This window comes from Xyrauchen texanus, chromosome 40, assembly GCF_025860055.1.
Source record: "Xyrauchen texanus isolate HMW12.3.18 chromosome 40, RBS_HiC_50CHRs, whole genome shotgun sequence".
In the NCBI taxonomy this organism is placed as follows: domain Eukaryota; kingdom Metazoa; phylum Chordata; class Actinopteri; order Cypriniformes; family Catostomidae; genus Xyrauchen; species Xyrauchen texanus.
Window position 1 is genome coordinate 9,355,470 of NC_068315.1, and position 72,089 is coordinate 9,427,558.

At 36.6% G+C, this 72,089-nt stretch overlaps 4 protein-coding genes across 4 annotated transcripts in view; 2 read left to right on the plus strand and 2 right to left on the minus strand.

Moving 5' to 3' along the window:
* LOC127633396 (cytohesin-1-like) overlaps positions 1-3,097 on the minus strand; it is an 87,043-nt gene extending 83,946 nt beyond the window's left edge. The window contains exon 1 of the mRNA XM_052112459.1: positions 2,836-3,097. Within this exon, the coding sequence (XP_051968419.1) occupies positions 2,836-2,854 (19 nt within the window). The 5' untranslated portion in view covers positions 2,855-3,097. The remainder of the gene's footprint in view (positions 1-2,835) is intronic.
* A 7,002-nt stretch (positions 3,098-10,099) lies between these two features.
* On the plus strand, positions 10,100-36,998 carry LOC127633592 (metalloproteinase inhibitor 2-like). Its single transcript, XM_052112805.1, has 5 exons — positions 10,100-10,526; positions 30,616-30,716; positions 31,065-31,176; positions 32,377-32,501; positions 34,188-36,998. Exons 1-5 carry the CDS (start codon positions 10,400-10,402, stop codon positions 34,383-34,385), a joined length of 663 nt encoding a protein of 220 aa, XP_051968765.1. The 5' UTR covers positions 10,100-10,399; the 3' UTR covers positions 34,386-36,998.
* Positions 36,999-40,564: 3,566 nt separating this feature from the next.
* On the plus strand, positions 40,565-45,311 carry LOC127633483 (ADP-ribosylation factor-like protein 3). Its single transcript, XM_052112627.1, has 6 exons — positions 40,565-40,645; positions 41,093-41,236; positions 41,380-41,496; positions 41,581-41,631; positions 41,713-41,898; positions 44,307-45,311. The coding sequence occupies exons 1-6, from the start codon at positions 40,574-40,576 to the stop codon at positions 44,352-44,354; spliced, it is 618 nt and encodes a 205-aa protein (XP_051968587.1). The 5' UTR covers positions 40,565-40,573; the 3' UTR covers positions 44,355-45,311.
* Positions 45,312-59,082: 13,771 nt separating this feature from the next.
* Positions 59,083-72,089, minus strand: part of LOC127633684 (E3 ubiquitin-protein ligase TRIM8-like) — a 16,646-nt gene continuing 3,639 nt past the window's right edge. The window contains exons 2-6 of the mRNA XM_052112941.1: positions 64,466-64,561; positions 63,433-63,666; positions 61,976-62,007; positions 61,723-61,838; positions 59,083-61,411 (exon numbers count right to left, since the gene is read on the minus strand). Of these exons, the coding sequence (XP_051968901.1) occupies positions 60,771-61,411; positions 61,723-61,838; positions 61,976-62,007; positions 63,433-63,666; positions 64,466-64,561 (1,119 nt within the window). The 3' untranslated portion in view covers positions 59,083-60,770. The remainder of the gene's footprint in view (positions 61,412-61,722; positions 61,839-61,975; positions 62,008-63,432; positions 63,667-64,465; positions 64,562-72,089) is intronic.

Genomic DNA, 72,089 nt, shown 5'->3' on the forward strand with positions numbered 1-72,089 from the left:
CTAGCAGTGAATGTGAGTGAATAGGATATCACGGCAAATATAATTTTTGCCAACCCATTTGCTCCAACATCAAAAGAAAACCCCACTATAACATTTCTACAACTTTCCAAATGAAAAATCTTTTGTCCTGTTCCATGTGACATCACTGTATGACCGTGCCGCCATGTTTGTGACCAATATTCCATACCTTCATTGTGCTGCGCTGAGATGTGACAAATGCCTTCTTCAGGAGTTTAAAGAAGCCCTTACATTCATACAGACAGGATCATCACAGAAATTTGTTTTATATTGTGACTAAATCAGACCAGAAGACAACACAAACACATTTGTAACTTCTGAATGACAGATGTTTACGGTGATGTGCCGACGAACATTTGTACTCACTGGTCGCACATCAGACTCACCTGCAACCGTGGATGAATCATGGATAAAATATCTTTATATAGTACTGTGCAAAGGTTTTAGGCACTTATAAAAACAATTTGCATAGTGAGGATGTCTTCAAAAATAATGACATAAATAGTTTTCATTTATCACTAAATGTCATATAAAGTCCAGTAAACATAAAGCTAAATCTGGTGTGGCCACCTTTGTCTTTAAAACAGCCCCAATACTCCAAGGTACACCTGGACACCGTTTTTTTGGCAGATAGGATGTCCCAAGCATCTTGGAGAATTCATCACAGTTCTTCTATCTATTTAGGCTGTCTCAATTGCTTCGGTCTCTTTATGTAATCTCAGACTGACATGATGTTCAGTGGGGGGCTTTGTGGGGGCCATGACATCTGTTGCAGGGCTCCCTGTTCTTCTGTTCTAATCTTTTCTATTTGCAAAAGTAATGCTTGGGAGTCTAACATTTATATTTCCTATTTACACACTAAAGCTATAAATAAATAACCATCTTAAGATAAATGCTTTTGTGAAACGTATGTGCCTATGACTTTGCACAGTACTGTATATCCGTGAAAGTTCAATTAGCTAATATTTGTGTTGTCTTCAGACCTGTATGAATGCTTCCTGAGACTTAGCTTGAATCAAAAGCAATTTTTAATGTTTTTCTTGATATCATTTTCGGGTGTTTTTCCATTCACAGCCATTGTTTACTCCCACTCATGGTCACAAATATGGCGGCTGCGGGGAAAAGTGACATCACTGAAACAGGTCAATACAGAGCCCCTAACCCTGTTTGGAAGTTTCGCCCTCTTTTGGAGATTCCATTCCCATTTACTACACCTGGCTACTCCTACTTGGGATTTGCGTTAGATGGCGCTATTGACCAATCAGAATCAAGTATACTAGGAACCCGTGTTTTGCTATTGTTCTGGTCAATCGTGGCATTCTGTAGTCAAATATGTTTGTATAATGACCACACAACTGTACATTTGACTGCAGTCCCTGGCAACCAATTTCTTAAACTTTGCTAGTTTCATGACATAACACTCTGTGGACTCTGTTTTTCTTAAATAGTTGAAGTGACTCCCCACTTAAATCTAGGTTTTACATGTTCTCTTATGTAAATGTTAACAGCCTTCCAATAAAGCGAGTATTAAATCAAAGATTAATCTCTCATCTAAACATTCTTTTTATGTTTTGTCATAAACTGACAAAATGAAGTTACAATATTTAACTACAAATGTGAAAAGTCTGGAGTAAGCTCATAAGGAACATGTGTACCATTTAAGCCCACATGTGTTCTTAATAAGCCCACTATGCTTATAAATATGTAATAGCTTCACATATTTACAAAATAAACACCTGTTCACATCCCCTAATTAAATAATATCAACAATAATATTTCAAGTCCATTTATGTACTTATTTGATAACTAGTCGTGTAATAAGCAGGATAATGTACAGTAAGCAGGTCATTATTTGCTGACTGTACACAATCTCAAACATCTAAATCGATTTAAATTGACCGGCACAGTGGATAGTGGGACAAAAGAGGCTCACATTACATTCACTGAAATAAATACCATTGACTGAACTGCAAAGTGAAATCTGATTGATTCTTGTAATTATTCACACAGCGACCACCATCAAGACCACAAAACATGTCAACTTATAGTGGTGATAGTGACTAAATGTAATGAGAAGTCATTTCTGATGTGATACAAGTCGCCTTTGAAAAGACATTGTAGAACTCTGTGAATTTAAAGTGGGTGGGGTGCAGTTCCTGCTGCTCATGAATTTCATTTTCTGGTTACCATGAGTTTAGACAAGAAATCTGTTTGGTATAAACTTCAAGAGCACAGTACATTTCATTGCTTTTATACAGTTGTCACTTTTCCCAGTTTACATTAAGTATTCACCCTTATACAAAAACAGACACCCACATTTAACCGCCCTCTACAAGCTCTATTTGTGGTGTCTGTTGTTTTCACACAGGAAATCCTGTAACATCATTTCTGCTACTCTGACGTTAAACAAAAAAAATTAAAAAGCAAAATATGTCACTATATACCCCACATACTGTAGAAACAAAATCTACATGTATACATGATGATAAATTAACTAAATCTCCTTGACATATCCACATCCCATCACTACAATTAGAAGCTCTCACAAGGAGAGGGCAAATCACACTTTGACACACACAATAACTTTGAAATAATCACATTAACAAAGAAAAACAAGCAAATAGAGACAAACAGGGACCGATATAAATGCCAGTTAAAACGTTTTTAGGAGTCCTAACTTACTGTACACTGTCAGGACATGGTGTTATGTCATATCACTGTCACCATTCACCATGTGTTTACATTAACTTGTAATTTTTTTCACTCGTACTTTCTTTGAAACTCAAATGGCATACCTAGAAAGAAACTGAATCTTACCATAATCGTCCGCCTCCATCCTGCAACACGCTCTTGTCTTTCACTACTACAGTATATCACTCCACATCACTTGCCTCTTGCACCACTGCGCTGTTTATTTACCTCCAGGTAATTTATGTTCCACTCACGATAAATTCTGCACACACATTGGCTGTGTATGAAAACTCAGTGTGCTGCCTAACAAGACAGTATCGTCTCGCGCCGATACTGCCCAGAAATGCTGCGCGCGCCTACGTCTATATAGGAAACTTAGTAGATTTTGAAACACAACCATCGTCTTTAAAGCTGTAAAAGAACATCAAATGGACTCAAACCTGCTGAAGGATTCTATAATGGAACTACATAACTAAAGTGAGACGCTTTTGCAATTATACATATTTTATGTAGCTTATCTATCTCATCGGTCATGTTTCCTTTTCTCAATTTTTCCCTCTTTTTATTTTTTTTTAATGTATTTTTATTTATTTATTTATTTATTTGAATTCTGTCCAGCAGGAGTCTCCCCATCCTTTTGAGAGACTGAAACAAGTACGGTAGTAAATATGTAATTCACTTTTCTTGGCAAAGAAATAAAATAAATGCATTTGGACTGGAATGCCATAGGTTTGCTGTTCTCACCCACCTGAAACAAAAAAATACATGATTTGTTTTTGTAATTATTATTTATTTATTTTTTGTTCCTTCCCATGTAATTGTTATTCAGACACTTGCACACTCTGAAATATTGCTTTAAAACATTTATGCACCTCGTTATTTTTATTTTGTTTGCGTATAATTTGACAACCTTTTTTTTTTTTTTTTTTTTTTTTTACCTGGTATACATAATAATTATTACCTATTTTAGTAGGCTACATCTACATTTAGGATTGAGAATGTTTAAAAATTATTTTAAATGTAATATTCCACATTATCATTGAATAAATATATTTTGTTCTTATGATAATAAAGCTGATTCTGATTCTGATACAATACAAAAAACAATAAGGTTCCATTCGTTAACATTATTTAATGCATTATACAGTATCATGTAATATAGCCTTTATATAGCATTTATAAAGCTTTATTAATATTTATTAATAAGAATATAATTGTTCATTGTTAGTTCATGTTAGTTCATGGTGCATTAACTAATGTTAACAAATACAAGATGATTTAATCAAGATGAATATATGCTGTAAAAGTATTGTTCATTGTTAGTTCATGTTAATTCATGCTTTTAACTTGATGTTGACATATACCATTCTCTCTTATGTCTGCACCCTCACCGTCAATTCAATATTGGAAATCATTAAAGAATAACATCAGAATTGATGGTTGGTCTAACTGTCAAACTGAGATAATAACCCTGCTATGTTCCTTCAGGAAATCTCTTTTGGAAACATGTAGTGTTCTGTTAAGGAAAGTCAGATTGTAAACTGCAACTTTTTCCAAATATTCCACATAAGATTTAAAGTTTAGATTAAAGTGGCCACTGTTTACAAATTGGCAATCACAAGAAAGTTTGGTGTTCCATTGTATTGCTCGGATCATTTGCAGATTTTTCAAGGAATGCTGAAATCACTAAAACACTCCTTCTGGGGACCGCATAGCTACACATTTTTTACATAGTTTCCTTGTTAAGTATTGCCACAGACACTAAATTGCTTTTGTCTGTGCCGCACACCGTCATTCACACAAAGGCAGACTAAGTCACAAAGTTTTTATTTTCTTCAAAGGCACACCATCAATAGCAAGCTTTTAGCTACATAATTTCAACTTCTGAAATAAATGGAAATAAAGTATGAACAGGATATTCTCTTGTATTGCTCTTTGAAAAAACCTAGACAGACCCTATACCTTTAATTACATGCAAGGTATACAGTATCTACAATCACTAAGTAAAATGCCATTAGTGGTGGTCTAATCAGAAGGATCAAGGCTCTTAATTCGACCACTAGGCCTATAGCATTTGAGGTGGAGGTGGTGACCTATTTGACCCCTATTTACCCTGATAGTGGACTATTTACTATTCTTTCTCAGACACTGTATGACAACAACTGAAAGGCAGCTTGCGCTTGTTTTTGGTTACAGATGGTGAGATACTGTTGTTGAAATCAAATAGTTCAGCAGAGATAACAAGTATTATACCTATGCAAGATGTGTGTCTTGTATGAAGTGTGTTTTGCATGAAGGTAAAGTGTGTAATTTCTGTGCCACTACCATCACCAAACAAAATTGCATAAATCGCGAACAAATCCCCCATGCTATTTATTTGGCAAAAATATTCCAGCCCCAAACTGAAGCCATCGGCTAAGATAGTGTTCCTATGTCCGGTTGGTTGGAATGCTCAAACAAATGTGTTTACACTTTTTGGGGTATCAACCTATAAATGGCATACTCAAACAGGGTCTATACAATATATATATATATATATATATATATATATATATATAAAGAAATAAAAATAAACTACTGAGACATTTAATTCATGAATCCTCAGGGACTGTGCAGTCGCAGCCAGAGAGGTGATGTCATCAAGATGATGGAATCGTTGCCAACAAACTTACCATAAGATTTTCCAACCGTTGCATTAATTTATTTATTTTCCTTCATTCTCTCTCATAGCAGCACATTGTGGATTTTTGCTTTTCCCTCTAGTCAGAGTGGAAACAAAGAGCGTTTGCCAGCTGCAGACACAGCCTCATGGCAGACGCAGGAGCAAAGAGAGCCTTTTGCTGCTCTTCTGAGTGGGAAGAGAAACAATAAAGAGAATTCAGTAGGTTTATGACTACAAGGGCAAATTCCTTATAGATGTGATAGCAGCTAATGTAGCCCATTCAGTGTCTCCAGTGTACTTTTGCATATTAATATGAGTAGGAAATTCGTTTTTTTATTGTGGGATTATGGTTCACAATAAGTGTAAAATGATGTTTAAATGAAAGAGGTTGGATTTAAAGAATGTGAAAGAGGAGCTTTATTTCACTTTATTTTATACTGACAGAATGGGAGCAGCACTACCACATTTTCTGTACTTTCGTAATGTTTATACAGTACATCAGAATTAATGTGTATTTAAATGTTAAGCTTTGGGATGGGGCCATGTTGCTCAGAATTAGGCATTTGTAAAGCTATGCAGAAAAGTTTCAAGTCAAATCCACCTCAGGAAAATCTGTGGTAAATGTCACTTTCCATGATTAGTATATTTTTGCATATATATTAGTACAATTATATTATACAATTCGATATAAGAATTTAGATCACTGACTAGACCAGTTTTAGATGAACTATTCTTCTTGGTCTTTTGTTGATAGACATCTACTCTGATGTCAATCTTTACACTCAGGGGGTCGTTAGGATTTTGGGACCCCTTACAACTTTGCAATCTGCACCCCTATCTTATTGCAGCCTGTACAAAATCTTTGTTTTTCATAAAATTATAATTATGAATAAATGTGAACATAAGCATGATTGCACATTTAAGTTTGAAAAGTGAATTAAAATAACTTAAAGCTGCACTATGTGACTTTGTGCTCTCTATCGACATCTGTGGTTGAAACTTAAAGTTGCAAGCAATTTGCATAAGAACACTTTACGTCAGTTGTGTTTTGGCATAGCTCTTCTAGTGGATGAATTTCATGGTTTGAGGTTACTTGGATGTTGCTAGTGTGTGATCATGACTGGAAGATATTCAGAGCTGGAGACATAAAGTGCTATTTTCATGTTGATATTATGTTATATGATTAAACATTTAAAACTGAAATATTACATGCTTTCATGAAGATAAACAACACTCTTATTTATATGTTTTGAATGAATGAATTTTACACTTTCAGTGGAAGTCTTTCTTATTTTTATATTATTTTTACAGTCTCCATTGATAATGCAAGTGAACTGTTTTACTATAATAGTACGTCTATGCAATGCACACAATAACAGTGTAAAAAAAAATGAGAATTCAGTGATGATGGGAATAAAATATACTTTATTAAACAAGAAAATAATATGCTTAAATACAGAATATAACAATTACAAGAAGTCAATTTCAGAAGTCATCAATATTAGTAAACATGTCACAGTAATTTCCCCAACAACATAGATTCATCGTGAACAACTTTACCATTGTAAGACATTGTAAAAAACTTTACCAAATGAATAACAGATAAACATCCACCAAGATTGCTGTGATGCTGTCCTGAACTGTATTACTGAACTGCAGCCGGAGCAGTTTCTTTTGCCGGAACACATGACAGTACTCCTTTACTGTTTTTACGGACATGACACAATGACGAATGGATAAGCGACGTAAGCCAGCGATTTTGCGCCAAATCCAACCCGAAAGCTGAAAATAAAAATAATTTGTATAGGCTTACCATTGTGAATCAGGGAAAGGAAAGGACATTAAACACTGATTGTTTATGTTCTCAATCAAAAATGGAAATTGGTTCATTTTTAACCAAATAATCTTACATAGTGCAGCTTTAATGCATTTAAAAGAAATAACTTTACAAGAAATGTACATTAAAATGTTAAATGATCATATCATTTTAGTGAGTTGGGACTGTGTTTCTAATGGAAATATTGGATTTTTAAGTAATCTTTTGAAATACTTTTGTATATTTTAATTTAATAATTCAGTTAGTCCATTTTGATAATTGCATTAACATGTATGCAACATGTAATGTTTACTCAGTTTAATAATCAAAGTGCAAATCAATGGAAAAATGCAGATTAGCTTCTGTAGGGAGAGTTACAATCTCTCTCTGTGTCTCTTTGTAAGGCCCTTTCTATGAATGTTTTTTAATAGAATAGAGTCAGACAATGCATGATTTGTCTGTGTCAAGGAATAATGAGTTAATGCTTTCAATAGAACAGAGATTTGATGCAGACAATTTGTGGAATTGGGAGTTTTGCGGAGTCAAGAGAAATAGGGAGTATTGGGGTGAACCGAGAAGCATGCATCAAGAGAAATAGGGAGTACTGGGGTGAATCGAGAAGCATGAGTCAAGAGAAATGGGGAGAATTGGGGTGAATCGAGAAGCATGCGTCAAGAGAAATAGGGAGTATTGGGGTGAATCGAGAAGCATGAGTCAAGAGAAATGGGGAGAATTGGGGTGAATCGAGAAGCATGCGTCAAGAGAAATAGGGAGTATTGGGGTGAATCGAAAAGCATGAGTCAAGAGAAATAGGGAGTATTGGGGTGAACCGAGAAGCATGCATCAAGAGAAATAGGGAGTATTGGGGTGAATCGAGAAGCATGAGTCAAGAGAAATGGGGAGAATTGGGGTGAATCGAGAAGCATGCGTCAAGAGAAATAGGGAGTATTGGGGTGAATCGAAAAGCATGAGTCAAGAGAAATGGGGAGAATTGGGGTGAATCGAGAAGCATGCGTCAAGAGAAATAGGGAGTATTGGAGTAAATCGAGAAGCATGCGTCAAGAAAAATAGGGAGTATTGGGGTGAATTGAAAAGCATGCGTCAAGAGAAATAGGGAGTATTGGGGTGAATCGAGAAGCATGCATCAAGAGAAATAGAGAGTATTGGGGTGAATCGAGAAGCATGCATCAAGAGAAATAGGGAGTATTGGGGTGAATCGAGAAGCATGCATCAAGAGAAATAGGGAGTATTGGAGTGAATCGAGAAGCATGCATCAAGAGAAATAGAGAGTATTGGGGTGAATCGAGAAGCATGCATCAAGAGAAATAGGGAGTATTGGGGTGAATCGAGATGCATGCGTCAAGAGAAATAGGCAGTATTGGGGTGAACCGAGAAGCATGCATCAAGAGAAATAGGCAGTATTGGGGTGAATCGAGAAGCATGTAAAGAGGAAGTCTCAAGAATAAAAAAAGAAGGAACACCTGTGGCATAACACACACTTCTCACAGGGATGTGTTGTGTGTGACTAATAAACTGAAATAAGGGAAATCATTTAATATACTAATCAAATGAATGCAGAAAGTAATGATTGTTAGTTAATATAAAATATGTAACCATATGAAGTGATTACAGTGTGTTTTATGCATATAAAATAAAATAGTTATGCTTTTGCCACCACTGAAGTAAGTTAAGCCAGGATGTCCTGTTAGGAGTGGTGACATAAATAATCAAGGCATAAGATTTTATTGGATGATATTATTGGATGATATTACTGGATGATATCATGAGTTAATTTTTGGATGAAGAGGCCATCCTCAAAGAGAACTGAAACTGTATAAAAAAGTCATGTTCTAAAATGTAACTTCAGATGCTTCATGAACCATCTCGGCTTTGTTATTTTTATAATAAAGTCTATTTTTGGAATCAGAACCTTGCGCCTCTGAGAAATCTTTGACTCAACTGTGCTTCAATGGCTGTTTTGGAGAATCTGCCATGACAATATCTGAAGACAAACAAAGTTAAAAACAGAGAACAAAGAAAATATTTTATACAGGATTTGATGGAACTGATATCTTGATCCATAATTTGGTCCAGGCTTTAAAGTCCTTGATTTAACTTTTTAATTAGTAAGAATCATCATAGTTTATGCAATGGATGGCTCGTCAGTCAATGTATGAAAAAAATAAAGAGTAGCTTAAACGCATTTAAAATATGTAAAACTGATTATACTATAATAAAAACAAAGTAGACTTCTCTTTCCACTTTTATATTTTTAATATGAATGAATCTATATCATTTCTCTCAAATCATTCCAGTTACTGGTGATGCTGCGGTAATGGCAAACATTATGTTTTCTGGTCTTTTCCGCATCAGTGCTGTTTAGAATATCATGGCTGTCTGGTCTTAAGAGATTTTTGACCTTAAGGCTTTAAAGTAGAAAAGTCGCAGTTTAATTTGTGTTTTGGTCTGCGATGCATTGTTTAGTGCTCCACATTATCCATTTAAGCCTGGTTTATGACATGTATGTTTGATTTATGACTAGTCATACCACACTGTACAAATGGGAAGCTTTTAGGATAAACCACTGAGTGTCTTAAGAGGGATCCCACAAGCTAGATCAACTTTTATTATCAAGTAAGAGCAGTTTTCATTTTAGCTAATCAGTGCGAAGTGGCCATTTATCACAAAATCATACAAGAAAATGCAGGGGCAGGGGGTTCTGCTGGGCCTTAGAATCATCTTAAAAATATATATTTTGCATTTTATTTAATAAGCTAATTTGTAAAGTTATATTGACATATAGGTATTAAACTCAATCATTGACAGAATGAAAGAACTCTTTTTGAAGACCTTTACCGAAGCGCCCACCTCTGGTTGAATCTGGTTTAAAGGGAGGAGTCCAAGAACAGTATTAAGGCATGAACCTGGTCTCTCTATGCGTACACACCCATAGAAGGCAGGGGAAAGAAATAGACTGGAAAGACCATTAAAGATAGAGCAGCAGTGCACTTTCTTTATTACCAACGAGCCGAGGAATTAAAAAACAACAACAGTAATACTAATACTCAACGTGAGGGCATCTCAAACGGCGGTGGACGGTGTACTTTTCGGTTGTGAGAGGGACTGGATCCAGGTTGACATTGCAGAAGATAGCCTACTTACTTGCGTCATCTGCCTCTAATTTTACAGTCAAATATTAAAGTAATATAAAAATGAAGAGTGTCAGGAGCTGTATTGGCACACTTGTGGTGCTGATATTGTGTCGAGTGGGAGAGATTACAGAAGCGTGCAGTTGTTCACCCGTCCATCCTCAACAGGCGTTCTGCAATGCTGATGTTGGTAAGTGCGTTTCAACATTCTAAACGCTGCTACGTCACAATGCGAAATTGTGACCGTTACGAGTTCATTGTGGATGCATGATTACAGTTTGTTATGGTGAAGGCACACACGCCAACTAATTGTAGCATACTAATGCATTTAAAAGAACACATAGATTCAGTCAGTCTGTGCGCGTTCAGTGGCTTCTATATCTTGTTTACAAGTTCTGTCAGCATTTGTGTTGTGGGTATTGAAAACTCTGTTTTTTGTGTGCTTTCTTTGTTGTATGGGTCATTAACAAATTGTTAAAAGTGATAAAATTGAATTAATCTGTCAAAATCTTGTTTAAAACGTGTCAAGCTCGTAGAAATGTAGCCTTTGTGTTCATGTTTGTTTCATACATTTTTGTTTAAACATTAGCATTTTTATAAATAAATTGAACTAATATATATATATATATATATATATATATATATATATATATATATATATATATATATATATATATATATATATATATATATATAAAGATTTATTTAAAAGAGTTACTACATTTGGACTGAACAAAATGTGCCTTTTCATTTAAATGTCAAAATATTTGTATTAAAAGCTCATTTAATTTGTATTTAAAAGCTCATACACAGCCATAGGGGTCCTCTCTGTTTTATTTATTTAATGTCACATGACATCAGAATAACTACCTGCATGCTGGTTACACCACCTGAATTGGTGGACAACATTTATTTTTAAGAAATAAATGATTATTCCAAAACATTCATTTTTCAGAATGTTCCCCCTTTAATGAGATTTATTTATTTATTTACTATCTGCAGATGATTACACTACTTAGATATTGTTGACTTTAATCCCCAGCAAAAAATATCTAAATGACTTTGAACTCACAAACTGAAAACATGTTCATTATAGTAGAGATGTATTCAAGTAACTGTTTTGTGTGAAATGCTTATTATTTAATATATTTTGAACATTGAACTTAGAGCTGCACAAAAAAAAGACCATTTCATTGACCCGTATACTTGACAAAATTTGTTTGTGTGAAGTGTTTATGCGTAAAAACTTTTTGAACTTTACAGTCTTACAGTTCATACATAATTACAAGCAATCAAGAACAACAATAAAACAGTATTTAGGTTCCACAAGTAAACACATTATGCTTAATTGTATCGGCAGACTTGCACATTAATTATGTTGTATTGTATCCATGGCTGCAATAGCATAGTATTGATTGGAAGGGACAAAATGTACCCCATCTTCTATTGGTTGGCCATACTGAAAGTCCCAACCCAGATTTACACCATTTAGCAATTGCTGTTTTGGACTGGGACGTTCAAACAAACAGAGCAATGTTGTGATAGCACCACAGAGCCACAGTGTTTACCCTTTTGGGGGGTATCAACCTATGAATAGCTTATTATAGTTGCCTTTGCACATGAAGCTGGGATATGAGAAAATATTTAAACATGGTTAAAAATGACACACTTCAGCTTTAATGTGCTTTTTACAAACATTAACTAACCCTGTAGACATTCTATCCCATCAATGTTTCTTCTGCTTATATGGAAAATAGGAGATAAAGTGTTTTAGTATAGTCCTTTATTACCCCATTTCTTTAGCCTGACTTGTGCAGGATGACATTATTACATTACATATTTGTGGCCTGTTTATTTCTATTAACATCTGTCTTCACTGTTTCATTTCTCAGAAGCAAGCTCATTATGTCTAGGTCTCAGAGAATGCTATACGTTTGCCTAAAGGGGATCTTTTCATCCAAAAATGAGCATTCTGTTATCATTTCTCCCTCATGTTGCTAGAAACTTGAATGGCCTTGTCTCTGCCCAAATGTCAGCCTCAGTCACCATTGACTTTCAATGCATCTTTTTTTCCATACAGTGAAAGTGAGTTGTGACTGAGACCAACATTCTGTCTGGTTTAGAACAACCCAAGAGTAAATGATGACAGAATTTTCATTTTTGGTGAACTGTGTCTTTAATACATGGACACTCAGTGTCTCAACAAAACGTTTTGGGTACAAAATCCAAAGTGGTTAGCCAAAGTACCTGTTGAAACCAAACTGCCTGTTGCATGGGAGAATAGTGGAGAGATGTTGTTTTGCAAATTTCGATGTAACACTAATGTCTGCATTGATAGCCAGGGTTACAGTCTGAAACCCAAACAAAATGATACATTCACAAAACTCTGTGTGCTGGCCTGTGGATTCAAACTTCAAAGCCATGAAATCCTCTGCACAACACAATGTTGTGACTAGTGTGTTACTGAGTGCATCTCAGATTAGGACAACATTTCAATCTTGGAGTCTAATTAAAGGAAAAAAAGAACTTCTTTTGTTTATGTAGCTCAACTGGGAGAGCATGCTATTGCCATTGCCAAGGTTATGGGTTTGATTCCCAGGGAACAAACTGACTGATAAAATAAAAACCTTCAATGCTTTGTAAGTTGCTTTTGGTAAATTGATCTGCCAAATGCAAATGTAAATGTCCTGTTGTAATACTCTGATGTGTACAATGCAGAACTTTTTTCTTTCTGTGAGAAAGAAGTGAGAGAGAGAATAAAGGGAGGCAAAGAGAGGTGAGAAAGGGAGAATAAGAAAGCTACTGAAGAATGAAGGTCTTGACTTCCTGCACAACTGGCCTTCATATGTCTCTCAGATGGAGAAAGCTGAGGCATAAAAAATTGCAAGAACGTTTTCAATCCCGCTGGGGCTTTCCCTCCTAGTTCATGCTCAATTCAAGCGCTGTCCAGAGATTTGGCACGCCTGCCACTGGAACAGAATCCCAACTCCTGTTAAGCAAAATGTTTGGGACTGAAAACTTAAATCACCATCATTGTATGGAAAAAAGATGTTCGTTAAGGCTAAAATTCTGTCTAATATCTTTTAGTGATCCTCGGCATAAAGAAAGTAATATGGGTTTGGAATAACACTAAGGCTGAGAATGATGGTAGAATTGTAATTTTGTGGTTCTTTAAAGAGCAGCTTAGTTTGATTAGAACGTTGCACCTTCTGCAGAAACCATTTGAGAACATCCGACATCTGGCCGACAGTTCTGGATGTGCCAGAGAGGAAAAAGCTATGAAAGTCAAAGACCTTTTAGAAAAATGCATGGCATTCTTTAAGCAGTAAGAAAAGCGCAATTTCTGGCTGCACCACCCGCCCTTGCCTTAGCTCACTGGCTCTGAACCAGTGCTTTTTGGATCATGGGAGAAGGTTTTTTTTTCCATCTATTTGTGAAAAGCTAACTTTACTGGCTGTTCCATGAGGCTCACTGCTTTCATCACTTGCAGCTGAACTGAACAGACTATTAGCCCGGAAATGAATTCAGTCCTCATATTTCAACCTGGTACTTGACATATTACTAAAATAAGCAAACCAGAATGTTGTCATTTGCCGTTTGCAGTCTGTCAGATGTTTTTGCCAGTATTTCTTTGAGTCTCTAATTGGCAATGACAAGGAACCTTTTGGTGGGACTTATAAAAATCTTAGTCATCTTAGTCCAGTTTATTCTCTTAGTCTGGCATAGCCAGACGTTTGACTAATGGCATAAAAGTCTGGCACAGATTGCAGCTCATTTTGGCCAAGAACCGCCCACTTAGACAGTAAGAAACCATGTGACCGACATGTAAAGCACCCAACCACAGTTAATTTGATTTTTACATGCTGGTTAGGGGTGGGTTAATCTAAAATATATTGTATCACATTGTGATTTATCTGTTACATTCCTCCCCATCCTCATCACACACATTAATAGATCTAAAAAGATGCATTCAAATAATGGCATTATAGTTTTTTGAAACTGCTTTTTATATACATTTCTGTTCTTCCAAAAGTAATAAGTAGGCCTACTGATAATTTCACAGACATTTAAAAAACAAAACAAATTATAAATAAAAAAATTATAAACAAAGCAGAATAATCCGTTTTGCTTGTGCTTTAAACAATACTCTAAATGGGGAATTCAGTAAGAATGAATTGCACTTGCTGATTGCACTGGTTTAGCACCAAATTCACTAAAGGAATTATGCAAATCAGACAACGGTGCAAACACGCCCTCAACATCTATGCTGAATGCAATTTGCACAATTCTGATCTTGGAAGTCGGTTCTTAGCGCTGTGTAGTGGAGGATGAAGCAGACCACTATCACTTTATAGAATTACTCCTCTACTGTGATCCAGACACTTAAATGATATCTTTATCATGCTGAAAGTGCCCCTGACTACACCATCCATCTGGATTTATGTCAGGTTATAATGCTGTTTTCCATCAATTGACCTTTGTTTTTCTGCTGCCATGATTGATAGAACATGTAAACATTCAGTTTACCACCTGCTTTCATTGAGCGGTAATGGACGCCTTTGCGATAATTCTTGTAGAGAACTTGTAGTAAGCATTACGTCAGCCATTCATTCAATTCTGGCATCTCATCCAATCGTGATCTAGAATATGCTTTATAAGGTACCACAGCTGTCTCTCATTGTTCGTTACACAAAGTTGAATTCACCCACTGCCGCCACCACCACCAATTTAGGTCCTGTCCTGCTGTAAGTGGTAAGCTGCTCTCCTCTGCCGTCATCACTTTCCGGCAGGATCTGATGATTTGAGTGAGAATCCTGACACTGAACTGTAGGACGGGGCTTACGCCTTACATTTACATTTATGCATTTATGCATTTGGCAGACGTTTTTATCCAAAGCGACTTACAGTGCACTTATTACAGGGACAATCCCCCCGGAGCAACCCGGAGTTAAGTGCCTTGCTCAAGGACACAATGGAGGTGGCTGTGGGGAATCGAACCAGCGACCTCCTGATTAACAGTTATGTACTTGAGCCCACTACGCCACCACCACTCCTACATTTTACACTAAGGGAAACTAATCTATCACTAACTCGATAGTATTCCATACTATCGAGTTCTCTGGGAGAAATGGATGTTAAGTGAATAAAGTGCCATTTATAATGAGCCTAATTTACAGTACATGTACAGAAAGCAGGCATGTTTGCGCAGAAAAGAATGTCAATGACATAAATGAAATACTTAAGACACAGCTGAATTTCAGCGGTGATTGCGCCTGCTTAAACTTGATTGCAGGTGATTTGAAATACCACATGCAAAAGTGCCACAACTGTTTAGTGAATTCACCATTGAGTTTCTTTAAAGATTCCACTAACAGTGATTCATTCTTTCTCAAAAGTGCTTATTGTATCAGATCAGATTGGGACGGGTGATTTTAGTCAGCTCTTTCTAATTTTGAACACAATAAGCATCAGGCAGTCAGTGAATGGTCTGTGGGCGTGCTGTCATAGGCTTTGACTATGGCACTCCTAACTTTCCTTATGGGAATGACACAGCTCCATTATTTACCTCGCAGTTCGCTGTTATTTAGTCATAGCCAAGCACAAAATGCTTTTAGAGAGTCTGAACAGTGACAGGGTTGTCCCAAGATTGAGAACTCCAAACTGAGTTGTACCATGAGAATTTTGTTATCATGCATTTTTGGGAATATGCTGTCCAAAATGCATTCCAAAGCTCAAACGTTTTGTCTGTCTGAAGAACCACAGACAAAGCTATTCATTCATCACACGCAAAGCAATAGAATAAGTGGTGTAAAGGAGTGGTTTAAAGACACATCTGTGACAGATGAATGCAATGTCTTTTTTCGTGAGTAGGTAAACATTCTCATGTGTTTTTCAACATTAAGATACTTTCTCCTATCCCAGCTTAATTTACACCGATCAGCCACAACATTAAAACCGCCTGCCTAATATTGTGTGTTTCCCCCTTGTGCAGCCAAAACAGTGTCAACCCGCATCTCAGAATGACATTCTGAGATGATGTTCTTCTCACCACAATTGTACCAAGCAGTTATTTGAGTTACTGTAGTCTTTGTCTGTTTGAACCAGTCTGGCCATTCTGTGTTAACCTCTCTCATCAAAAAGGCATTTCCATCCACAGAACTGCCACTCAGTGGATATTTTTTGTTTTTGGCACCATTCAGAGTAAATTTTCTCCTGAAAACTCAGGAGATCAGCAGTTACAGAAAAACTCAAACCAGCTCATCTGGCACCAACCATCATGCCACAGTTCAAATCACTGTCAAATCAAAATCAAATCTCTAGAATTTACTCTGAATGGTGCCAAAAACCAAAAACATCCAGTGAGGGGCAGTTCCATTGACAGAAATGCCTTGTTGATGAGAGAGGTCAACAAAGAATGGCAAGACTGGTTCGAACTGATAAAGTCTACGGTAACTCATATAACCACACTGTACAACTGTGAAGAGAAGAATAGTGTACAGATCTGTCGGGTTGGTGCTGTTTTGGCAGCATGAGGGGGACATACACAATATTAGGCAGGGTTTTAATGTTGTGGCTGATCGGTGTATATAGACAACTGTAAGCAATTTGTAGGATGATTTCGCCCAAAAATGTCAACTCTGTGGCCAATTGAGGGCCCTATCATATTTGGCAAGTAGTCTAGTGACTAACCTGGCTTCATGGCAAAGGCATGTGTTCCAAACGGGTCAAATGTGTCAGAGAGCGGGTCGGGTGAGGTGCTGAACATTCCTGAATAAAGAAGTGGTGAGGATTCCTTTTGGGGTGGCAGTGGAAGTTATACATTGGAAAAAAGAGGGAATTACCAGTACAGAATGCCAAAGTCCTCTCTGTATAAACATTTCTCATCAGAGTACAGTTAGCCCTTTGAAAATGTAGAGTTTACCAACATCCTTGTATAGCTGGGCCAGAGATTTTGGACTGCAGTACATGAACACACCAATTCTATGGTGGTCATTAATAACAAAATGTAGATTGTAGGAGTAGATTGACAAAATAAAGAAAATTCTTCACATCTGCATGTCATGTCTAGTCAAGTCTCGCAAAGCCAAACTTTTGACTAGCAGCATAAAGTCTGGTCCACATTTCAGTTTATTTTGTACAAGAATCGCTGAGGAAAAGACCATCTGTAGAGTAAAAAAGACCAACATGTAAAGCAACCATGTTACATGCCAAGTAGTAGACTATGGCTACATATGGCAGAAATAGTAAGAGTAGGATGGTAGAATATTTTTTCAAAATTGGCCAATGCCTAGCCATACTGATAAGTGAAGAGACAGATCTGCAAACTGATATATCATTCATAAGATTATAAGTCTATTCAGCAATTTCAACAAGATAGCTAGAAAAAACATTTTGGTCACCCATGTTTTAGTGAAAGGTGAACTTTAATAATGAAGAGGCTGTACAATTTGTTGATTCATCATTATAAATGTGATGTTTGTGTGACCAAATTCAATGAGGTGTCTCAAGAGCAGAGCTATTAACTTGGTTATTTATTTCAAACATACCTTGTTCTCAACCAGAACATTGCTGCTTTGATGTCATGACCAAACATATTAGTTCCACCTGCTACACAGTATATAGATCTCCTCTCATCTGTAAAGACGAATAAGCTGCTTCTCATTTAAATTAAAAAAACATTTAAATAGGACAGAGCAGGTCATTAACACATTTAATAGCCCAGACAGAAGTAAAAAGCACTGCAGGATGAATAACATTTGTAATTCTAAAGCTAGCACCTGGTTTATCTTGGTCATAGATAGCCTGGAAAATCTTTAAAATTGTTATCAAGAACAGATTGTTTCTTGGAAAATATCTCAAAATATAAAAAAATGTAAGCAAGTCTATAACCTCCCTCTGGCATGATATGCGTATTGTAATCACCTGTTCTTTTTCCTTTTCCATTGTCTGCCATTTAAAAAGAATAGTTCACCCAAAAATGAAATTTCTGTTATTATTTACTTATTATTTACTAAGTAATCTTTAACAAAAAACAAAACAATTTTTTTTTTTTTTACATTTGTATTCATTTAATTTTGTTAACACAATAAACAATTAATTTTGATGGAATTTTGTTATGAAATTGAAATGCATAAATCTTAAAAATAAGCTAAAACTTTTTGACTTGTGTCATATAAGCCTTCTGAAGCCATACATTACATTTTTTTATTTTATTACATTAATAATTGTCATTATGTATTATACATTTTTCCCTCCCTTTCCGAAGCTATTGTCTAGCCCGCATTTGTGTCTAGAATTTAAAAACAGCTTATAGCATGTGGTGGTCTACTTTTATTATGCTTTGACTGTGTTTTTTTGTTGTTGTCCTTTTAGAGCTTGACAGTCCTTGGTCACTGTTAACTGTCATTGTCAACCTTGTCTCAGAATGAAGGTTGTGATACAGTAACTACAATTTTTGCAAACTGACTTTATGTGCTGCGTTCTATGTTTTGCCACAGTTTCCTTGTGATATAACCACTAGAAACAACTGTGCGTTTTATTAACTTTTACATAAATCACTACTACAATGGCTTATTATGACTTTATAAACACTTATTTTTCGCTCTATTACTCACACAGCTATTATTATAGTGAAACTCTTTATTATAACATATCATCTGAAAAACGCTTGTATTACACACCCACCTACATTTATCACTTATTTCAATGTGATTGGCTCAGTGGTACCTCAGTGTTGGACTTTGGACTCGGCAAACCACGTTTGAACCCAATCTGCAGTCAAATGTGTAATGAAACATGTCATTTCGATTTGCAAAACTAATGCCACAGTCACGTTATGTTCATGAGATCAGGCTGATCATTGTATTGCAATAGCTACATAACAATTCTTCTAAAGTTTCTAAGGGTGAGTAAATAATGACATAATCATTGAACTATTTCTTTAATATTTGCTATTTAAACCTCACATTCTGAATTACATATAACATGCCACAGTTTACGTCAGACAGATTGTCATGAGGATGTGACTTTTACAAGCTACACGTGAGACAATCTTCCCTCATATTTGGATGCTTCCCCCACACAGCAAACACTATGACATATATAGACTTGTGACATGACAACATCCAAATGTGAAATCTTTCCCCAGCTGTATTTTGATATGGGAAATGAATGGCATTTAAATGTAGTCAGCAAACCTCAAAACACAAATCAGCGTGTCTCCACATCCTGCCACGCCTTCTCTCCTTGTTTATGTACCCAAGCCCAATGCAGTGGACAGTATCCAACCCTCATTTGTCCAGTCCAGACCTTTTCCATGTTGCTGAACCTCAGAATCTTAGAACATCTGCATGGTATTTCTTGTACAGGCAGCGATGACAGTGCACACAAAGCCAACTGCTTTATCTTTTCATTGCTACAGTAATTCAACTTCTTAACTAGCCTAATAAGTTATCAATGCAATGTGAAGCATAAGTCACTTTTTGTAAGTGGTCAAAAACAACCACAACTTTGAGGCAATGTGTTCCATAATGTTGTTTTGCTGTCTTAAAGCAGTGCAAACATTTAGTATGTTTCATGTGCAGTTATAATCAAGCTACACCGGGTTTTTGCATAGTTGAGCCACAGTCTTCATCTGTCTGTCGAAGTGAACATGATATATCGGGTCAATAGATGGATAAGCCACAAATAAGGGTTGTGTTGCTGTAGCCGGCACTGAACAAGCTTGAATTCACACTGTTCAATGAGCTCATACAAGGGCTCATACAAGCAGGGGAGAGATTCAGTTAAAGTGATGAATTGTCTCTGTAGTGCACAAGTTCAAAGGTACAACGAAAACTACATGCAGAGGAATGAGAGTGAAAAGGGAACCGCTCTATTCCCCTGCTCGATTTTAACCCTTTAGTGAAACAATTTACTATTACTACTATTACTTCCCAAATCGTGCAACTCTAAGAATTACTAACAATTTCCCACCACAGGTTACTATTATATCGATTTTTGTCAAATGCATGGAAAAACTTGATCAACAATGCCGTAGAAAAAAAACAAGAAAAAACATTACCTTAGAACTTGCTATTAATTCCCTATAAGATGATTGTTGCTTGCTGTGCTACATCATTTGGTTCCTTCATACAAAAATATTTCTTGATGTTTGCATCCAAACCTGTCCTGTCCTGTCCAGAGAAAACCATAATTTTTTCTTTTTTTCTCTCCCCTTTTCTCCCCAATTTGGCATGCCCAATTTCCAATGCACTCTAGGTCCTCAAGGTGGCGGAGGACAATTCTCAGTTGCCTCTGTGTCTGAGACAGTCAATCCACACATCTTATCACGTGGCTTGTTGAGCGCGTTATGCTGCATCCATGCACAATTCATCACGCGCCCCACCGAGAGCGAGAACCACATTATAGCGACCATGAGGAGGTTAACCCAACGTCACTCTACCCACCCTAGCAACTGGGCCAATGGGTTGCTTTAGGAAGCCTGACTGGAGTCACTCAGCATGCCCTGGATTCAAACTTGCGATTCCAGGTGTGGTAGTCAGCGTCTTTTTGTGCTGAGCTACCCAGGCCCCCCGAGACAACCATCTGTAAAACTAAAATTAATATTGTATTTGATACTCACAAGGCATTTTTTGTTATCATCAAATTATAGACAGTAAATACGGTCTGTAAAGGTAGGAGTTGTAGAGGAGTTTGGGGACTTTTGGTGCAGTGGTCTGCCTGGGCTCAGGCTGGTCATGATTGCTAAAAGCTGTGCAGCCATATGGAAACTCAGGATGTGGCTAGTATTTGTGGTGGGTATGTTTTCATGGAAACTATGACATTTTGATTATGATATGTGCATATGTAAGAGAGTGTGTAAGTCATCCATGGAGGGAGCAGGCATTGTGGGATATGCATGATTATTGGGCAAAAGGAATGTGGGTCAGGCAGGAAAAATGAAGCAGTGGGACTGAAGCTGAAGACAGACACCGCAGAACATCACTCGGTAACAGTGAGCTGTTATTAACCCTTTGATCCTTGAATGACTAAATCTCAAAATGATGAAAAATCTTGATGTTTCTTTTTCAAAATAAGAATATAATCATTCCAATTCATTTTCAAAATGATGTATTTTCTGTCCACTGTAGCTGACACCATGCCATAACAGATGTAATGTAAACCAATGGCATTTTGGAGGTAATTAAATAATATATAGCCTTTTTAAAACATGAAATTTCAACAAACGCTGTGAACATATAAGATAAGTTATTATTTATTTCTGAGAAAACACTATTACAGATAGTATAAGTATCTGAGGAATTTGAAAGATTAACTCTGCACAGTCATGTGATCTCTCTTTGTTTGCTGAAAACAGCGTCTGTCATTTGAACTTACTTTGTATTAAACCCGTAATATTCCTTTAACAGTCATTAAAAACATTTTGGTTTATTAAGTCATAGGTGCCTTCACGTGCTATGATCCTACTTCCCACTTCTGAAGTGGTAATTACAAGTACGTTGTGTTCAAGTGCTTTGATGTTGGAAAGAACTGGAAACTTGTGGCGACGCCTGGTGCATTTATACATATGGGAAAAGGAACTTTTATTTTGGCACCATAATACATATTACTCAGTTAGCTTTCTGACGATAATAGATTTAAAATTTTGGTTAAATACCAACTATTTTCACTTTGTAAATGTACAACATGCATTGAATGGTTGCTAATATACATAAATGAATATTACCAAAATGGCGAGTGCTAACAGTCAACTTTTCATTGAATACATAAACCGTACTCTCCTTTGCCATGCTTAAGGTTACTAAAATTATCTCAGAGTTTGCCAGTCGTAATTATGGCTTGATGGGTCATTCATGTGCAACTTCCGAATGGGAAACTTGTATTTATGATAATTTCTATAGCACGTGAATGCAGCATAAGACACGCTCCATGGTCCTTATTCACGCTAGCACCATCTTTGATTTTTAATGGGAATGATAACGAGGCTGTGAGGAATAGACTTGCCATCTCTTCAATGGCACGCACTGTATAAACCTTTAAAAATCTCCTTGATCACATCTGATTTTCCACAACTCATGTTCTCTGGAGTTTTTTATCTACTGAATTTTCTTGAGTTTGTGAGTTTTCAAAAACACTGTGCATACTGTATATCCCTCACAGCCTCATTGTAACTGCTTTTAAAATCAAAGATGATGCTAGTGTGAATAAGGTCTGTTTCTCCATCTCTCATCCAAACACTCTTTATTAAAGTGAAATCACTGATACTGATAAACAGCAACAGACAAACAGATGCAATTTTGATTAGTTCTTTAAAAAAATTGTCTGTTAAGCAAGTATTAAATTTGCAACTTAAAGTAAGAAATATTCCTCTAAGCAACATCATCACATATGCTGGAAAGGGGCGGAAATCTCAGAATAACTTGTAGAGTGTTAATTAAATGGTTATTTCACCCAAAAACGAAAATTACTTACCCTCATAATACCCCAGGTGTGTATGACTTTAAACAGTGCTGCTCTTCCGGCTGTGTTGCATGTGTGTCAGTTTTTGCGTGTTTCAAGTGCCACTGCCATTACAAAACATGCGCATAACAGTCCTGAATGGAAGCATGATTTAGAGTTTTAAAAAGTATTAAATATGTATATTTTTTGCACCAAAAGCAATTGTGTTGTTTTAGAAGACATTAATATAACCGCTGGAGTTGTATCAATCATGTTTATGCTAACTGTCTGTGATTTTTGGAGCTTCAAAAGAGAAATCTCCATTTACTTGCATTTTCAAGGACCTTTTCTTCAAATGTGTTCTGGTGAAGAAAGAAAGTTATGCTCACTAGAGGTCGACTGATAGTGGGTTTTGCCGATACGATAATTAAGGTGGAAAAACAGGCCAATAGATCATTAAATGGCCGATAGTTTTTATTACTTTCCATGGCTATACTTTAACAAATTTCTCTCACACTGCTACCTTCTTCAAATCCTTTGCCATCTGAAATGAATTAAAATACTATTTTTAATTTTACAGGTCAAATGTGTTTGTTCAGTGGTAACATAAAACACTGCCTTACTAAGCCAAATAGAGGCTGTATGCTTCATCACAACAGACAGTATTTCTTTTATTTTATTTTTATTTTAAATCTATGAATGAAGTACAAGAAAGGGAGAAAGAAGAAGGCATATTGACACTGCGATATTCATAAAGAGGATTATTGACCATAAAATCTAGAAATCATAGCTATCACAGATGTGTTTACTGAACACAACTCATTTTCTCACTGAAGCTCCATAATGCTTTCTACGGCAAGCCCAGAGGGGATAAATATACAATCACGCACTGTGGCAGGGCGGAGGGCGGGGCCGGGTCATGATTCTACACACCCGGTCCCTTATCTGGCTAATCAAGCCTCCAAGAGGGATAATGGCCGACTGCGGAGGATGGTGCAGGAGAGAGAGATAGTTTACAGACATGTCCGTCATGTGTGTGTTTGTCTTTTAAGTTTCTCATTAAAATATTATTTATATTGTAAAGTCGGTTCTCTCCTCCTCCTTTCCATTGAACTACGTTACACTATCAAAGTTGATTTATTCTGATAGTCGATAGTTTAAAAATGCAACTATCGGCCCCAATTAATCAGTAAATCTGATACATCATTCGACCTCTAATACACACCTGGGATATCATGAGGGTGAGTAAATAATGAGAGAATTTTCATTTTTGTGTGAACTATCCCGTTAAAATTTTTTATACAATGCAGATTTTCAGAAAACCAGAAATATTGGCAATACATTTTGAAATGCTATCCAACTATTATCAGCCTAAAAGTAGTATACTGACATGAGATCAAAGATCTACAGAAGCTTTGAAGTTTTAGATGAAGTTGTTGAAATCATGATTGTCATGATACTATCGAATAACGTTTGCAAAGTGTGGTAGTTGCAACTGCTTTTCAGCTGCTCACTATGAGATGCTCGCAAAATCCTTTTGAGAACTGCTTGATTACTTCACCAGTAGAAGTGAGGCCTCCTTGCCCTCAAAATGGTTTAAGCCCAGCATTATGCAGCTGAAATTTTAGGTGCAAAACAGATTGTCTCTTAACTTGTCAGACAGATGACATGACCTATTTTAATAGTGGAAGGAAAAGTGGAACAACAATGAATTGGTTTTAGAATAAGCTGATATTGTGCTATAATTGGGCAGCCTTTTGGCACAGACCTGGCACAGTCATAGCATATGTCTCCCTGATAAACACAAGAATCCCTGATGTACACAGAAAAGCATGCAACTTGGACAGGATGAGGAGGGGGCTGTTGTTAACTTTAAGAGCAGTGAGCCCTTCATATTTGTGTCCTTTCCAGCTCATAAAGTGAACCCTTGGGTGTAGACTAATGGCTGCGAACCCAGCAGAGTGAGCATGTGAATGTGTATGTTTTCCTTTTCTAGTTATTTTTTTGTCTCTGCATCCTATATCCCTGCTCATATTTTTCATGGCGAGCAAGTGCCTTAAAATACTGTATGCAGCTGTTACACGTTTCTCTGTCTCTGCTCCCTCTTTTCATCCTTTAACTTGAGTATGTCAATATGACATCAAATTTGACCAAATTTGTTCCAAACCCATATGACTTGCTTGCTTCCATGGAACACAAAAGGCAGAATGTTAGAGATTGACAATCTCAGTCAACATTTTCATTGAATGGAAAAAATTTCATGAAAATGAATGGTGACTGGGGATAACATTCTGCCTAACATCTCCTCTTGTGTTTCATGCAAGAAAGAAAGTCATACAAGTTTGGAACGACATGAGGAATTTTCATTTTGGGGTAAATTATCCCTCTTGAAATCATGAAATTAAAATTAGCCATTTACTTTCTTAATACAAGTTCCATTTTTTAATGAACATTTCATCGGTGCACGTTATTTCACATAAAAATAACATTTGACTTTGTAATCAAAATGTAATACACTGCCTGGCCGAAAAAAAGTTAATGTTTGGATCTAAGGCAGTGTTATGATCTGGGGTTGCTTCAATTGGTCAGGTCTAGGCTTAGCAACATTATGCAGCAATAAAATAAAGTCAACTGACTACCTAAATGTACTGAATGACCAGGTTATCCCACCAGTGGATTTTTTCATCCCTGGCGGCACGGGCGTATTCCAGGATGACAATGCCAAGATTCACCTGGCTCACATTTTGAAAGAGAGGTTCAGGGAGCATGAGGAATAATATTTACACATGAATTGGCCACCACAGGGTCCTGACCTTAACCCCATTGAAAGTGTTTAGGATGTGCTGGAGAAGACTTTACGGAGTGGTTCGACTCTTGCATCGTCGAAAGATTAATGGAAATGAATAAACTCTGGATGGAATTAAATGTTGTGACGTTGCATAAGGTTGACGAAATCAAAGCTAAAGGTGGTCCAACTAAATATTAGAGTATGCAACTTTTTATTTTTTTTTGGCCTGGCAGTGTAGCTCGCTCTTTCTTTGAAATTTCTTTCTTTTTCAGCTGTCATTATTTGGGCTGCACAGGCTATTGAATAATCTGAACCTAGCTAAAAAGTTTTTTAGGCATTGTTTTAGCAAACTCTGGTATGGAACGCACATATTTTACCATTCTATCAATTTAGGATGGACAAAATCAAGTCCCACCTTATCCTTTTTATAATTGAATATCATGTTTCACTCTGACATATGTCAGGTTACACAAGTAAATGGATTGGGATCTTGGTTTCACATTGACTTTAATCTTAATTAACCCTGAGAGTTTAAGCTTGTAAAGTCCAGTATGTCCCATAAAGTGTGCTCCATTTGTATCTCTTTTTCACTGCAGCATCTGCCTAAGTACTTTTGCAGAAATGTTCCTGAGCATGCCTCGATTAAAACAAGTTGTCCTAACAAAACAGAAAGTGATCAAAATAACTGGCAAAGCAAATGCTACAGAAAGACTGTCTGTTTATGTGTGGGATTAAGAATTAGTAGTCCAGCTAATATGTTAATACTCCAGACCTATTTAAAATGACCTTAGGTCAGTTTTCTGAATATATTTTCTCTGACTCAAGCTGAAGAGGCCTTATTGCTTTGTAATTGGAATCCTGGTTTACAATTACTGCATTGACTAGTTTAGTCAATGCATGGTAATAGCTGTCAAGCGCAGTTGCAATTGTGCTTAGTTTATAAAAAATAAGACATGTTTGGTCCAGATTTGAAACCACGTTCCCTTTGAACTTAGGTCCCTTATTATGCTAAATTACTAGTCTGTCCTGTCTTACACTTTTATAACAAACTATTGGCAAACTACCCCTGGATAGGACAGCAAAATATAGGCTAATCACCTCTTAAAAAGGAGAAAATGCTTTTGTTTTGTTGTTGATGTTTAAAGCCATGCTGTCAGACTATATATTGTATTTGGGCATAAATTAATTAGTCACTTGGTCAAAGCTAATCAAATGAGACTAATCCCAACATGGACAAGTTGCATGATATACACTTACCGTTGAAAGTTGTGCACGAAACTATGCAAAGTGAATGAAAATACAAAACAGACTACATTAAATGTGAAATGTGTTTGGTAATGTTTTCACCACTTGTTTGTAAAATCCAATTTATTATATAATGTATTATAAATATAATATAAAAACATTCTATGTAACATCTAGTCCTGAACCACTGCATTAGCTGATGCATAAATAAAGGACAATAAACTTCATCACTGGTGCTCAGTTGGGTCATTTTGTGCAATGTGCATCTGCCACTGACATGCAATACTCCAAAATCTTAAAATATCTCTCCCCCTTTCTTGCTCTTGCCAGAGGCTCAGCCAACTTAAATTAATGTTGCATATTGACACTGCTTCTCATTTTAGGTCACCAAATGTATATGCACACAGCTCACATGGAAAGGACTGGTTATTTTTGGGTGAATAAGTTGCTAAAAACTATGACTTTCATTATATTTCTAGACAACTTCATAAACAGTTTAAGCGAAGAAATGATCCACCGTTTACTCCAACATGTTTAGCCTTGAGGAAAACATTAGCCTGTAATTGCTTATTCTTTTGTTTACTTTGCAAAAGCGCTTAAATATATACAATTTATATTAAAGCGCTTTTAGTTCTGTTTACGCTTCTGTCACAGCAGAGCTGTTTGTGTGAGACGTATGAGGTTGTGGAAGGTTACAGGGCATCGAAGTTTAGCATTGAAGCGGTATTATCCCATAGCAGTATCCATTCAGACACATAAAGGGATAGGCAAAAATGTCAATTTTGTTATTGTTTTCTCATCTTCCTGTTCCAAACTGTATTTCTTCCATTGTACATAAAAGGAGAAGTTTTGAAGACTGTTATCCATATTAGTTTCCATGCAAACACAACGGATTGGGACTGATGCCTTCAAGCTTTAAAAAAAGATGCAAAACACTGTAAAAATAGTTAATATTAATGGCACGCTGTGTTCCAAGACATACAACAACGTAGTGTCAGAAAGAGACTGTAATTTAAGCTTTCCTAGCTTTCCTTGGCAAGTTAATGAGAGAAGTAGCAATGTCGAATTATAAACAAATAATTCTTCTCAATTATTTTCAATGAATCAGTTGATCTTGTTTGCACAACTGGTCTAAATAATTTGTTCCCATTCCAGACTAGTCCAGTTCTTGCATTCAACTCAAGGACTCAATGATCCAGTTGTAGCTGTTAACAGCTCAATGAAAGGAAATATTATCAGTGAATAACAACATAAATTGATAGTTCCCCCCAAAATGAAAATTCTCATCATTTAATCTTCATGCCATCTCAGTTATGTATGACTTTCTTCCTTCTGCTGTACAGAAACAAAGATTTACAAGAAAATGTCTGCTCTGTAGGTCTATACATTTCAAGTAAATTGGTGCTAAAATATTGAAGCTAAAAAAGCACATAATGTCAGCATAAAAGTAATCCATAAGTCTCCAGTGGTAAAATCCATATCCTCTAAAGCATTATATTAGGTGTGGATGAGAAACAGTTCAATATTAAGTCCTTATCACTATCACTCTCCACATTTACTTTAACATTCTTCATTTGTTTTTAGTGATTTGCATTCTTCATGTATATCGCCACCTCCTGGGTAGGGAGGAAAATGTATGGTAAAAACTGACTTAAATATTGAACTGTTTCACACCCACACCTATACTATCGCTTCAGAAGACATATATTTAAACACTTGAGTCTTATGGATTACTTTTATGCTGTGTGTATGTGCATTTTGGAGCTTTGGCACCCATTAGTTTGCATTGTATGGACCTACAGAGCTGAAATATTCATCTAAAAATATTTCTTTGTATTCTGCAGTAGAAAGAAAGTCATACACATCTGGGATGGCATGAAGGTGAGTAAATGATGAGAGAAATTTCATTTTTGGGTGAACTATTCCTTTAAGCTTCTATCTTTTTCTTACTCAAAGCTATCGTATTACTTCAGAAGACTCGGAACATAGTGAACGAGTTGTATGGACTACATTTATGATACTTTTATGGTGCTTTTGAAGCCTTTTTAAGCTTATTAAATGCATGGACAACTGTCTTGCAGTCTCTGCCAAAGAAAGCAAGTCATACAGGTTTGGAACAACACGAGGGTGAGTAAATAATTACAGAATTTTTATTTTGGGTGAACTATCCCTTCACGTTCCATGCTATGTTTCCGTCCAATACTTTAATGAAAAAATAACAGCCATTTAAAATGATGAAGGAAAATATTGGTGAATATAAAAGGCAAGAGAATGAGTGAGTCAGCAGAAGGTTGTCATGTGTCAGCGTTTCTAGCAGGGGCGTATCTGCCACATGTTGGCTGACCTGACAAAAAGAGCTTAATAAAAGCTGGACAGCTGCAAATGCTCCACTTGCAGGAAATGGGATTGGGTTGGGGGCTTGACTCTCTAAATATGAGAGAGGCTTCTTGCTGGTGTTTAGACAAGGCCTTAGTTGACAGGTGGCACAGAGCAGTGGTTCCCAAACTTTTTGAACTACGGCACCCCTTTATAGTGTTTTTCCCCATGGCATTTCTTTTTGAAAACATTGAAAACATTATTAATAAATAAGTTTAATATTAATATGAACAAAATTTAATAGAAACCATGTATGCTTCAACTGTTTCTTAGCTAAACATTGCTTCAAGATTTTTAAAGTAAATATTCAAGAGCCAGTAATAAAATTGAGAAAAAAAATATTCTAATAGATGGCATCAGGGGCGGACTGGCCATCGGGAGAACCGGTACTTTTCCCGAAGGGGCGGCCACGAAACGGGGCCGAATAGGCCTCGATAAGCTGAAATGGGCCGCTGCGTTATGCTGTAGGGGGGCAGCAATATGCAGAAAAAGACAGCCAGATTTCCCTAACTCCACTTGCTCAACAGCTTTTGAGCCAGTTTCCATGTAAAACCCCGGGCCGATTTCTCTTCCCAGTCCACCCCTGGATGGCAACATGTATATACATATGCCATTTAGTGTATTCATTTTTGTACTATAGTCTCAAATGGATGGTCTCTACGGAAGATTTGATAATTTTTCAATTAATTGAAATTATGTTTCAAACGCATGTGATTGTGTTGCCACTAGCTTGAGCATGTTAGCTAACCAACAGTGCATCTCAAGTGATGCATTAGTTCACACAATGTAGAGTGATGGGGAACACTAACCCTTTTTTGTTTACTACACAGAACAATTGTTTTTCTTTTAAGAGAAATTAAATTTGAATCATGATCTGTTGCCAGGTGCTGTCTTCATCTGTTTCAGTAGTTGTCCTGTCCACCACACCATCTTGGCATTTTATTTCAAGCTAACATTCACACAAGATACTCTTGCACTATGTGACTTAATCACAGCCAATTGTTAGGACAAAAACTTAAATTTTTGATAGGTTCTTTACATAAAATCAGAAAAATTAATATTCTGTCAACATTTACTCACCAACATCACTTTCTTTCTTTCTTTCTTTCTTTCTTTTCTGGAACACAAAAATGTGCAGTTTCTTAGTCTCAGTCTCCATTCACTTTCATTGCATCTTTTTTTCCCCATACGATGAAAGTGACAGGTGGCTTTGAAACAACATGAGCATGAATAAATTAATATATATTAAATTAAGGAAATAAAAATGTTTTATATATATATATATATGGGATTGGGTTTTTATATATATATAAATTATTTCCTTAATTTAATTTCCTTTAAATAATTTGCTCTCTCACAATGTTGATATAAGGTTTTTTGGCAGGTAGTTCATGAAAGTAATCTTTTCATTAATCTCTCTTTCCTGCAGTAATCAGGGCCAAGGTGGTTGGCAAAAAAGAAGTGGATTCTGGGAATGATATTTATGGGAACCCCATCAAGCGGATTCAGTATGAGATTAAGCAGATTAAGGTAAGGGACATAAAGGATAAATATATGTGTTACCTCAGACTATCCAGCTGTCTTTGTAACATATAGTGAAATGTCATTAATTACTCACCCTCGTGTCATTCCAAACTTTCTTCCATGGAACACAAGAGGAAAAATGTTGATACTGTTCTTTTTTCCATACAATGAAAGTGAATTGTGACAGAGGCTATCAGTCCATAAGATTCTGCATAACATCCATGGACGTTGTGTTCCATGGAAGACAGAAACTCATATGGGTTTGAAATTATATGAGGGTGAGTAAATTATGGCAGAATTTTCATTTTTGGGTGACCAATTCCTTTAAATGCAAGTTACAAATTCCTCTTTCAGATGTTCAAAGGCCCGGATCACCACATCGATGTGGTCTTCACTGCGCCCTCATCTGCCGTGTGTGGGGTGACGAATTTGGACACTAATGGCAAGAAAGAGTACCTCATCTCAGGTAAAAGTGATTTCTCAGCCATGAGGTTATTTTTTGGTCAAGTAATGTGTCATTTGATATGTTTAACCACCACAATCTAACCACAATGCCTTCATAGCAAAGCACTTGCCAATTCTAAAATTCTGTCATCATTTATTCACCCAAACACATATGACATTCTTTTTTCCATGGACCACAAAAGGAAATGTTAGGCACAATGTTGGCCTCGGTCACCATTCACTTTCATTGCATGAGAACAAAAAGAAGCAATGTTACTGAATGGTGATTGAGGACAACATTCAGCCTAACATCTCCTCATACAGGTCATACAGGTTTGGAACAACATGGGGGTAAGTAAATGAAGGTAGAATTTTCATTTTTAAGTGAACCATCTCTTTTTAGAAAGAACAGAGGTTTACAAACCCTGACTTAGTGATATACAGTATGGTAAATTTACAGCTGGATTTCAATACATGCTTCTCTAATGAACTTGCTGAGCAAGCAGCTCTGAAGGGGGGAAAAAAACAAAATATTAAAGATGTCAAAAGATGAACACAGACATCTTCTGGTTTCCCCTTCTCGGGCCATTACAGCGGAGCCCAAATTACAGAGTTGACAAGGCAGAGGTCTGTGGAGGGTAGCAATTGCCTTTAAAAGCTGAAGTTTTTGAGGAGGAGGGGAGGTAAAATAATGAGGGAGCTGATCCTTTAGTTCAGAGTAACTGCTGACGTTGTGATTTCAAGGCACACGTTTCCTTATGCATTAGAAACTACCTAGGTTTCAGATTGTAACCAAAGCAGACCTTAAGAGTGGGAAAAGTTATGCATTAAGCCAAAAAGAAACAATTTTGAGGTTGCTTAAGTCATTGTATTTGTATGCTCCCTCATTTTCTGTGAAGTCCGTGGTTAGCTACTCCTATTCCCCTCTGTCAGGGTTTGCAAGCTTTGCATGTAGCTTTTTTTTCTAAATCCAGACTTTGAATTTGCAGTGACCTCCATAACTTGGTTCAGTCATAATACAACACAATAGTTGACCAACAGAGGGGAACAAATCATTCCTGAACAAAACAAAGCTTTATAAACATGGCAACTTGTTGTCATGTTATTGTGAGCTGTTTTATTTTCTATCCTTCTTTACTTTGTCTAATGGACCTCACTGTGGCCATGACTATAAGATGTTCACAGACTGTTCAGGTTGTTTTGTCTGTACATGGTGTTTCAGGCAAGGCAGAGTCCAATGGCAAGATGCATGTGACTCTCTGTGATCTCATCATGCCCTGGGAATCCATGAGTGCTACCCAGAAGAAGAGCCTCAGTCAGCGCTACCAGATGGGGTGTGACTGCAAGGTACATAATAACCATTACTGTTGGCTGTTCAGTGCACTGGAATTCTTTCATTTCTGCCTCTCTCAATGGATCATTAGTCGAGTTAGGGTTAAGTTAACCCTAGCCTAAGCATAAGTGCGGATCACCCTTCCCTGCAAGGCCCTTTAAGGCAATTCAGACCACCTAGCTGCCATCTTGATAACATCCCCAGGCAGCTATCTTGGCATGCTGAAAAATTATTTTTTTCTCTTTAAGGTTGTTACCTTATAGAGCTAGTTATACCTGATATAACCCATAACATTATATTTGTTGGTGTAAACTAATGTATTCAGATGATTCAGTGTTGTTGAATAATTATTTTGACTTTAATAAATCCAGTTAATTTTAGATGTTACCACATGAAACACATATGTAGGTGCAATAGGCATGCAAGTACTGGTCCTATTTATTGATAAAGACCGAAATCTTCAAAACTGGCAACATGGTCTCATGACAACTCAGAATAATTTGTACGAGATGGCAGAAAGATAAATTATTGTACGACTTGGCTCTTTACAAAAAGGGATGACTTTTATTCTCACGTAGACCAACCAATCAACAAATGTAATTTTTAATTAATACAATAGGGGATCAACTTTTAGCTAGCCTCCTATTCATCTTCACTTTTTAAGAAAGGAAAGTTGGTGAACAAATTGACTGATGTATATCAATAGACTGTAATATGCTTCCCTCCTGCTGTGCTTACCCGATGTTGTCTTTCTTCAGTGGTACACAAAATGTATTCTCCTAAATCTTGGTAAGGTTTTGGGTTTGGGTAAGGGCTTGGAAATAATGGTTAGGTTTATGTTTGAGTTAGGGGTTAAACTTAAGAAATATAATTGAAAACCACTGTTGTTTGTTTATTTTTCTCTATGGATGAATAGTCAACTCATCCAATTTCTTACGCTTTCACCATCTCGACTGAAACTGCTGGCAAATCTCAATCACCAATCAGCAACAACATTAAAACTGACTGCCTGATATTGTGTAGGTCCCCCTCATGCTGCCAAAACAGCACCAGCCCACATCTCAGAATAGCATTCTGAGATGCTTTTCTTCTCACCACAATTATACAGTTCGGTTATCTGAGTTATCATAGACTTAATTAATTTGAACCAGTCTGGCCATTCTCTGTTTACCTCTCTCATCAAAAAGGCATTTCTGTACACAGAACTGCCGCTCACTGGATGTTTTTGTTTTTGGCACCATTCCGAGTAGATTCTAGAGACTGTTGTGTGTGAAAATCCCAGGAGATCAGCAGTTACAGAAATACTCAAACCAGCCCATCTGGCACCAACAAACATGCCACGGTCCAAATCACTGAGGTGAAAATGTTTCCCCAATCTGATGGTTGATGTAAACATTAACTGAAGCTCCTGACCCGTATCTGCATGATTTTATGCACTGCACTGTTGCCACATGATTGGCTGATTAGATAATCGCATGAATGTTTGTTGGTGCCAGATGGACCAGTTTGAGTATTTCTGTAACTACTGATCTCCTGGGATTTTCATGCATACTTTCCTTATCTATTTTGTGTCTAATTTACTTATATTCAACATATGCATAGTTATTTTAGCTGAATATAGTTTGGCTGATAAATACTAGCATAATCTGTAATATCAGTATCACAACGTTAACAGAGGATGTTGTTTTTGCTGCACCCAGATCATACGTTGTGCGACCTTCCCATGCAAGATCAGCGCACCTGAGGAGTGTCTGTGGACAGATTGGGTGACGGAGAAGATCATTCACGGGCGCCAGTCTGACCATTACGCTTGCATCAAGAGAGGAGATGGCTCCTGCGCCTGGTACCGTGGAGTCGCTCCACCCAAGAAAGAGTTTCTGGACATGGAGGAGCCTTAATCTGTCTCTCTCTGTCCCTCTCCACATCGCCTGCTCTGAGGTTCTTAAAAATATTATAAATAAGGTGTAAGTTAATATTGATAAAAAGACAAAACTACTACTATTAGACGCTTCCAAATTGAAATGTTAAGGCTAGATTAGTGTACAGTCTTCATTAGATATCGGAATATGACACTGAATGGAGTGAAGTAACTACCCCATCCAAGGCTGGCACCCCAAAACGCTTCCCAGGTGAGGGACAATCTTTAAACGAGCACTTTCCACCCCAAACAGCGCTTAGATTTCTCTTTGCAAAATGGACCTGAAATGTCTTCTACCATCTCCCACAATTGCAGTCTCTCAGCTCATTTAATATGTTCAGTTTCTGGCATTTTTGTCCAAACCCACGTGGGGTGACAGTGAAAGTATTACTTTGGAAGGTAGTTTGTAATATCCAAAGCCATGCCAATTGGTCCACTGATAAATGGTGAGGCAGGACTTCCCAGATAGTTCAAAGATGTGCAGGGACCACGAAAGAACTTTTGAAAGACAGCTGGGGTTTGGAAAACTAAAAAGACCAAAGTCAATGTCACTAGACATGAATTTGTGAGGGAAACTAAATCTCCTAGTGCTGCTGACCAAATTTCAGGATGTTGAACTGTTGTATATTAAGATGTTATTAATTCCACATCCACTGCTTTTCATCACCATTGTGTCCATTCGCTTCATGGAGTATCCTTCGTGTATACCGAAATGAAGGAATAACAGCGTAAACATCTATTATCCTGACGACAGTTCCAGTGTTCATAAATAGTTTAGCAATATACATTAAATTCCATACAAATTTGACTTTTTATGAACTTTTATGAATCAAACATCCTTAACTTTTTGCCTGTTTACCTCTCTAAACATTTACTTTGTCTCAAACATACATTGGGTCTCATTCACTATTGTGTGTACACAAGTCTTACTTATTTCAGAGTAATGTCATAATCTTTTTTCTTTCTTTCTTTTTTTGCAGAGTAGCACATTTTATTGTGTGTTATAGCTCGATCTGGATTCTGCCTCAAATGCCTCCAATCAAATGTAGTGTAGGCCTCCATATATTAGATCATGCTGTGCTTTAGAGAGCATAAGATTGCACCTGTACAGGTGAGGTTGAGCAAAAAGCCCTTATATGGAGATGGTTTGGGCATGTATTATGCTAATAACTAACTGCAGGGATATGCTCCGTCATTTCAAATTATCCAGATTCATCAACATTTAAATATGGCAGAAGTTTTTCCGCACTCATAATTAAGAATATTTGTACGCAATATAGTGAATGAGACACAATAGGATTACCTGTCCATTTTATGCCTTTATTCCTCTGTCAAGAGTTAAGACTATGAGTTTAGTAATGATTCTTTTTGAACTTGTTGCACTTTCTAAAAATAAAACCAGGAGAGGACTGTCTCTCATTTTCTGCTTTTTTCCTCACATTTAAATGCTTTAATACATTTATGAATTAAAACATCAATTATCTAAGGTTGTCGTGAGCTCTTTTAAATTGTGTATTGTTATTTTATTGTTTAATTATGCACCCGAAGAGGTACATAAGACTTAAGTTGCCATGGTAATGGGAAGACCCTTAGTTTTGCCCTAGAGTAAAACAAGGCTGATTGGATTGGCATGCAAAGACACAGACCTATAGCATGCTCTGATTCTCCTCACAGAATGAGGAAACCAAGGCAGGACTTCCTTCCTCCTGTGATGTCAATAAATTCTGGAGTTTATTGGCAGCTTGAGAGGAAGGCACAGAGTTGGGTTGTTGCAGCTGTCCCCTGATTGGGCGTTGCCAAGTCATGTGATTGACTAAGGGTAAGACTTTAGAATACTAGTTGCTAGGCGCTTCGTCAGGGTGAGCCATGTGGCACAATGTGGTCAGAGTGATGGAGAGAAAGAGAGAAGAAACAGAACCGCCGATGAAGCAACAACAAAAAGTGTTGATAGATTGGGTGCAGTTGGTGCAGATACTGCCATTGTTTTGTAAGGCATCACAATCATTGTATAAAATCAACACTGCAATCATTTTTATTGACAAAGGGAGCATTATTTTGGGTGCTAGTTAAATTCATGCCTTTATATTTTGGCTATCAGTGTTCCAAGCACTAATGTGTATGATGCTTATTCTTTGCTCATGTGTGATTTAAATTAAGATTTTTTTCAATATCCTTTTCTTTCATCATGCCAGAAGCATTGTCATAAACAAGCTTGAAGTCTTTCGAATAGGCTACAAAAATCTACAAGGTTAACACATTGAGCTATAACTACATAAATTGCTTTGTATTAATTGTTATTGAACTTAAATAGCATAAGTTAAATGGGTTTTTTTTTCTCCATGTTTCTACTTTTTTATATATATGTGTGTTATTACCTTTGATTTATATGATCGTGTTATTTTTTACCAGTCTTTTGTCTAACTTTTTAATATTTTGCTGAAAAGTGCAGGAATGTGAGAGCTCTTGTGTCTGAACCACATGAGAGAGTTGTGGTAGAAGAACCAGACTATGCATGTCTTTGATTCTTTGTGTAATACCCATGTGGATGTTTACTTGACAGATAAATATACAATATTACCAAATAAAACATTAAACTACATCAGCTCGTCCCATTGGTACTTTTTTACCAACTTTTTAAGTCTACCAATATTTGTGAAAGCACATTACCATTGACAAGTGAAAAGTGTTTTTCTTTCCTTTGTTGATATATTTCCTATTGAACAGGATTTGTGTTCGAAAAGAAAAATATGCTAAAAGTCCATTTGGTCAACTTTTAAGAGTGCACAAGCATATGGCCTCAAAGCTAATAGACATTGGAGTGGAAACTGCAATATTTTTTTCTATTTTATTATTAATGTTATGGGGGTCTTTAAGCACATTTTGAATTATGTGAATTTATAAAGAAAATAAAGACTCTTTGGATTAAGCTAAGGAGAGAAACAGTGCACAGCTGCCATCAGCTTTTATTTGTCAGTCCAATATAAGCAGTCTGTATCACGACACCAGGCAAACACATGGCTTCAACATCTGTGATGTCTTAACTGTTTCGCTATATTGTTTAGCATGTCTGTCATCCATTTAGTCATTAGTGCATTTAAAATTACAAATAGCAAAACTTTTGCACAACCTGGTGTCAGATCAACCAAAAAAGGAGTGTCTTGTGACAACTTTAGAGTACACTTTGGCACATTAGGGTGAGCATTTAACCTAAGCTGTGCATTTACTTTCTCTCAAGAGCCTTTCTTGAATTTAAAATGATCAGATACTGCCCTCGAGTGGCAGGAATGAATACTGAGCGTCTTAAAGTTGTTGATAAAATAAACACTTTGGTTTTACTCCCGTGAATGATCACAGACTTGGGGTTTATTTCATCATCTTATAATGATTAAGACAAGCACATAACTCCGAACAAACTTCACAGCTAGAGTAAAGTATGGATCCAACAACCGTCCTGATTATGGTCTAAGGGGTCTTAAGTCTGCCTGGCACTATTTTGATATTTTGGCTTCTGGAATGGTCAATTTTCATAGCAGAGTGAAGAGAGTCATATTTCTGGATTCTATAGATTCTCATCTACAATGTGGATGCATTGTAAATACACTTCTTGAGACATTTGTACATGTTCTGATGTGATATATCACCAAAAAAATACAAAAACGGAAATTCAATTTTGTTGTTTTTATTATATAAAAAATATTAAACATAAATGATTAATGAATTTTACAACAAATATTTATTCCTCAAAGGCTTTAGAACAACTTCAAAAGAAATTGGGTGAAAAAATATAAAGAAACAAAACAACTATTTACATTTCTGTGACTACAGTCACCATACCTTTTTTTTTGGTTGAAAAACGGGAGAAAATATAAAAGGAACAAAACTGTTCATTTGAATGGAATATTCTGTATAAATGGAGTAATATCCAAAAACACCACTAGATGGAACTGTTTACTGCATTTGAATGATTGATGTGCTTTTCATCAGTCATTAGGTGCCATAGGCTCTGGCTGTAGGAATTTCACACCCCTCCCCCCTTTTACTCCAATGACATCTGACAACGTCATTCTTTTTTTTGGTCTGTGATTGGTTCACACACACACACACACACACAGCTCTGTGATTGGTTTACACACACCAACAGCATTTTATAGCATTAGATAAAATAAAGTACAATGTCTTTGTTTTGCGGTAAAATCTATAATAATAATGCTATAGATTTGCACTAAAATACGGAAGGCTTATCATTCGCGGAAGTCAACACAGTCTATGCAGTCGAATGGCAGCTTTTTCATAAAAAAAAAGTAAGTTAATACCTTGATTCATTCCGAAGTTATTAATAGATATGTCAGGGGTGCGCACTTTGACGAGCTAGTGCGTCAGTCGACTTTGAAGGCACATTCCAACTGTGAAATGCTTTTAAAACTGACAGTGAACTGGCCATAATTTTTTGTAATTGATATTTCAACCATAACTTTATACTAGCTGTATAATCCTGAATGTCGATCAGTTTAAGAATTTTTTTTAATAAGTATTTTAAATTATTACAATGGACATTTGTGAGAGGTTAACATTAAACCCTTCCTGAGAAAAGTGTGTATATAATGTATACCAAATTGCTCATTTGGTACTAGAAAATCACTTGCCATTATATCAAACACAGTTGAAAGCTGTTTGGTTCTTTAAATTAAGCTTAACGTTGTCTTTGTGTTTGTTTTTGAGTTGCCGCAGTATGCAATAGACTGGCATGTTTTAAGGTCATTAGGTCAAAAATGGTAAAAAGAAACAGCTTTCTCTAGAAACTCGTCAGTCAATCGTTGTTTTGAGGAATGCAGGCTATACAATGCTTAAAATTGCATATATATATTTTCTATATTTTTTCAATTACATTATTATTAGGTATTTCAGAAACGTGCATTGTTGTCTATACATTATATGAAAACATTATTTTACATATTTTTATACAGTAAAATACTATAAAGAATATGTAATTAATTTCAATTTTAATAAAAAAAATCTAATTGCATTGTGTAATGTTTAACAAAATTAAATGAATAGAACTTACAGTAAAATATGTATTTTTTTTTATTCAATTAAAGATTATTCATTTCAATTTGATGTAATTTTGTAATGAAATTGAAATGTGTAAATAATAATAACAAAACTGTGTATTTATTTTTTTGTGTACAGTGGGGTCCATAAGCGAGACAACATTGAAATATGGACAGACAGATTTCAAACAAACAATTTCAAATTTCAAACAAACTTCCCACTGGATGTGTTATGTTTATAATCGAATTTATAATAAAAAATATTAAATTGGAAAAATTCTAAACCAAAGCACTTTTACTAGTGGTCTCATTTTTCTTCACACAAGCAGGCACATCATTTTACTTCCTCTGTGTGTACATTAAAGGCATAGTTCACCCATGAATGAAAATTTCTTAGCCTCCTCCATCTCTCTTAGTTTGATTTCCAAGTACTCCGGTTCAAACAAATAAGGCTGGGCATAGAAATGCATCTCCTCTTCAACTTTAAACTCTTCAGACATGTTTTGTAAGTTCTGTTGTCTGGTTTGAGTGCCAGCTGTGTTGTGTTCTCTGTTGTTAATAGTCTATTGCTGGTGGTCCGGTTGAAGTGGAACAAAGCGGTTTCTCACGTGCTGCTCTTGTGCACTCTCATGAATGCTCAAAGGAGAGCCTTCAATGAACATTTTCACAAAAAAATACATTAGACTTCGGTTTGTGTCTCACCAAACCATCAGAACAAGGCCAGAGTCTGAATAATTTATTAGACTTCTGAATTATATGCGCGTGTCCTTTTGAAGCTTGAAGAGGTGATCACCATCCACTGCCATTGAATGACATCACTGAGCAGAAGATTTTTTCAAAATTTCACTCATTGAGCACCGAAAAAGAAAGGTCAGTCTGAATTTTCATTTTTGGATAAACTATCTCTTTAAATACACAACAAACGCTAGCTGATTGCCGATTACTTCAGCCATTTTAATGTACGTATGAAATTAAGGTTAGCAATACCAATACTGCCTTAGAATGAATTATTTTATGTTCACCTATTAGCTAAAATATAATTTATTCGTTTAAATAAGTAAACAATGGCATATGTTCTTTTTGTGGTCTACGTCACATTTCGCCTCCTTAGATATCGCGTATGTGTACTACGTCATTCCCTCTTCCCCTAGTAACCCTCAGCGGCGTCTCAGGGAGGAAGAATCACAAGATGGTGAGTTACAGCTCTGATAATAAACGTATTCTTACTTGTACACGCTATAATGATCCCGTTTGAGATTCAACATTTTGATTTCAGTCGCACTGTGAAATGCAGTCATATTAGCCGTAATGTCTTGGGAGAATTGTTGATTTTAGCGGTATTGAAGATGAGCAGCGGGTCTCGGTCGTGGATGAGATTAGCTTGCGAAACTGTTTAGGTGTCACGACTGTGCGAGACTCGCTTATGCGTTGCATTTTGTCTCTCATTTTATACCTGTTTACGGGTGAAACTACATCGAGACATGTTTCCTTTATTTTTACATCGCTTAAGTATTAATCGCTGCTTTTGAAACCTGTTTGTTGATGATGCTCGTGCTCATGACGTCATTTTTGCATGCATTGCATAAATGTAAAACATTGCATAAGTTACTTTTTTTTTTTTATATAAACATTTTTATAGGGTTTGCTATCAATTTTACGGAAACTGAAAAGCACCCCCGATCAGGAGGTGCGGATCTTGCTTCTCGGGTTGGACAATGGTGGCAAGACCACTTTACTGAAACAGTTGGCATCTGAAGACATCACTCATATTACTCCAACACAGGTTATAATGTCACTGTGACTAGTGCCTTCACATATTAACATTTCAGAAATTACATTTATTTTAGTGATGTACTTACTCATTCATTGTAGCTGCTGCTTTTCATTACAAGTCAATAGTAGGTTTACCAACTCCTGTTTCTGTAGGGTTTCAATATCAAGAGTGTCCAGTCACAGGGATTCAAATTAAATGTGTGGGACATAGGTGGCCAACGAAAGATCAGGCCATACTGGAGGAATTACTTTGAGAACACGGATGTACTGGTGAGATCTTCTTTCCAGTAAAATTATGTTCTACAGTGCTTCAGTCACTAAGAGATTTTCACTGTGTACTCTTGTTTATTTCAGATTTACGTCATTGATAGTGCAGACCGCAAAAGATTTGAAGAAACCGGACAGGTGATACTTAGATACCAGCATTTCCTTGCTGTTCCTCACAATTTCTGCTGTCAGTGTTTAACAAAGTGAATTGATCTTTAGGAACTGGCAGAGTTGCTTGATGAAGAAAAGCTCAGTGGTGTTCCAGTCCTGGTCTTTGCTAATAAGCAGGATCTGCTCACTGCGGCTCCAGCATCTGAGATAGCTGAGGGTTTGAATTTACACACTATCAGGGACAGAGTGTGGCAGATTCAGTCCTGTTCTGCCCTCACGGGAGAAGGAGTCCAGGTAAGCTTGGAGCACATTAGAAAAGTGGGGATTTACAATACTGACTTGTGTTTATGAACATACACAATACAATTTTGAACATGCTACCATTTTAGACCAGTGGTTCTTATTTGGTTTTGCTTCAGAACCCAGATTTTACAGTTGACATCAAGTAGCGACCCTTCACAGTGCCAATTCACTGTACAAAAGTTAACAAAAAAGTCCTTTCAATCAAAAATGTAGATTTAATAATAATATTACCATGAACTACATGGGCCCAACAAGATTTGTTTTTTAAATACTTTTATAAAAATATAAAAATTATTAACATGAAAAAGGCTGAATAGGAAAATTGCAACCTAGTCTCATAGAATGAACGTTACTATACCTACATATTTGCAAGCTGAGTTTTACGTGCCACTTTCTACGTTTTGCAGCAACTTCCTGGTGAAATGAACAACTGCGATTTATTAATGTTTACACAGATCACGATTTACACAGAACAGCTGATTGTGACTTTATAAACACTTAATTTTCACTCTATTACTCTCACACTGCTATGTTATCACATCATTTAAAAAACTACACATTTCAACGCTTCTATTACAGACGCCCCTGATTAAGTTCCATGGTAGCTTACTTGATAGAGTGTTGGACTTTGGAGGTTCAAGCTCAGTTAAGTTTTTTTATGTTGCGTTTGCGACAAGAACGCTGTCGGTTAGGTTTAGGCATTGGTGAAGGGTTTGGATGTCTGATTTGTTTACCTCTCATTTGCTATTAGGACACTATTGGATAGGTTTATGCTAATGTTTTAGGTTAGGGAAGTACATTTTACTCATTAATACTGCCATCCAAAATTCATCTTAAAAACCTTGTCTGATAACAACATAACATTACTCTCATTTGGTGCAGCCAAATGTGTAATATTGGTTTGCAGAAATGTTGCCATGGACACAAATCTCATGAGATCAAGCTGGAAAATTGTCAATTCTGATTTATAAGTGTCCCTATATTGAGGATGAGGGAATGTCAAGCAACTTTCCAGTGTTAGCATCTGCATCCTTTGGCATCTTCGACAAAGTGACAGATGAATTTGCACTAAAATACTTTAAAGGATTAGTTCACCTAAAAATGAAAATTCTCTGATCATTTACACACCCTAATGCCATCCTTGATGTGTATGACTTTCTTTCTTCTGCGGAACCCAAATTATGATTTTTAGAAGAATATCTCAGCTCTGTGGGTCCATAAAATGTAAGTGAATGGGTGTCAAAATATTGAAGTTCCAAAAAGCACATATAGCTGTCTTAAAAGTATTTCATACAACTCCAGTGAATTCAGTAATGTCTTCTGAAGTGAAACGCTAGGTGTGTGTAAGAAATGGATCAACATTTAAAACTTTTTTAACTCTAAAATTTCACTTCCGCCAAGCTTGGTATCGAGGGTCGAATATAGTTCACGTGTATTAACGCATGATATACATCAAATACGAAAGCGCTGTGTTTTTCACAACAGAGGAAGAATGTTAGAAGCTGAATTGGTTTTGCTATAGATTTGTATTTGTTTCCGTTTCTTTTTCAAGATGGTGTTTGCGTGTGCTTATCCTGGATGTCTCAACCTATTGAAAAACTTTAGAATACGCCTACGGGTATCATCGCAATAGGAAAGAATAACTTTTCACAGATTTCCTATCAATGATCCTGAGTGACTGAAGCTATGGCTGCTCACTGTTCACTGGGATATCAAAACACCCATTAAGTCACTCAAAATATTGAGGTATATATATTCCCCTGCCAATTTCAGACCAGCCGAGGGAACCGATGATATCGACATGCCAACGCGCTTGCTTTATGCGAGAGGCAGTTTGAACTGCACCCTTGTGGACATGCATACCACAGCCGGAGTGACTTTTTTTTTTATTGCTTACACCTAGCGTTTCACTTTAAAAGACATTAATTAATCCACTGGATTTGTATGGATTACTTTTTGATGGCATTATGTGCTTTTTGGAGCTTCAAGATTTTGACACCCATTCACTTGCATTGTATGGACATACAGAGCTGAAATATTCTTCTAAAAATCATAATTTGTGTTCTGCAGAAGAAAGAAAGTCATACACATCAAGGATGGCATGAGGGTGAGTAAATTATGAGAGAATTTACATTTTTAGGTGAACTATTCCTTGACGACTTACTGACGCATAGCCTTTGACTTCAAAAGTTGCCTCCCTTTTAAAAAAGTGATATGCCTATAGTTAGTTGCATTTTACTATTTGCATTGTGCATTGTTTTTTCTTTGCTGTGCACAACCCTATCAGAACAGACCTGCAGGCCATATTTGAGTTATGACCCACCAGAATAGAACCATTGATTTCAAATCAACTTCTCAAGTTTATTGTACATTCTGTTAATTTATTTTTTGTGTTTCAGGATGGCATGAACTGGGTCTGTAAGAGTGTGAATGCTAAAAGGAAATAAAGCTGTGTACTTTCACTGTGGCTTTTGTCCCAGAACATGCAGGGGGTTCTTTGGAATGTTAAAACAAAGCTCATGTCTTTGAATAACTGTCAATAGATATAGAAAGTTAAGGTACCCCTTTAAAACTATTTAAATCTTCACCTTTGCCTCTCCTTAGAGGGCTATACCATGGTCAAAGGAAAGGAGCTCAAGTTAATATTTATACACAGTATCCATCACTTGTCTTTTAAACTCAAAAATAAAGAATGCAAGTTCGACTTACTGTACATTTTAGTCTTAGGCTGGTGATTTTGAAGAATGGCGACATGATTTATTTGGTACATTTCAGATCTTAAGTAATTCTGTCTTCATTCCTTGACATAAATCACTGTTTTTATAATGAATGTTATAGTTATTTAGCAGATTTAGTTATTGAGATATTAGTAGAACTGAGTGACTGCCTACACCATTCTATTCAAAAACTTTCCTTCCAATCTGATATTTTTCCATTCTCTGATAAAAAATTATTGTTACTCCATATTAGGTCATCTTTGTGTTTGTTTTTCTGAGAATATTTTTATAAGCAGCAAAAAATAGGTACCCAAATGCAACACATCAGAAACATTAATATGTATAAAAGAAAAGGCACCATTGACAGATAAACAGGATATGAAATACTTTTTTGATAATGAAATGTAAATAATGTTCCACATAGCAAATTATTTTCTGCATATAATGTCGATTTATCCAAATCCAGCATTTTATGATTTTGACGAGCTCTATACTGTAAAAGGACTGTAATCTAAACAGTGACATGTACAAGATGTCTGTTGTCATTACACTAAGAATATTACTGTAGTGTCTTTGAATGTCAAGAAGTGTGTGTAATTTCTAAAGGATACAGAGTAAAATACTGAAAAATTATGTGTCAGTGTGATGGTGTTGTAGTTTAAATTATTTTTAGAATAAGACGTGAAAATAAACAGCATAATCATATGGTTATTTTACAGTTTTTATCTTATTATTTGGTTTGAAATGATTAATTGTGCCAGTGTTTAAACAACAGGATATCTGTCATGCACACCCTCACAACATATGTCATGCACACCCTCACAACATATGGTGTTGACAGTGACTCACCTAGTTACAATTCACATACACTTGTACTTACAGAATACTCATTTTCCATTGCTGTTAAGAAACCACGTTATATTACCTGTATACTCTAAATGTAACATATTTATGTAACAGATAAAACTTTTAAAACATGGTTACAAATATAATCCATATTAAAAAGTAGATCAATGCAATTACATTAGAAATGATCTTATATCCTTTATTTAAATGATTATACAGTAGATATACTGCTTAAAGTGGAGACAAAATGTATTTTGACACTTTGAAACGTGTTAACTTGAGGGGAACTGATTTTATACATCCACATATATGAGTCTAGAAACTTGATTGGTTAGTCAAATTAATTGTAAAAACAGTTTGTTGAATTTCAATAGAAAATAATGTGCTTGATCCTTCAGCATTACATAAGTGTAGTGTAGATGGCACTATTGTCCATGTTTACCAGCCAGGCTCAGTTCGTTCGATTTCTGATTTTCTTACATTTCACTAGCCTTTCCAGGGTTAAAATAACATGTCCCACATAAATCAGGGAATATTCATCTAGTTGACAGCCACATGAAACTCTTGATGTGGTTTAAAAAACATTGTAGGCCTAAAGGCTGCATGATTCACTTTATTAATCAGAGATATTTCCACCCATCTTTAAGCCTTAGTCTTAATCGAATACATTCCAGTTAATTAAATAAAAAATGAGTTTGATCTTTAATTAGCAAATAGGCTCCGTCTTTCTAAGAGAAGAATCTAATTTTGTCTCATGTTTGTGCTGTTAATGTGTAAAAAGCAGCCAGTGACAAGCAGAAACAATTGTGCTTCTACCAATTCCCCCTCCTTCAGCTTTTTCATGAATTCTCATTTCTCAGTGCATTTTGAAAGCTAAAGGATCTGAGTTGCGACTGTGCTAGCTGAATAGCTAACAACATATGTGCTTGAAAAGAATGCACCCAACCACTCCTTCTGAATTCATGCACTCAGCATCTTTGAGTGACACTCACAAGCTGACACGTGCACTCTCAGTGAGCCGTGTAGGCTCTATTAAGCCTGGATAAATCCTCTGGCAGCCAACTCTTTGAGACAGGCAATTAGACAGGCCTCCATACCCCTCTGTGCATCCTAGTGTGATGGACCAAGCCCTCATCCAGCATTCTTATCCATGAGCTTTTCCTTCCATCTGGTCCTTAAACAAGCCAGAGTAGAGTGACAGTGCCTTCTTGAATTGTGCTTATTGAAGTGAGGGGCCCCTTTGTCTCTGATTTAATTTGGTAGTCTTGAAGAGTGGACATTTTTGATGGCAGCAGCCAGATATCTTTGTGATGGATAACAAAGTTCTGTGAGAATTAGATTATCATGTGGAGTAAAGATAAATGTCTGGCCTGTTTAGTTCTTTTCAGCTATATCTGTCTTTGAACATAGAGATGAATGAAATCAACAGCTATACCAATTGTTTGTGTCAAAAGAGACTACAGTTGTGCCTGTAAATCAAAGGTTTTTTTTAAATGCAAGAGTTTTAGATTGGTTTTGTAAATTTGGGATTTGTGGTAAATAATAATACAATTGTTAAAAGGTTAATACAGGGCCATAGCCAGTGAGACACATTTTTCACAACATAGTTAATCAATACAGTTTAGGTTTTTTTGACCGTCGTTCATTTAAATGACCCAAATCTCTTTATGACCCCTCATAAAGGTAAAAATAATATTCTTATAAAAATAATATAAAAATTAATTTCTGACCCTGGTTAATGCCAGATTTTAAACCAGGGGTTTAATTAAAGGGCCCATTAAAGAGGCCTGTTACTTATTGTATAAATCTGAGTATTGAATTTTAAGCCTGGCCTATAAAAACAAAATGTTTAGTACCATATTAATGCATTTACTTACATTATTACGATGCTTACATTGCAAAGCCATTAAAATAACTGATGTACAGAGTCATATATTTGTACATTACATTTTAGTTAGAAAATATTAGTGTATGAGGGACAACACAATATATAGCTGTACTTTTGCTTCTTTAGTTTTAGTTGAAAATAGCTTATGTATATGTCTGTTTGTCCATACCTGTATGCAACATACCCAGTTTAATAGTGAAAAGGAGTTATATTTGGTCTGTTTTACACCCAAAACTGATTGTATTGCTTAAAAAAAATAAAATAAAATCTTGGTGTTCCACAAAAGAAAGTCATATGATTTTGAGACAACATAATACTGTATTTTTGTTTTACAAAGTCTAATAAAAATGTGTTTGATGGTCTGAAGCCTCTCTACCTCAAATAATGGTTGGCGTTCCTCATAGTAATGGCATAGTCCAGGCTTGGATTAATGACTATCGTACTTAATCTAAGCTCAAGAGGCTCAGTACAGCTTTCTTGCAATAACATCCTGCAGTCTATGTAACTATAGCAACTCCGATGGACCTGATTGTGCCCTTAAAGTTGCACAAATAAAAGGGCAACATTGATTTATCTCATTGACAGGATATATTCTTCTCATTTGAGTCAATTTATTTCCATTCTGTACATGATTTAAACACACTGTGCTAACACATCACAAGATGTGATATCTCTTCTCTGAGAAACACTCACAGAGTCTATGTGTACATACACATATTGCCTGCATACTTGCATAAAATTACCAACTGTAGTATACCATTATACAGTAGGAGTGGTGGTGTAGTGGTCTAAGCACCATAACTGGTAATCTGGTAATCAGAAGGATGCTGGTTCGAGCCCCACAGCCACCACCATTGTGTCCTTGAGCAAGGCACTTAACTCCAGGTTGCTCCAGGGGGATTGTCCCTATAATAAGTGCTCTGTAAGTCGCTTTGGATAAAAGCGTCTGCCAAATGCATAATAAATGTAAATACCATTAACATATATGTTATGTACAAAATAAAGATAAAGATGTCACTTTATATTACATATAATATATATACACTTTTATAGAGTTTTGGACAGAGATGCTATGTGGCCTTTTCAGCACACTCAGCCTCTAACACTCACAGCTTCTTAATCATCAGTTCAGGCAGTAGCACCTCTGTTATTGAGTGCCATTAAAACACTGGCTGTCAGAGGGGTGCAGTGAAGCAGACATAATTATGCACCTCAGCCAGACACAAAAGGCCCAACACCCACCCAGAGCACTTCTTCCTGCACAGAGCAGTCAAGCCTTGCCACACGGGACACTGCACCTGATATCATCGGGATCATCTCTGCAGATTCAGATGTGCACATAATGACACCGTTATCACTGGAAACACATGGAATATTCTTTAGGTCTTCACTGTAGTCTAAGAGAGTTGATATCTATTTCTTTTTGACTGAGTGCCACCATAAGCATTTATGTGTAAACGGGGTGCTGAGGGGGAGGAGTTTGTACAATGCATTTCTTGTTTCCTTCTTTACCGCACAACTTGATGGAAATCAGGCAGCTGTTTTGCAGCTGCTGTGTGAATTGAACCACCCTATGGCCTTACAGTACAACGCTCTCTTTGCCTCACTTAAACCATACATTCCACATGCTTCCACCAAACAGAGTTAATTTAGATGTGATAGACAGCACGGAGAACACATCAAAGTGTGAGGTTGAGTGCACTTCAGGCTCATACCTGGGTCAAGGTTTGGCTGGTTAACTTTGAAAGTTAGCCCCTACTGGTAGTTGCTGTAACTACAACACTCTGCAGGGAAAAAGTCTGCTTCTCCATTGACAGCCATTCAAAAGTATCTGCATGTTGTGATAAAATACTTTTTTTTCCAAGCAAGATATGAATTACAAAGTTTTATTAATATTATAGTTCATGTTTCAAATAGGTCCTAATTCTGGGATGGCTTTTGAAAACGTTTAATGGACATTTTTCCCTGTCTGACGCCACTTCTATCATTACGTAGTGTGTACGATTTATCAAAGGGCAGTTTTGGATGTCATCTAATTATTTTTTTTTAACACAAAAGCAGTGTAACGTTGCATTTTAAATTCTTGTTCAGATTACAGATACTGACTATCAATTAAATAACTTTTAAGTAGATTACTTGGGTTACACAATTTTCTAAAATAATATTTTTTATGTAGGATACATGCCAAACATTGAATGGATTAATCAAAACCTTGTTTTTGAAAGTGTTTTTAGAAAGTAATTTAAAAGGAATTAGTAATTACTTTTCGATTGAGTAAACCATTAAGTCAGTAATCTGATTACAATTTTAGAGAAGTAATTAGTCATTTGTAGTGTATTACATTTTTGAGTAACTTAACCAACACTGACAAAGTATGACGTAGAGTATGACAGTTCTTGTAGTGCCATTAACAAATCAGAGATGTCAGGATGTCCTTTTCCTGTGACTTTTTTGATTAGTGAGTCTCTTTTTAAGAATATAGGTATTGTAGTTCATCAGTTCAGGAATTAAAGTCCACAAGCAATCAAAATTGACCCTATTTACTTTACGTTAGCACACATTACTAGTCTTGTGGTGAATCAGTGCAAGTTAATCCACAGAAAAAAAGAGTTTGTCTTCGTAATCTTCAATCAAAATCGGAAAATTAGCTTCGCCTCTGGAATTACATTCCTTCTCTGATGACGTCAGTTTGACGTCTCACAAGAAGTCATAAGAAGTCTCATAACAAACAAAGATGGCGAGGAGGTGCGTTTTAGGTTGTGGCTCTCCCAAAACCCTTTTTCCAATCCCCCAAATACCCTGGTTGGGGGTCCAATGGCTTGATTGTTTGCATTTTGAAGAAGTAGGACCGAAAATTGGACAGAACACTAAATGGGGTTTGTGAAATATCTGTCCTTAACAGATACAGTTGTCCCATCAGTGTACACTGTTGGTACCTCACAAAGTTTGATGCTAAGTGAAACTAGCTAGCAAGCTCATCAGAAACGTCTACCAGCTATATATTTAGACATAGATTTAGGCTACTGTTCTAAGCAATGCACCCTATTTAAAACCCTATTGTAAAAATTTGCATTACCATTGAGAAACATCGAGATGCTCTCGAGGGTAAACTTGCTCCTGAGCCTCCACGTCCAGGGCTGCATACCCCCTTCCCTAGCAAACTTCAATCTGTCTCATGATGGACTCAGATGTACATCACAGCTTACGTTGCACGAGTGTCCACTACTAGAAGAAGGCATGCAATGGGTTTAACTGGAACACCATTAACCTTGATCACTTGGAGCATGTTGAAGGCTGATTTCCTTTTTTTGGACATTTGTGGAATTATTTAGTGATTTTTGCACCTGAGAAAACAAAGTTTTCAGAGTTTGATTTCAGAGGCTTATGTATAAATCTTGTGTTTCATTTTATTTTTCATTAGAATGAATTGTTAGAAAGGATTAATTAAGATTTACACATGCAAAAATGTTAACATAACAATGAACACATAGGCTATAACTGTGTGATAAACAGTTTAAGGTAGCTACAAGTATTATGCATGCCACTTCACTTTTAACATCCATTCGCTAACTACCCTTAGCACGTCCCCTCAGGAGAAACCCTGCCGCCATTTTGGAAGTCCGTTCCACTTCGTTCAGTGAGCGAGGGAAGTTTCTGTTGACAGACCCTCAACCCCCTCGATTCTGACTGAGGGAGCGAGCCTACTCTGATGTACGCTTCAGGCAGCTCCATATCCCACATGTAACTCGATTGTGACGTGAAAGCAGACTGCTCTTCATAAACCCCACCCCCACACAACTCTAATGTATGATGGAATTGAAGTTAGGACAATAGACCTTTTTCACACTCTGGGTTTTGGAACATGGAAGTAAACATTTGCAGGGTAAACTTCGACAGCAGTGAATGGGAGTGAATGAGCGATAACAGCAAATATTATTTTCACTTACACATTTGCTCCAAGACCAAAAGAAAAAGCAATCTAGCCTTCAAGAAGAGGAGACAAAAATAGAGAGCGGTGGATTAAGACATTAAAATGTGAGAAGATGACAAATTTACTGTCACTCTCTCAGCAGCTGTAATCGAAACCCCTCACAGGTATAGTAATTAGTTTTTTAAAAAACTAATTACAGTGTAATATAACACAGTGCATAATTTTATAAACTTACACTCAATATTTAAAAATTATCATATAAAAAGTTTGCTAGATTTACGCTGCTAAATTAGGCGGAAACGCGTCATCACAGTCTGTGAAAAAGGTCTATTAATCAGTTTGGAATAGTTATATTGATATTTAACAGCACAATACTTGTAACTACCTTAAACTGTTTATCACACAGTTATAGCCTGTGTTCATTGTTACGTTAACATTTTTGTTTGTGTAAATCTTGATTAATCCTTTCTAACATTCTAGTTAAACCCATTGCATGCTGTCCACCTGTAGTGGACACTGGCGCAACGAAAGCAGTGACGTACATCCGAGTACATGAGATGGAGTGAAGTTGGTGAGGAAAGGGGATACAAATTTGAAATGGAACATTCAATATTCCGTTTCACTCCGAAATACACTCATTAATCTTACAGTTCAAACAAAATCGATGTTTAAACACTGACCCTTAACACTTACTTAGTTTAATCATTTTAAACCATGACTTGCACTATACATAAGTAATATTGACATTATATTCATGACTCGTGATGACCGTGAGTCTGGTTTCTCCCAAGGTTATTTTTCTCCATTAATCAACAGCTTATGGAGTTTTGTGTTCCTTGCCACAGTCGCCTTCAGCTGCTCACTGGGGTTATTAACACAATTATTATTTAATTACTTATTTTTAAACACGATTAACAATTGTATTTTATATAATTACACAATGATGATTCATTGACATTATAGACATTATAGTTTTATCGTCTGTTAATGTGAAACGACGTGTGTTGTGAAAGGCACTATACAAATTAAATTGACTTGACTTGACCAAGTAAAGGTTAATAATTACCGAATTTGACATTTGACTGTTTCATTCTGCTTTCTAAAAACTGGTAGGAAATCAAAATGTATCATGATTAATCACAATTATTACATTTAATTATTATTATAAATAATTGAATACATTAAAATATTTTACATTTCTAAGCATTCCTATGTTTTTCCATGAAAATAACATATCATGATATTATCAAGAGTATCTCCTCACTGCTGTTGCTTTTAGATTGTGGGTTTTAGGCAATATTGTCTTTAAAGATGCTATGAAACAGTAACAATAATATTTAATTGTTATTATTTTTTTATTTAGTTTTTTGCTTTAATACATTATGACAATCTAAAAGACAGTTGTTTAATTTTGTAAATAATATGTTGTTTTTATAATATCAGGTTTTATATTTTTCTCTCGCAACATGAATATAATTTGTTATATGGAAAATATATATTTGACTTTATATTTTAGATAAAGGGTCCTTCCACAAATTAAATTGGTTTGTCTTTGGCAAGTTTGAAAACCCATTAAGTAGTAGAACACTAATCACTGAGCCATGTGACTTCAACCTGCACAACAAGTAGAAGTGACGGAGCTCACATCTTTCTCTCTGTCTTTTGGAAAGTTCATCCCCTTTGGCATGTTTGAGGCTGTCAAACATAGAGAATGAATGAAGGAGGGAGAGAGAGTAATGATGAAAGTGATGTGGAGGTAGGAGAGGGTGGAGAGCGAGAGAGAGTCAGAGTGAGAGAAAAATAAAAGCAACTCCAGGAGATACTCACACTTCTTTTGGCAGCTAGAAGTACTGGAGATAATGGATGAAACGGCACTGTTACACCAGTATCACCCACAAATCCTATCTATCAATCGATCTATCAATCGATATATCAATCTATTGATCTATCTGTCTGTTTTTGATAGATTTTTAGAATTTTTGAAGAAAATGTGACACCGCCATGGGTATATACATAACGTACACACAATATATTAGCACAGTGTTACCTTACTATAAAACAGTCATGACATTTGAAATATTTCTGAAAGAAACTGTTTACTTTTTTGCATCAGGTCCAATTTTAACTACCCTATCTTTAATAATGGTCATTCAATAACCGTTCCCTTGCAAAGCTTGATTGATGTATTGACTGGTTCACAAGCAATCCATGCTGATATCATGTTGAAATACATACAATCACTCTGTATCAAGTTTGCATTTTCAGAACATTTCAATCCATAGTGATGTTGGGTGCTTCAACAGGCCAAAGCAGAGAAGCTTGTCTTCACATCTCACATCTTCCGTGTTCGTTTACACACAGAACGGCATGTGTTTCTCCCAGTCAATGGCAGCAGCAGAATGAAACGTGTTTTTAAATGTTGCGCTTGTACCGCTCTTAAAAAGCTGCGCACATTGTCAAAAACACATCAAAACTATCGAAGACGTCCATGTAGCGCATGTAAAAGACTACCAATTAAAAATAGCACAAATGGGTGCAAAAATGGACCAGATCACCTTCAAAACAGCCAGAAATTGAGCAGCTGAATGAAAAAGAATGGAGGTCTCCTTTTAGAGTTATAATTTGACATTGGATCTTTTGGACATTGGAAAAGCGGCGTGAGATGAATGATAATGGTCAAAGCCATTCATCTAGTGTAGATAAACATTTAAATTCACATGACGGTGTCCTGTGTGAGTCCCCTTTGGTGTAGATGAATTGACAAAAAAAGTGGCGTGAGATGAATGATAATGGTCAAAGCCATTCATCTAGTGTAGAAAAACATTTAAATTCACATGAAGGTGTCCTGTGTGAGTCCCCTTTGGTGTAGATGAATTGACATGACAGGCCCATCTCTCTTCATATCACCTGTGAAACTGAGCAGTGAGTATCAAAGGGCGGGGCCAAGGGTGCAATGATGAAAAATAGGCGTTGATGTTTTGCTGAAGAGGCAGTTATATACAGATGTATTTGGTCCTTGTGATGTCACAATTTCCTCAAATTTCAAACAGCCATTTTTGTAGCCTATTTTAAATAAATGTACTTTTTTCTGTTGAGGAAGTTTTACAGTATGTTTTTATAGTACAATGACCTCGTATATGTCAAAATATCAAGGTCAGTTTGATTTCTCATGTCATGACCCCTTTAATAACTGTACTAAACAAAGAAGAAACCTGTTAGAAGAGGCATACTTAATTGACTTTGAACAGTAAAAGAGCCCACCCCAAGTCTCTGTGGAATTTTGCTCCCTGGACATGGCTTGTGTACTTACTTCAAGGTAAGTATGGACATTTTTTGATTGTTTTATCATTCACATGTCCAATTGCTTAGAAAAGAAATAGCACATCTCTCCTCAACAATTTCTAGCACAAACAGTGTGTGATGAGTCAGGTGCCAAGGATTAATACTTAATAAGTTTAATCTTTAATGAGATTTTGAAAAGCATATCCTAAGATATATAACAATAATAATAATAAAAGTGCTGCTTGCCATAGAATGCACATCTAACTGTAAATTGGGTAGCTCAGCAAGTGAGTGTGCATGGTGTGTTGTGCGTGGATGAGCCTCCACACGTGCTAGGTCTCTGGTAACGCACTCAAAAATCCATGTGATAAGATGCGCGGATTGACAGTCTCAGAGACGCGGGGGCAACTGAGATCTGCCACCCGGATTGAGGGGAGTCACTACGGGGCATTACAAATTGGGGAGAAAGGGGGAGAAAATACACAAAAAAATAAATAAAATCAATTTGTCTATGGAAAAGATTTATGGGATTTTTACCACTGGAACCCAACTATTGTGGTATGGAATGCCTACTTTTTATGATACAATCAGTTGCAATCAAGTCCCGTCTGACATTTTTCTTGATGAACATTCTGTTTCATTCACAAGTATGTCACATTACAGAAGTAAAATGGGTTGCGAATGTTATTTCATGTCGACCTTAATGTTTAAGGGTTATAAAACAGTAATGTTTTATTTCTTGCTTCCGGGGAAAAAAGGTGGTAATAAAAATGCAATGGTGCATTGAGTTCCATCTTCCATTCCTTGCAGAAATGTTCAGTGTTTTGACATTTCTGTATCATCATTGTATATTTTTCTTACAAATCAAAAGCATCTCTTTGATTAATGTCTTTACTACTTCTATTAAATCATGTCTTAAATCATAAGCTTCAATGGCATAGACATCTGCCCTGCAGCAAAAAATCATCAGTTAAGACTGATTTTCTTTAATCAGATTTGCTGTCACATCTGTGAGACATCAGAGTGACTTTCTCATCCTCTCTTGCAATGACAACCAACTCCCGTCATTCTTCCAGACTTCATTCAACACATTCTCTGCATAAGTGGGCAGGAGGGAGACATGGTGGCATGACAAGTTTGAACATTTAGAAGGAGGCGGTCGGCCTCAAACAAGCATTTCCCTTCTGGAGACAGAAATTGCCTCAAATACATAGCTTCATTCAAATGGAAAACCCCCTGCGGTCATAAAAATCTATCAGGCTAATGCACACACACACACACATACACACACTCTGCAAGCAACTCACCGCAGGGGCTAGGCGAATAATTTCATGGTGCAGGCAGAGACAGATTTCTCTGAAATATGACCAAAGGCATTTCAGAAAAATATGACATACACACACCCTTCTTCAGCTCCATCGATGGCTGAAGAAGGCACATGATGTAGAAGAATATCTTGCGGCAAGCATCAGCAAAAAAAAAGTTGTATGCTGGAGGCTAAGGTCCACTTATAAACCCAAGCTCAGCTGCACTTTCAGGAAAACAACCTGTGCCTGCATTCTGAGAGAAAGTTAAAATAGCTAAATTAGCAAAGATATTCTGGGCTTTGTTGGTAGTTTCCTTTTGTAAAGAACCGTAAAATAGTTTTGCTATGGATAGTGTTAAACTCGTATAAGTACAGCTAAGGGAGCTCAAAGGAACATTTGAAATGTTTACACTCTCTCAAACTACTACTTTACAAACTACTGAAACCAGAGAGGCAATGGCCCGGGACTGCTGACGTATTTTGGCCTGTGAAAACAGCTAAGAGAGAAAATAGGATATTATTGCCTTAGAGTAAAACTTTCCATTAATCTAATCGACATCAAGTTTCCTATGAGACTTTCTAATGGCAGGTCTGGTTACAATAAGCCTCAAAACCAGCTACTGAATAAAGAGCCATGCAAACCAAATGAAAACTCATGATTTAAGATCACAGGGCATTTGCTTTTAACATTACAACTGTTTGCAAGATATTTTCCCATGATTGCCATTAACACTATGCACTACATACTAGAGATCATGTGACCAACAGAGCACAACAGTCTGGTTCCGGAAGTAAATACCCCATTTATTTATTCCATTAGCATCCATCTTCCTCATTATAGAGGGTGAGTACAGTTTTGTTCCTTCAGACTGATCTCACAGTTAAATCTGAAACAGTAGGTTGACATTTCTCTAGCTAAAGTCGGTCTCTGGATCACACTCGTTACTGATTGTGAGAATGCAATTTCTTCTTTGCTTCAATGTGGGATCCAAATCCAGGTTTCCTATGCACCTGTCGCACCACAGGACAGGGGACCGAATGCGCATTGCAGCTGATACATAAATGTCTGATAGGAGATGCTGCATGTCGGTGAGTCAGCATTATGTGTATGATCCTAGGGTACCGGAATTCTTGGAAACAACGTGGCAAATTTCAGTGTGATCATGTTGTTTCTTTGTCTTTTTGTACAATTTTCAAATACTTTTTTCTTCAAATCAAATTTTGTAATGTTGTGATTAATTGTTTAGAACTCTTTTATCAAGGATTTTATAAAATCGCTATGGAAAAAAAATTAATGGGAAAAACACTTTGGGAACCAAGACGGCTGAAAAAGAGGTGGGCACTGTTTCACTCTAGCCACTGTTTTCCAGACCAACAACTGGCTGACGCCATGGTGATCCTTTATAGCTGCTGCACTGCTTTCTGGTTACGGTCTTCCTTTTTATTTGTCTATTTTCTGTTCCACCCCTGCGATTATCTGTGACTTTTTTGTTCGCCTTGTGATGCACTAAAAATTCTGAGCTGCTATTTAGTCAGGCATGGAATTGGACATACAATTAAGCTGTGGAGTGAGGGGAGGCAAAGAAAAGCTGTGGAGTGAGGGGAGTCAAAACCCTTCTAACTCTCAGGTTATGCAAACAGCATTCTTGCAGACACACAAATATGCACAGCACCTTGTTCCACATGTAACCACACGTGAGTGGCAGACATCCAATTCACATTACTCAGTTTTAGTCACGGAGATCATTACAAAAAAAATTTTTTTTTTCAATGTTCTCTCTCTCTCTCTCTCTCATGCACAAATTGAGAAACAGGCCCTTATTTTTGTTAGTTGCAAAGTATATTAATAATTTCCATTGGGTTTGCAGAAAAAGCAAATGTCAGCATATGGAGATCACACCCATTTCTTTTCACAATTTGCCTCTAATTTTTCATTCGCCTTTGTAAACGCACTGACAGGTGGCCATGTTTAGATTACAGCACAATTAATGAAAATCGTATGCATTATATGCATAAAACCACACTTTTAGCTTTCCAAAACGGTGTCAATAAACATGTATAGTTAATAATTTAATCAATTTAAAATGATAAGATAATCATTTGAGTTACTTTAGTTCTCACATATTAGTCATATCAGGAGTGGGTCCCTGAGAGATGAAAATGAGAAACTAGCTGCCACTGACCTACATTTCTTGTATATAAATTTATAGACCAAGACAAAGGTCATTTGGACTTCTCATTTGTACATTGTTTTGTCTTTCATTTTGTTCAAAGGGGTTATAGACTCTTCCACTACAATCTCTTTGCATTGAATGTGTTTGAGAAGTCTTTCCGAGATCATGTTAAAAAAATGTAGTGCAGGTTTCTCAAATTCATTAACAGTTTCAACAAAAGTTCACTCCCACTTGGTAAGGATTTCTCAAGTCTAGTCTGGGCTGAAAGTATTTATATCAATGCTGAAACTTGCGACACAAACTTGTGTGTTAAATATAAGTGTTATCATAGAGATATTTGCTAACTGGTCTTATAAGTAGGCCCCTAATCATAAAGAACTTAAGGTAAGATTTATTAGTTGCTGAAAGGAATATTCCAGGTTCAATACTCAATCGACAAGATTTGTGACAATGTTAATTAGCACAAAAAATTATTTTGAATTTTCCCTACTTTTCATTAAAAGAAAGCAAAAATCGTGGTTACAGTGAGGCACGTACAATGGTAGTGAATGGTGCCCATTTTTGGAGGGTATAAAAGCAGAAATTTTAAGTGTATCATTTTTTAAAAGCACTTACAGTAATTCTTCTGATAAAGCCTGTGATTTATTTCAGTTGTAAAGTTGTTTAAATTGTCTTTTTATGGTCGTTTTAGGGTTTATGGCATTACGCTGACAATGCAACGAAGTTGTAAAATTAAATATAACTTTACACAGAAAGGTTAAGCAATTTTATCACACTATATTCATGTTAACATGCATCTTGTGGCTATACATTAGAAACAGTATTTTAATATTTTAACATTAAGCCACAAATGCTGTCAATTAAGCTTAACTTGTACTGAACACATAATAGTTCTTTAAATAAAATAAACTCACTTGTGTAGGTTGTGTGTAAAAGACTGTAAATGCTACATGCAATACACAAACATCAGGTATGACCTGGCATATTTAAGACATGCACATTTGAATTTCAAAGCATTTTTGAAATTAGCATTTATTTTGAACCAGGTTCTTTTCAAATTACATGTCTTTCTTTGTCATTTCACAAAATATTTACAACAGAAAATCTTCATCTCCATTTTATACCCAGTTTTTAGTTAGTTTCGTAATGCTCATTGGTCAATGTCTCTTTTACATAACTTGTTCCAAAAAAAGAAAGAAAAAAAATGTATTCCCTGTTTCAAAAGTCTTTTTATAACTTCTAGCAGTTTTATAATTTTTCTACAAGTGCTCAAACTCTTTTCCACATGCACTCAGGAACAAACAGGAACCCAGAGTCTCTGTTGCTCAGAGCCGGAAATGGCATGTAACACAAGGAAGAACAATTACAGCATTGACAGCAAATGCAAAGGCTACACAGGCCATTTCGTCTTCGATTGACACGATAGTGCTTAAACTGCCATTGAGTCAGATATAATGAGAGGCCATGGATAAATGGAAAAATGTGAAACCAATACATCCTGCGTTTAACATGCAGAATGTAAAGGGGAGCATTTCTGTAGCTGGGCGTGAGAGACAGCGCCGTCTGGATGGAGACCAGACTTAATGTTGTGGGTGGTGTGCGTTCTCGAACTGGTCAAGGCCTGTTTCTTTGGAAGCCTATGAAGCACCAGAGGACCATGAACCAAGGTGAAGGGCATTTCCATTGAAAGCGGTGTCCAGTAGGGAAGTTCGAGCAAAATGAACGATGGCAATGATGACAATGCTGTGCTGTTTGATTTTCCTACCATATCTGTTAAAACGGTCACAAAATTCACTTCAGATCTGAGCTAACACATGTGATTGTGCTTTTTGTGATGAATTAAAAGACCACAGACTACAAATTTAAACAAAAAGAAGGATGAAATATGGAAGGCAAGGAAAACTATACAGAGTTTTTGCCCATGTTTCACGTGGTTCTTCTAATAAATGACAACCATGTAAAGTTAATAAAAGTTTGTGGCCGACACAAACGGTTGTGGTCAACGGTTATTGCCCTAAGTGACAATACGTTTCATTAAAAGCTGAGTTAATCATTTTACTGCTGACTTCCATTGTGTCATTGAATGAGTCAACAGTACTTGTGAAAATTTGGAGTTTTGCAAAGAAAGTGCAACATTACTGATGATTCAGCAGATGACAGCATCCTCAGTTTTTTGGAATCTCTTGCAAAGAGTGAGTGTTATTTTAAGAGCAATTTGCATTCATGGTACATAAGCACAACACCATTAGTGCCTAAATAATGTGCAAAGCTATGCTTGACTTTGTGATATTAACTTTTACTGCTTCCAGATTTGAGCAGTTCATCTAAGTTCATTCTAAATGATTGATAAGATCCGTTTACAAAATGCCCCACATGCAACTTGTTAAAAGAATAGATCACCCCAAAATGAAAATTCTCTCATCATTTACTCATCCTAATGTCACTTAAAACACATGACATTCTTCCTTCAGTGAAACACAAATTATTTGATTTGACAGTGAATAACTTCAAATATTTTAATCTACTGTATTAATCACCAAATGTGACCGCATGATCTCTTTCAGATGTTATGTTGACTTATACAATCAGTGTCACATTTAACTTTCATTATCTGACAAAAAGCCTTGTGAAGATTTTTGGGTGAACTATTACTTTAAGACATGTCTCAGCAGAAAAATACACCCCATCTGGTGACTGGCAGCAGTCACTGGAGCAGAGGTTAACTGGTGACATAATGCTTGGTGGAAGACTGGCCGTACAGGCTGTAGAAGTCAGTGTGCCTGTGCGACTGCGAGGCATCAATCCAGTCGCGCATGGACAGGCTCTGGAGAGGCTGGGACATGGCGGGGGTGGAGGGCAAAGGGGCGTGTGAATACTCCTGTGAGCTCACTGACCAGGGGAAGGAACTGGAGCGAGGGTAGGGTGGATGTCCACGGTGGTTGGACACGGAGGGTACCCCTGAGCAGTAACAGTTATCAACAGTGCACATCAGGATCTTCCGTGCTCCGTACTGGGGCAGCTGAGAAGCGCTGCTGTTTGGGTAATGGGAGTGAGGGAACACTGAGGTGGAGTGCGATAATTGTTGAGAGCCAGAGGCTGAGCTGCTGCTTCCATGCTGGATGGAGCTGCAAGGCCCTAAAGCTTGCTGGGAGGATTGGCCCTCGCCCGGGGCTGAGCCCTGAGTGAGACTCAGGCACGGCTGCTTAGCAGCTGCAGGGCCTGATGAAGAGGAAGAGTCCATGAAGCTAGCACCTGCTCGGCTGCTTCCGCTTCCTTCAGGGAATGCGACGGAATGCCTGCGCTTTTCGCACAAGTATGCTGGGATACTCTGGAAGAAGTTTGCAGGCGCACTGAACGGAGCTGAAACAAAGTGAATGAGAAAAGGACAAGTAGTAAGAATGGTGAGATTGGGATATAAGCCATTTTAATTGTAGCAATGGTTAATTATTGAAGGTGAAAGATTATATTTCTGGGCCACTAGTGGTACCAAACAGAATTGTTATTAAAGTAGCAGGACATAACATTGACTCAACCAACATCATGAGCTCCATTGAACAATAGCTGAGTGTTTGAAACTTGTTTGTGACCTCATTATTTTTGCAATTCTATTTGTGCAGAGGTTTCACACTTTACCTTTCATATTAAAATGAATGTAATTATTTCAGAAATACCTTCCAGCATCTTGCAGAGGTTTTTCTCTCTTTTAGAGATCTCTGACAGGAAGAGTTTGGAATTGAGGCTGCCCACTTTGTATGGTGACAATGTGTTGCCAACATATGACTGAGACCTATAATCAAAAAAATTAATCACATATACTAATGTTTACACTTATGCAACAACGGGCCTTGAATGAGGACTAATGAAACATATGATATTGAATCAATTATTAAAACTAGTCTGCGGTGGAGTGCACTGCTGACTCACCTGTCCATTAGTATTTTAACAGACTTGGTATTCTAGAAAGAAAGAAACAAATCAATTTATTAGTTGTAATAAGATTTCAACATAAGAATACATTTCCAAATTCTAGTCTCAAATATCCACAGTTTGAAGCTTATTCTGACCAAACACTGCCCGCTTAGAAAGGAGGAGCCCATCTGACCGACATGTTAGAGTGGGAAATTAACAGTTTAAAACACTTGTTAAGATCGTAGAAGTTTATTTTTTATGTAGGTTTCAATATTTTTTTTAAAACATTTATAACATTTTCTACAAAGAAAATTATTTAATGACTTTAAAAATGTCATGTGTTGCAACCATCAAGTAAAAGGTACTAAAAAGAAGCACCTTGACTGAGTGTACACAACTTAATTATACATTAAATTATTTAAAATGTATAAACATATAAATAAGAGTTTTAGACATGAATATAGACATCTATATTAATAAATGATTAATTTAAAAAAAGTAAAAAAAAAAACATAACAGAATGGCTACCGGCAAGTCAGTTACACTACCTGACTTTGATTTGGTGGACAAAAGTTTCAAATATTAATCATATTTTAAAACAAAATTGTTTAACTTTTTTTTTTTAAATAAATAATAATTAAAGTTTATTTTGCACTACTCGTGCCAATGTTTCTTTTTTTCCATTTCAGCTTTTAATTCGATTTTTTTGTTTTTTTACTGTCTCCAGATGGTTATGCCACATGGCATTTTTGATTAAGCACCACATTGACTTTGAACTCAGTAATTGAAAACACGATCATCATAGAAAATATGTATTCAAGTAATTGTCCTTTTAAATAACTTATTATTTAAATAATAATTTAAGTAATTTTTGAATAACTTAACAGATCCAGATAAAAAAAAAAATTTAATCTCATTTGATTGAGCTTTTTAGTGTTAATGAAGAATAATTATATTTATTAGAATGCCCAAAATGATAAATAATAATAATTACAAAAATAAATAAATGTCACACTCCAATACTGAGTCTTGGAGAGAAACAGGCAACAGTGACAAGTCTCAAAAATACAGTCACATAGTTTATCTTGGGAAGAATGAGTACCGGTAACTGAATCAGATTCTATATCCGTAAATCCACACAATAAAACCAAAATTGAATATGAAAAAAAATAAATAAACTTAAACATATTTCCTGGATTCCATAAAGGTGAACTGTCTGCCCAGCAAATGAAAAATGGATGCTTATTCCACATGGGGCCAAAAATAATAATTCTTTGGCATCCTTGTACACTATTACACTGTTATAGCTGGTAATAAATCAGAGTTCAACCATAAGAGCCTGGCAGAAAAATACTCTTCATCATCCTTGCCATGACAGGAGACAAAGGCACTATAAAAACACTGCTAAATGTCACCATTTATAACAAACACGGACCATGTAGAAGTGACAACAGCAATACAAATCGAGTCACCTTCATAAAACCGATGTCCTCTGCCTTATCAAAAACCATCTGGATGGAGCTGAGCAGCTTCTTGGCCTCCTGCTGTTTCTGATGAAGCTGGAGGGCCTGTGCAGAGTTATCCTGGCAGAACTTGGAATGGGCCTTATCCAGAACCTCCAGGGTCTTCCCCAGATCTTCCTCCAAGAGCTGCTGCATCTTCTGATACTGCAGCTGCACCTCCTCCTTCAGGTGTTGCACTTTGTCCTGAGGTTCCACAGATCAGCACAAAACCATACATTATTTTTCAAGTCTTACCATAACTGCATTCGAGTCTATTCGGTAGGTTAGGAAGAACCACTAAATGGCACTTTTCCACTGCACGTTACGATTCGACTCAACTCTGCTCGCTTTACTTTTCTGAGCTTGCATTTCCATTGCAGTGTATTGCCCTCAACGTAGGTGGGATTATAGGCTGATCATCATAGTTGCGCCGCCTCTACTGCCATGACATCATCTTAAACATGACACAAACTGACCAAAACAATAACACGACCGCTAGCTGTTAACTACTAACTCATTGTGCTGCATAAAGCAGTTGTTGCATGGTGATTTTACACAAGTGTAACAGTTAAATTGGCCTGGTTGTTTTAGATACGATTCTCCCTGACCAATCAGTGATCTGCCGGATTTTGACATCACATTGAGTATTGGCTCGGCTTGCTTGGAACCTCGACCGAGGTGGTACTTAAAGTATCAGGTAATACGTACTATCCACAGTGGAAAACCCCAAAAAAGTGACCAGAGTCAAGTTGAGTAGAGTTGTTCCATGCAGTGGAAAAGCCCCATAAGGAAGCTGGATTTTTTTTAATGGCATGAAAACGAGGCACAACCTTTATCTCAAACCTGTGCAGATGTACTAATGTGGTCATTAATCACTCTAATAGGAAGAGTGGCCTAGATAAAAAAAAAAGGTGTTTACTTTTAAAGCTTGCAGAGCAAACGATAACTGTTCTGCTCTCAATGACATGTTTTAGTTTTCAATGTATGAAAAGAACACACTTACTTCCAGGAGACATTTGTCAGATTCTAGTTTGTAGAGTTGCTCCTCTATGTCTTGTACCCGGTCCTCAATCCGATCCTGCTGTTTAATCAGCATTTGCTGAAAGATAAAAAGAAACCGTTAGTTTAATACCGTTTTTCTATTCTAAGATTTGATTGACTAACTTTGCATCAAAATTAAAAAGTGTGCTTTTGGCTGTGCGATCTAGCTAAAAGAATGATTTCACAATATGCATCGCCAATATGCAATATCTCAATATGTCTGTATATAATCTGAAATAGATTAAAAGTGTGCGTCAATTAGTGGTTCAACATTTCAAGCAAATACCGGTAGACTGTTTTGTCAAGTAGATACAAAAGGTGAAATGTAAGAACAAAACAGTTATAATCTCTATAAAAAATAATCAAGGCATGTTTTCCCACACTGTTTTTCACTATATGAATACAAGGACAAATCATACCGAATCATTTTAATTTCAATGCACTATTATAATTATATAGAGCAATATACAGAAATTAGCAATGTCATAAAATATCAATACATTGATTATTGATAGGCACATTATTTTCTTGATACATTTTTGAATATTGATATATCAACATTAGCCAACTTTTAAATCAGAATCTTGATTTGTGTGTTTTCCCTCTTCACCATCAGTTGGCCTTCCTTTTAATGTAGTCTGGCGTAATAGCTTTGGGAGACCACAAGGAGGTGATGTAACATTTACTGTACTTAATACTGAAGGATAATGCCTGCAGTGCAGGTGGCAGTCCAAAGTTGTGAATCTAGTCACCATACACACAAAAGTTACAAAGGTTTGTATTTTCTTCAAGAGTGAACAAAGTGACGTTAATGAGTTTGCAGGTTAGTGTATGAAACTGGTGTCACTGTGTAAACTGAGTGATTAGAAATGGCAACATTTATTATGCAATTTGTTTGCATGTATGCACAAATGGGTTTCATTCAAACTGTCAAACCACGATAAAAACTTAAAGTACATTGTTTATAGGCTTTAAGGAAGATACATATACACCATAAATCATCCAGTGATGGCTAGAGTAAATAATCCATGTACTCTGATAATAATTTGGGTCGAATTTAATGCGAGTTGTACTCCATGGCGCAGCAGAATTTTAAGAAGCTTCCGGAGTCGTAGCTGATCACCGCTGATAGATGCAGAGTGATGGCTGCGGCAGTATGTGTACCTTCACAGATAATAACCATATCATCGTATGCATATATTACCAAGCACATAACTGGTAATCAGAAGCACACTGGTTCGAACCCCACTGCCACCACCATTGTGTCCTTGAGCAAGGCACTTAACTCCAGGTTGCTCCAGGGGGATTGTCCCTGTAATAAGGGCTCTGTAAGTCGCTTTGGATAAAAGCGTCTGCCAAATGCATAAATGTAAAAGTAAATCATCTTCCAGACACGTCCTGTGTACGACCCCCTTAAAGTTACCCTGCCGCTCACACTTTACAAAAGATGTGTTGAGAAATACACTCACCTGAAGGATTATTAGGAACACCTGTTCAATTTCTCATTAATGCAATTATCTAATCAACCAATCACATGGCAGTTGCTTCAATGCATTTAGGGGTGTGGTCCTGGTCAAGACAATCTCCTGAACTCCAAACTGAATGTCAGAATGGGAAAGAAAGGTGATTTAAGCCATTTTGAGCGTGGCATGGTTGTTGGTGCCAGACGGGCCAGACTGAGTATTTCACAATCTGCTCAGTTACTGGGATTTTCACGCACAACCATTTCTAGGGTTTACAAAGAATGGTGTGAAAAGGGAAAAACATCCAGTATGCGCAAGTCCTGTGGGAGAAAATGCCTTGTTGATGCTAGAGGTCAGAGGAGAATGGGCCAACTGATTCAAGCTGATAGAAGAGCAACTTTGCCTGAAATAACCACTCGTTACAACCGAGGTATGCAGCAAAGCATTTGTGAAGCCACAACACGCACAACCTTGAGGCGGATGGGCTACAACAGCAGAAGACCCCACCGGGTACCACTCATCTCCACTACAAATAGGAAAAAGAGGCTACAATTTGCAAGAGCTCACCAAAATTGGACAGTTGAAGACTGGAAAAATGTTGCCTGGTCTGATGAGTCTCGATTTCTGTTGAGACATTCAGATGGTAGAGTCAGAATTTGGCGTAAACAGAATGAGAACATGGATCCATCATGCCTTGTTACCACTGTGCAGGCTGGTGGTGGTGGTGTAATGGTGTGGGGGATGTTTTCTTGGCACACTTTAGGCCCCTTAGTGCCAATTGGGCATCGTTTAAATGCCACGGCCTACCTGAGCATTGTTTCTGACCATGTCCATCCCTTTATGGCCACCATGTACCCATCCTCTGATGGCTACTTCCAGCAGGATAATGCACCATGTCACAAAGCTCGAATCATTTCAAATTGGTTTCTTGAACATGACAATGAGTTCACCTTTCTAAAATGGCCCCCACAGTCACCAGATCTCAACCCAATAGAGCATCTTTGGGATGTGCTGGAACGGGAGCTTCGTGCCCTGGATGTGCATCCCACAAATCTCCATCAACTGCAAGATGCTATCCAATCAATATGGGCCAACATTTCTAAAGAATGCTTTCAGCACCTTGTTGAATCAATGCCACGTAGAATTAAGGCAGTTCTGAAGGCGAAAGGGGGTCAAACACAGTATTAGTATGGTGTTCCTAATAATCCTTTAGGTGAGTGTATATAGGATGACACTAATGTGCAATGATGAGCCATTATAATCAGAAAAGTTTTCCAACTCGCAAACTGCAAGACATGGAAGGATCACAAAACTAGTCCAATAATTGAATATTAAATCATGAATATCAAATCAATTTCAGTTCAAACTATAAACTAAGAATTCCTGTAACAAGAATATCATTTACAGACTTATTTTATTTCTAGAAAACAATGATATAAGAAATTAAATACACAGATTAACTAGCATATTCTGCTTTTTTTTCAATAAGCTGTTCCAACATAAAGAATATGAGAGCAAGGCTTCAGTTCTGATGCAAAAAAGATAAAAGTCTCTTCTGTTACGATGACACAAAAGTTTGTAAACTTCCTGCATTTCCTTTTCTTTCCCATGAATGCAGTTGTCAAGGCTCCAACATAGAATGATTGGTGGCTGAAAAGTAATGAAATTATTTTCCTTTCATATTCAATGGCAAACAAAGGAAGAACACAATTAACAAACGACTTGCGACGCCTGAAAGTAGTTCAGGGGTACCTAAGGAACAAACCAAATTAGTTTTAATTAAACAACCGTCTCATGCAAGAGTCAGCCACAAAAGAGAAGGTGGGGGTGCTGTCATGGCAACAAAGCTCTTTTTTTTCCATATCTGTATATTCAGAGGGGAATAGGAGGGAGAAAAAAGGAGGAGATGAAAGACAGCAATAGAGGAGAGAAAAGAGCAACCAAGACTCATTTCACACTGTCTTTCCCCATTTTGTCTTTGTCTGCGTCCAAGGCAGAGACAAATCACATTGACCCTGTGAGTGTGTATTTTGGAGCAAACCTCTGAAATGAAAACAGGCTAGCTCACAGATAAAACTGCTTCCTGTATAAGGAGGACAAACCTTAACCATACCAAGCCACTTATGCGCAAAAGCTTACAGGCAGAGAACAGGGGTTGTGCTGCCAAAGTTGAAATAAATAACAAATTTTAATAACCTCAATTGCTGGATAAAAGCTTACGGAAAACAGGTACTCTTAATTCTTTCATTTAAGCTGTTCATTTATAACAGCCAGTAGGGCTGGGTAACATTTAATATTCAAAATACAGTATATTCGCAATGGCAGTAAAAATTAAAGCAACATTGTGAATGTCACAATTATTTTCATGTGTTTTAATGCATAAGAGAGCATGTCATTAGATTAGTTTCCTGATTCCTTCTTGTTTCGCAACTATTAAAGGGTTAAGACTAGGGATGAGTATTGATACAGATTCCCTGTTTCATTTATAATTTATTTCGGTTTATTTCGGTTATAAATTCTATTTTTCTTACATATGAAGAAAATGGCAGCTAGTGCTGCTAATTATGCAAGTAGGAATGTATTCTAACTTGGTACATTAAAAAATATTGATTTTACAAATTTTATTTTATTATTAGTTTATCACTTTGGTCACAATTTAGCTTATCTATACACTGGTGGCCAAAAGTTTGGAATCATGTACAGATTTTGCTGTTTCGGAAGTAAATTGGTACATTAATTAAAAAAAGGGACATTCAACTGATCACAAAGTATAGTCAGGACATTACTGATGTAAAAAAAACAGCACCATCTCTATTTGAAAAGTCATTTTATATCAAACCTAGACATTTCCAGCAGCCATCACTCCAACACCTTATCCTTGAGTAATCATGCTAAATTGCTAATTTGGTACTAGAAAATTATTTGCTATAATATCAAACACAGTTGAATGCAATTTGGTTCGTTAAATTAAGCTTAACATCGTCTTTGTGTTTTTGAGTTGCCGCAGTATGCAATAGACTGGCATGTCTTAAGGTCAATATTAGGATAAAAATGGCAAAAAAGAAACTTTCTCTAGAAACTCATCAGTCAATCATTGTTTTTGAGGAATGAAGACTATACAATGCTTGAAACTGCCAAAAAACTGAAGATTTCATACAACGGTGTACACTACAGTCTTCAAAGACAAAGGACAACTGGCTCTAACAAGGACAGAAAGAGATGTGGAACACCAGATGTACAACTAAACAAGAGGATAAGTATATCAGACTTTCTAGTAATGAGTAATAGATGCCTCACATGTCCTCAGCTGACAGCTTCATTGAATTCTACCCGCTAAACACCAGTTTCATGTACAACAGTAAAGAGATGGCTCAGGGGTGCAGGCCTTATGGGAAGAATTGCAAAGAAAAAGCCACTTTTGAAACAGAAAAACAAAAAGAAAAGTTTAGATTGAAACACCGACATTGGATAATTGGAAAAGAGTGCTATGTATCTTAACCACATTGAGCTTTTGTGGGATCAGCTAGACTGTAAAGTGCATGTGAAGTGCCCGAGAAGACTTGCCACATCTATGGCAAGTGCTACAGGAAGTGTGGGGTGAAATGTCATCTGAGTATCTGGACAAATTGACAGCTAGAATGCCAAGGATCTGTAAAGCCATTGTCTGTCATTGCTGCATGTGGAGGATTTTTTGATGAGAACACTTAAGAAGTTCTGAAAAAAATAAATAATCAAATTGTAATAGTAATTTTAGACGTTATTAATGTCATGAATATACATTGATCAGTTGAATGCCACTTGGTGAATAAAAGTACCAGTTTCTTTCCATAAGAGCAAAATCTGTACATTATTCCAAACTTTTGGCCGCCAGCATATATTCCATCAATAAATATGATGTCCTGAAATTGCATATATTTATTATGTATATTGTTACAAGTTTATTAAAACTACATATTATATTGCATTTATTTCACATATTGTTGTTTTTATTTTATTCACGTTTATTTTTTACATGCATAATTTGTACTATTTACAAGTACTGTAGAACATATGCTAAATCAGTAGTGTCTTTAAAAAAAGAAGTAGCGTCTCTCAGAAGAGTTTTGTTTGAGCGCATATTAAAGCTGATGTTTGTAACTTTTTCTGTGTTAAAATACTTTATCCTATCCAAGCTTAATATGCAGAGACAGCTATAATTAAGCCATTCACAGGTAACTTAAGCACCGTCTTTCTGTGGCACTCTGAAACGTTCATTGTTTTGAACGACCCACTTAGAGCCGTCCAAAGCATTGTTACTCAACCAATGGCATGTGTTGGGGGCGGGAACTCAGTTGGGTTGCGCTAGTGTTGAAGTAATAACATACCTCAACTTTAACTACATTGAAGTCACATGGCTTCTATGTGAATATGACTATATGCTTCTATTTTCGTTGTTTTTGGTCAACAACTAACTGTAAAGAACAAAACAGGGTATTAAAAGAGACATTCAATAACAAATTGATTGAATGGTTCTCATCTTTGCACACACATTACATGGTATGATTCAAGAACAAACTTTTACTCTCTTACATGCAGTGAAACTGTGCTTAACTTCTTCACCACTATTCAACTCAACTACTGGTGAGTGAGATCTGATAATTTACCAGCCAGTGGCTGGCTAATCACCCTTGTATATAGAAATATATTTTTTGCTATATCCCCCAGCCCTTCTAATGAGTTATGCTGTGGTATGATTTTGATTCATGTCAGCTACAGAGCAAAAAACAAAGGGAGTCAATGTCAGACTTCAGAATGCAGCAGTACACCAAGACCCAGAGAGAGATGCGCTGCAAACTAATGATCTTCAATCACACCGTCTGACAGACGCTTATAACAGCTGACTGTACCCTTGGTGCCAAATGAACTACATCAATCACTGTCGATGATAGGTCCCTATCAACAGATTTTGTTTGCTGAATGTTTGACAAATTGGATCCACAATCAAAAGGTACAGAGTAAAAGAAAAACTTGTTTTTGCAGTGCACGTGAATCAAGTCTCAGCGCTTTTATCTTGTATGTGCATCAACAGTTTTTCTTGTGTATCTGGCAGTGAATTAGTTTTTGGTGAATTCTGAATACAGGCTATAATAACTTCTCTCCATTCCCAAAACATCACATTATTTAAAGCCATCTGGAGCTGTTAAATAAAATGGTTAGTTCACCCAAAAACTAAAATTCTCTCATAATTTACTCACCCTCATGCCATCCCAGATGTGTGACTTTTTCATTGGCTGAAAACAAAGGTTTTAAGAAGAATGTATGGACCTACAGAGCTGAAACAATGCAAATGAATGGGTGCCAAACGTTTTAAACTCCAAAATCCACAAGGGCAACATAAATGTACTCCAGATGACTCTGGGGATAAATCCATATCTTCTGAATTGATGTGATGGGTGAAAAAAAATCTATATTTAAGTCCTTTCTCCTTCTGTTTTTGGTGATTCACATCCTTCATGCATATCGCCTCCTACTGGGAAGGGAGATTAATTTATGACTTAAATATTGATGTTTTTCACCCACACCTATCATATCGCTTCTGAAAACATGGATTTAATAACTGGAGTCCTATGGATTACATTTATGCTCATTTATGTGGATTTTGAAGCTTCAGAATTTTGGCACCCATTCACTTGCATTGAATGGACATACAGAGCTGAAATATTCTTCTAAAAATCTTCATTTGTGATCTGCAGAAGAATGTCATACACATCTGGGATGCTAGGAGGGTGAGTAAATCGTGAGAGAATTTTCATTTTTGGGTGAACAATCCCTTTAACCTGTACTGCCACTGTTGAATAAAACAATTTAAGCAATTTAAACTGCAGATTACATAAAAGACAAACTGTGATAATTCAACCAAAAAAAAGAAAAAGAAAAAAAAAAGAAAAAAAAAAAGAAATGTGTCATCATTTCCTCACCCTCATGTTGTTCCAAAAAAATATCAAAAGACATTACGTAGAATATCAGCCTGTCACGACTCACTTTCATTGTATGGAAAAAGACACAATGAAAGTGAATGGTGACGGAGGCTAAATTTCTGTCTGATATCTCCTTTTATGTTCCACAGAACCAAGTCAAACAGGT

Coding starts and splice junctions, on each gene's coding strand:
- LOC127633592 (XM_052112805.1), top strand. CDS start 10,400: ATGAAGAGTGTCAGGAGCTGTATTGGCACACTTGTGGTGCTGATATTG. Junction 10,527..30,615: donor GTTCTGCAATGCTGATGTTG/GTAAGTGCGTTT, acceptor TCTTTCCTGCAG/TAATCAGGGCCAAGGTGGTT. Junction 31,177..32,376: donor GAAAGAGTACCTCATCTCAG/GTAAAAGTGATT, acceptor ATGGTGTTTCAG/GCAAGGCAGAGTCCAATGGC.
- LOC127633483 (XM_052112627.1), top strand. CDS start 40,574: ATGTGTACTACGTCATTCCCTCTTCCCCTAGTAACCCTCAGCGGCGTC. Junction 41,237..41,379: donor CTCATATTACTCCAACACAG/GTTATAATGTCA, acceptor CTGTTTCTGTAG/GGTTTCAATATCAAGAGTGT. Junction 41,632..41,712: donor GATTTGAAGAAACCGGACAG/GTGATACTTAGA, acceptor ATTGATCTTTAG/GAACTGGCAGAGTTGCTTGA.